At 44.6% G+C, this 72,089-nt stretch overlaps 2 protein-coding genes across 2 annotated transcripts; one reads left to right on the top strand and one right to left on the bottom strand.

Annotated features, from left to right (window-relative positions):
* The first annotated feature begins 21,748 nt into the window (after positions 1 to 21,748).
* Positions 21,749 to 25,740, top strand: LOC127336103 (G-type lectin S-receptor-like serine/threonine-protein kinase B120). The gene is made up of 8 exons (XM_051362867.2): positions 21,749 to 22,033; positions 22,143 to 23,864; positions 23,997 to 24,095; positions 24,186 to 24,367; positions 24,456 to 24,666; positions 24,755 to 24,992; positions 25,077 to 25,227; positions 25,308 to 25,740. The coding sequence occupies exons 2-8, from the start codon at positions 22,613 to 22,615 to the stop codon at positions 25,608 to 25,610; spliced, it is 2,436 nt and encodes an 811-aa protein (XP_051218827.1). The 5' UTR covers positions 21,749 to 22,033; positions 22,143 to 22,612; the 3' UTR covers positions 25,611 to 25,740.
* A 1,802-nt stretch (positions 25,741 to 27,542) lies between these two features.
* Positions 27,543 to 30,456, bottom strand: LOC127336104 (uncharacterized). Its single transcript, XM_051362868.2, has 7 exons — positions 29,952 to 30,456; positions 29,322 to 29,787; positions 29,077 to 29,190; positions 28,860 to 28,925; positions 28,551 to 28,616; positions 28,296 to 28,358; positions 27,543 to 28,167 (listed from the first exon to the last, which is right to left on the bottom strand). Exons 1-7 carry the CDS (start codon positions 30,299 to 30,301, stop codon positions 28,015 to 28,017), a joined length of 1,278 nt encoding a protein of 425 aa, XP_051218828.1. The 5' UTR covers positions 30,302 to 30,456; the 3' UTR covers positions 27,543 to 28,014.
* Positions 30,457 to 72,089: the final 41,633 nt, after the last annotated feature.

The raw sequence follows: 72,089 nt of genomic DNA on the forward strand, positions 1-72,089 counted from the left end.
AGACCTCGGGATTTCCAGAACCTTTCGTCCGGTGTGCTTATAAGTCTTTCTTTTAACTTTGCTTTCATTGTGTTGCAGAACTTCTCCCGGATCGCCAGGGAAGAACCGACATCTTTTGCCCCCAACCGGCAATTTCCCGACGACACCAACGCTGACCCTTACGTGGGAGGGAGGCAGAAGATGGGCCCTACGCACTTCAAGATCCCCGGTAACTTTCCAAATCCGCCTCCGGCAAACAGTTCGGATACTGACGACGAGGTCGCTATCCTCGAGGTATATTGTTCAGCTCCTTTTCCTTATAAAGTTTTCCCTCTGTAGTAGCTCCTTCAGCCGATGAGAACCCTTAGGTTGTCGAGCGGGCAACTCCCCTGGAAGCCGAGGTTGGCCAGGAGTTTTTGGACAAACTATCCTCGAAGGGGCGGAAGGAGAAGGCTCCGGATGAGGGCACCGGTACAAGCGGGGCCTCCAGAGTGCGAAAAGCTCCTGCCTCTGATAGCGCCTCCGACAAAGCTTCGCCGGCCAAGTGCCCCAAGAAGGCCGGGTGATACCTCTCCAACGTATCTATAATTTCTTATGTTCCATGCTAGTTTTATGACAATACCTACATGTTTTATTCATACTTTATAATGTTTTTACGCATTTTCTGGGACTAACCTATTAACAAGATGCCACAGTGCCAGTTCCTGTTTTCTGCTGTTTTTGATTTTAGAAAAGTTAGTTAACAAATATTCTCAGAATTGGACGAAACAAAAGCCCACGGCCCTATTTTCCACGGAATGTTCCAGAAGTCCGAAGAGGAGTCGAAGAAGGCCAGCAGGGGGCCCACACCATAAGGCGGCGCGGGGGGTCCACTGCCGCGCCGACCTATGGGGAGGGAGCCCCTGGCTCCCCCGACGCTGCCTCTCCGCCTATTTATTCCTTCGTCCGCAAAAACCCTAGTACCGAGAGCCAAAATACGAGAAAAGTTCCAGAGACGCCGCCGCCATCAACCCCATCTCGGGGGTTCAGAAGATCACCTCCGGCACCCTGCCGGAGAGGGGAATCATCATCGGAGGGCTCTACATCACCATGCCCGCCTCCGGACTGATGCGTGAGTAGTTCATCCTTGGACTATGGGTCCATAGCAGTAGCTAGATGGTTGTCTTCTCCTATTATGCAATCATGTTTAGATCTTGTGAGCTGCCTATCATGTCATGATCTAGATCATCTATTTTTTATGCTACATGTTGTGTTTGTTGGGATCCGATGAATATGGAATACTCTGTCAAGTTGATTATTGATCTATCATATATGTTATTTATGATCTTGCATGCTCTCCGTTGCTACTAGAGGCTCTGGCCAAGTTGATACTTGTAACTCCAAGAGGGGGTATTTATGCTAGATAGTGGATTCATGCCTCCATTGAATCTGGGACAGTGACAGAAAGTTCTAAGGTTGTGGATGTGCTGTTTCTACTAGGGATAAAACATCAATGTTTTGTCTAAGGATATTTGTATTGTTTACATTACGCACAGTACTTAATGCAATTGTCTGTTGTTTGCAACTTAATACTGGAAGGGGTGCGGATGCTAACCCGAAGGTGGACTTTTTAGGCATAGATGCATGCTGGATGGCGGTCTATGTTTTTTGTCGTAATGCCCTAAGTAAATCTCATAGTAGTCATTATGATATGTATGTGCATTGTTATGCCCTCTTTATTTGTCAATTTCCCAACTGTAATTTGTTTACCCAACATGTTATTTATCTTATTGGAGAGACAACACTAGTGAACTGTGGACCCCGGTCCATTCTTTTACATATGAAATACAACCTACTGCAATCATTGTTCTCTTTTGTTTTCTGCAAGCAAACATTATTTTCCACACCATACGTTTAATCCTTTGTTTTCAGCAAGCCGGTGAGATTGACAACCTCACTGTTAAGTTGGGGCAAAAGTAGTTTGATTGTGTTGTGCAGGTTCCATGTTGGCACCGGAATCCCTGGTGTTGCGCCGCACTACACTCCTTCACCAACAACCTTCACGTGATCTTCATCTCCTACTGGTTCGATAACATTGGTTTCTTACTGAGGGAAAACTCGCTGTTGTACTCATCATACCTTCCTCTTGGGGTTCCCAACGGACGTGTGCTTTACCGTCACAAGCAACTACTTTTCTGGCGCCGTTGCCGGGGAGATCAAGACACGCTGCAAGGGGAGTCTCTCACACCCAATCTCTTTACTTTGTTTATTGTCTTGCTTTATTTTATTTTCTATCTTGTTTGCTTTCTTTATATCAAAAACATACAAAAAATAGTTACTCGCATTTACTTTATCGGTTTACCCTTGTTTATTTCATTATGCTTCTCCCTAAGTTAACTTTGAAAGATATATCGGTAGGGAGTGGGTCTATCATTGGAAGAGATAGTATAGAAGAATTTTTCAATCATGTTAGTAAGGTTGAAGATTTTGAAGATAGATCCTTGGTAGAACTTGCTCCTAATTATGAAATTGCTACTGCCTCTTTAATGCACATGTTGGAAGCTAGATTTGTTAATCTTAATCCTATAATGCAACATATGTTTCTTACACTCCGTGATAGGGAAGAAGGAGAGAAGAAAGATTTTGTTTTAGAAACCCTTCTAAAAGAATTTGGTGATGTAGCTAGAGAAGCTAGAAAAGTCTTTATTCAACATAAGATGCTTGGCTTTTATATCAATGTTGCAAATACCCTTGAAAGGATGGAAAAAGATAGGCTAAAGTACACTAATGAAACCAAGAGAGTGGATTTGGTGATCAGGGGGGTACGTGAGCACCCCCTAGACACCGTTGGATCAACATTGAGATTCATTTTTTGGCTCACAGCGACATGACGGCGTGATGCCTTTTTTTGGCTGTTGACCTATTATATTATATTATTAATTAAAAAGCAGTACATGCCTCTTCCCCTAATCACGCCCACCTCACCCCACTACTCCACTTTGTCCACAACAGCCAGATCCAGACCAGGTCTCAACCACTCCTTCCCTTCCAATACCACCATGGAAAGCACCGCACCGTGAGTTCGAGAAGGCCGCCGCCAGCACCCGTCGGGGCAAGAGACAGCCGATGTCGGGTACACGTCGTGGCAGGAGGCGGCAGTCGGGGCGGCGGTCTGCGGCGCCTGCAACGCTTTCAACGGGGAGGACGGTGTCGCCCGGCAGCAGTGGACGAGCTCCTCGAGGCAGCGCGCCGCGCCGACACCAGGGACTCCACTGGCGCACGCGAGATATTGTCGCGGCTCCATCAACGGCTCCCCTCGCCACCTGCGCCTCGGGGGCACCCTCCCCTCCTCCACGCCGCCGCACTCCTCCGGGACACGCTCCTGCAGCACCTGCTGCCCACCGCCGCGGCCGCCCCGTCCGCCTCCGCCCGTTCGCCGCTCAACGACGCGCTGAAGCTCGCAGCACACAAGGCCCTGGCGGACGCGTCCCCGACCGTCCAGTTCGCCGGCTTCACGTCCACGCTGGCCTTCCTCAACGCGCTCGGCTATGTGGGGGAAGTAGGGGCGGCGCAGTGGGGAGTCCCAGAGGATGCCCAACGGCAGTGTAAGAGAGGAAGCCAATGCCTCCACTGCCCCGATGACTTGTGGCACCACATGATTCCACACGCCCGCTGAGCTGCATCTTATCATTCTATTTTCAGTTAATGTGCTGTGAAATTGAGTAGCCTGATGTGCAATTCAGTGATGTTTGCTCTCCAATTTGACAGAATTACTGAATTTGCTTGCATTGGTGTCTACTTGAAAACAAACAGAGCAGAGTTTCTGCTTCGTGGGCTACCAGATGCTGAAGTTGGAAGAGGCCATCGGAGGGGGAAAAAGGAGGGCGTGGTAGGGGATAGAGGGAGCCGCCGGTGCTGGCAGTCACCATCCCGGTGGCAGTCACCGTGCTGGCTCTCGTCTCGCTGGGCGCCGTGCTGCTCTTCCGCAAGAAGAGCAACAAACTCTCCGTCCAGCCGCAGGCGTCCTCCGTCGTTGTCCACCCCCGCGACGGCTCCGACCCGGACAAACTGGTCAAGATCGTTTGGGAGAGATTTTTTGATACTTCAGACATGGTAGTTCATACTTGTAATTTGTAGCTTAACAAGTCGCCTGCAGCTCCTGTTAGGTGTCGCGCCACATGGATCAACTACGGATTATAAGACTGTTGATAGGAGTATTTTTTAGAGATTATTATTTGTTGGCTAATAATTACCAGGGGACTATGAAGCTGGAGCTAATCTCGTTCCATTTAGTGAAACGGAAGGGACGAAGTAGTACTACGTACACATCATTGCGAGCTGTTAAGTCGCGCGGGCCCCATAGAAATTGGAGAGAGAAATCGATGGCAAAAAATTCCCATGACACACATATAGCGACAAGAGGTAAGAGCATCTGCATTTTTTATTCTCTCCATGAAGTGGGTCCCACATGCATGCATTAGTTCACATCTGATACAGCTCACCTCTGATACACCTGACATGTGACACCACTGATTGTGTTTTTATCTCACGGAAGGCAAACGTCCGTTAGACACGTGTCGAGTAGTCAGGGGGTGCTCACGTACCCCCCTGATCACCGGGCTTCATCCGATGAAACCAATTGTGAGAGGGAGACTAAAGTACCAATACCTTCTAAGCTCATAGGAATGCATGAGGCACTAGAAAAGAATTTTGATTGGATTGTTCCTGAAAATTTATTTGATGAGGATAGTGAGCCTAAAAGTAATGAAAAAAAGGAGCTTCTGAAACTTACATAGATAAGATACAATGCATCATTGAGAAAACCCCCAACTCCTCTGTTGATGCTTCTTCTCTTGATGTTACCTGATTTTCACTTTCTGCGCCTAGCTGAAAGGCGTTAAAGAAAAACGCTTATGGGAGACAACCCGTTATTTTATTTCTGCAATTTTCGTTTTATATTTGAGTCAAGGTGCTTGTTACTACTGTAGCAATACCTTTTTATCTTTATTTTATTGCATTGTTGTGCCAAGTAAAGTCTCTGATAGAAAGTTGATACTAGATTTGGATTTCTGCGCAGAAACAGATTTTTAGCTGTCACTGTTTTGAGTTTTTCTCTCTGTAGAAAAATCTAAAAAATCTAGAAAAAATTCATGAGTAATCCTCAGATATGTATGCAATTTTCATTCAACTGGAGATTTTCCATCTGAGCATGTTAAGTGCCTCGAAAAATTCGTCTTTACGGACTGTTCTGTTTTGACAGATTCTGCCTTTTATTCCGCATTGCCTCTTTTACTGTGTTTGAGTGGATTTCTTTGCTCCATTAAATTTCAGTAACCTTGGGTAATGTCCAGAAGTGTTGGGAATTATTGTGTCCTTGCTGAACATGTGAATTTTTGATTATGCACTAACCCTCTAATGAGATTGCTTTGAGTTTGGCGTGAAGGAAGTTTTCAAGGATCAAGAGAGGAGGATGATATAATATGATCAAGAAGAGTGAAAAGTATAAGCTTGGGGATGCCCCCGTGGTTCATACCCGTATATTTCAAGAAGACTCAAGCGTCTAAGCTTGGGGATGCCCAAGGCATCCCCTTCTTCATCAACAACTTATCAGGTCACCTCTAGTGAAACTATATTTTTATTCCGTCACATCTTATGTGCTTTATTTGGAGCGTCTGTGTGCTTTTATTTTAGTTTTGTTATTTTCATTCTCTGAATAAATCGGATCCTAACATGCTTGTGTGGGAGAGAGACACGCTCCGCTTTTTCATTTGAACACTGATGTTCTTCGTTTTACTTTTAATGTTCATGGCAAAAGCTGAAAGCCGCTACACTTATTGTTATTTGGTTGGAAACAGAAAATGCTGCATGTGATATATGGTATACTGTCTTGAATAATTTGATACTCTACAATTGTTTTGAGCTCTCAAGTAGATCATGTTTAAGCTCTTGCATCATGTAGTTTAAACCTATTAGTGGAGAACTACCGTAGAGCTTGTTGAAATTTGGTTTGCATGATTGGTCTCTCTAAGGTCTAGATATTTTCTGGTAAAAGTGTTTGAGCAACAAGGAAGACAGTGTAGAGTCTTATAATTCTTGCAATATGTTCTTATGTAAGTTTTGCTGTACCGGTTTATACTTGTGTTTGCTTCAAACAACCTTGCTAGCCAAAGCCTTGTACTGAGAGGAAATGCTTCTCGTGCATCCAAAACCTTGAGCCAAAACCTATGCCATTTGTGTCCACCATAACTACCTACTATGTGGTATTTTTCTGCCATTCCAAGTAAATACTTCATGTGCTACCTTTAAACAATTCAAAACTTTATTACTCCTTATTTGTGTCAATGTTTCATAGCTCATGAGGAAGTATGTGGTGTTTTATCTTTCAATCTTGTTGGGCAGACTTTCACCAATGGACTAGTGGCATATACATCCGCTTATCCAATAATTTTGCAAAAAGAGCTGGCAACGGGGTGCCCAGCCCCAATTAATTAACTTTCATTAATAATTCTCTTCACATGTTTTGCCCTGATTTATCAGTAAACAACTTAATTTTTCAATAGACACTCCTCCATGGTATGTGAAATATTGGAAGGCACCCGAGGATTAGGTTAGCCATGGCTTGTGAAAGAAAAAGGTTGGGAGGAGTGTCATCTATAAATAAAACTAAAATACATGTGTAAACAAAAGAGAAGAGGGATGATCTACCTTGATGGTAGAGATAACGTTCTTCATGGGAGCCGCTCTTTGAAAGTCTGTTTGACAAGGGGGTTAGAGTGCCCACTACCATTCGTTGACAACAACAAACACCTCTCAAAACTTTATTTTTATGCTCTCTATAAGATTTCAAAACTTGAAAAGCTCTAGCACATGATTTAATCCCTGCTTCCCTCTGCGAAGGGCCTTTCTTTTACTTTATGTTGAGTCAGTTTACCTACTTCTTTCTATCTTAGAAGCAAACACTTGTGTCAACTATGTGCATTGATTCTTACATGCTTGCTTATTGCACTCATCATATTACTTTGTGTTGACAATTATCCATGAGATATATATGTTGAAAGTTGAAAGCAATTGCTGAAACTTAAATCTTCCTTTGTGTTGCTTCAAGACCTTTTATTAAGAATCTATTGCTTTATGAGTTAACTCTTATGCAAGACTTTTTGATGCTTGTCTGGAAAGTACTATTCATTAAAAGTTTCGGCTATATGATTCAGTTGTCTAGTCATTATCTTTTTGTTAGCAAACTATAGACCATTGCTTTGAGTCACTTCATTCATCTCATATGCTTTACAATAGTATTGATCAAGATTATGTTAGTAGCATGTCACTTCAAAAATTATTCTTTTTATCGTTTACCTACTCGAGGGCGAGTAGGAACTAAGCTTGGGGATGCTTGATATGTCTCCAACGTATCTATAATTTCTTATGTTCCATGCTAGTTTTATGACAATACCTACATGTTTTATTCATACTTTATAATGTTTTTATGCATTTTCTGGGACTAACCTATTACCAAGATGCCACAGTGCTAGTTCCTGTTTTCTGCGGTTTTTGATTTCAGAAAAGTTACTTTACAAATATTCTCAGAATTGGACGAAACAAAAGCCCAAGGCCCTATTTTCCACGGAATGTTCCAGAAGTCCGAAGTGGAGTCGAAGAAGGCCAGCAGGGGGCCCACACCATAAGGCGGCGCGGGGGGCCCCACTGCCGCGCCGACCTATGGGGAGGGAGCCCCTAGCTCCCTCGACGCTGCCTCTCCGCCTATTTATTCCTTCGTCCGCGAAAACCCTAGTACCGAGAGCCAAAATACGAGAAAAGTTCCAGAGACGCCGCAGCCGTCAACCCCATCTCGGGGGGGGGGGGGGGGTTCAGAAGATCTCCTCCGGCACCCTGCCGGAGAGGGGAATCATCACCGTAGGGCTCTACATCACCATGCACGCCTCCGGACTGATGCGTGAGTAGTTCATCCTTGGACTATGGGTCCATAGCAGTACCTAGATGGTTGTCTTCTCCTATTATGCCATCATGTTTAGATCTTGTGAGCTGCCTATCATGATCAAGATCATCTATTTGTAATGCTACATGTTGTGTTTGTTGGGATCCGATGAATATGGAATACTATGTCAAGTTGATTATTGATCTATCATATATGTTATTTATGATCTTGCATGCTCTCCGTTGCTAGTAGAGGCTCTGGCCAAGTTGATACTTGTAACTCCAAGAGGGGGTATTTATGCTAGATAGTGGGTTCATGCCTCCATTGAATGCAGGACGATGTGAGAAAGTTCTAAGGTTGTGGGTGTGCTGTTGCCACTAGGGATAAAACATCAATGCTTTGTCTAAGGATATTTGTATTATTTCCATTACGCACAGTACTTAATGCAATTGTCTGTTGTTTACAACTTAATACTGGAAGGGGTGCGGATGCTAACCCGAAGGTGAACTTTTTAGGCATAGATGCATGCTAGATGGCGGTCTATGTTCTTTGTCGTAATACCCTAAGTAAATCTCATAGTAGTCATCATGATATGTATGTGCATTGTTATGCCCTCTTTGTTTGTCAATTGCCCAACTGTAATTTGTTTACCCAACATGTTATTTATCTTATTGGAGAGACACCACTAGTGAACTGTGGACCCCGGTCCATTCTTTTAGATCTAAAATACAACCTACTGCAATCGTTTTTCTCTTTTGTTTTCTGCAAGCAAACATTATTTTCCACACCATACATTTAATCCTGTGTTTTCAGCAAGCCGGTGAGATTGACAACCTCACTGTTAAGTTGGGGCAAAGTAGTTTGATTGTGTTGTGCAGGTTCCACGTTGGCACCGGAATCCCTGGTGTTGCGCCGCACTACACTCCTTCACCAACAACCTTCACGTGATCTTCATCTCCTACTGGTTCGATAACCTTGGTTTCTTACTAAGGGAAAACCGCTGTTGTACTCATCATACCTTCCTCTTGGGGTTCCCAATGGACGTGTGCTTTACCGTCACAAGCAGCTACTTTTCTGGCGCCGTTGCCGGGGAGATCAAGACACGCTGCAAGGGGAGTCTCTCACACCCAATCTCTTTACTTTGTTTATTGTCTTGCTTTATTTTATTTTCTGTCTTGTTTGCTTTCTTTATATCAAAAACACACAAAAAATTAGTTACTCGCATTTACTTTATCGGTTTACCCTTGTTTATTTCATTATGCTTCTCCCTAAGTTAACTTTGAAAGATATATCTATAGGGAGTGGGTCTATCATTGGAAGAGATAATATAGAAGAATTTTTCAATCATGTTAGTAAGGTTGAAGATTTTGAAGATAGATCCTTGGTAGAACTTGCTCCTAATTATGAAATTGCTACTGCCTCTTTAGTGCACATGTTGGAAGCTAGATTTGTTAATCTTAATCCTATAATGCAACATATGTTTCTTACACTCCGTGATAGGGAAGAAGGAGAGAAGAAAGATTTTGTTTTAGAAACACTTCTTAAAGAATTTGGTGATGTAGCTAGAGAAGCTAGAAAAGTCTTTATTCAACATAAGATGTTTGGATTTTATATCAATGTTGCAAATACCCTTGAAAGGATGGAAAAAGATAGGCTAAAGTACACTAATGAAGCCAATTGTGAGGGGGAGACAAAAGTACCAATACCTGATAAGCTCATAGGAATGCATGAGGCACTAGAAAAGAATTTTGATTGGATTGTTCCTGAAAATTTATTTGATGAGGATAGTGAGCCTAAAAGTAATGAAAGAGGAGCTTCTGAAACTTACATAGATAAGATACAATGCATCGTTGAGAAAACCCCCAACTCCTCTGTTGATGCATCTTCTCTTGATGTTACCTGATTTTCACTTTCTTAGCCTAGCTGAAAGACGTTAAAGAAAAGCGCTTATGGGAGACAACCCATTATTTTATTTCTGCAATTTTTGTTTTATATTTGAGTCAAGGTGCTTGTTACTACTGTAGCAATACCTTTGTATCTTTATTTTCTTGCATTGTTGTGCCAAGTAAAGTCTTTGATAGAAAGTTGATACTAGATTTGGATTTTTGCGCAGAAACAGATTTTTAGCTGTCACTGTTTTGAGTTTTTCTCTCTGTAGAAAAATCTAAATTTTTTTAAAAAATTCATGAGTAATCCTCAGATATGTACGCAACTTTCATTCAACTGCAGCTTTTCCATCTGAGCATGTTAAGTGCCTCGAAAAAATTCGTCTTTACGGACTGTTCTGTTTTGACAGATTCTGCCTTTTATTTCGCATTGCCTCTTTTACCGTGTTTAAGTGGATTTCTTTGCTCCATTAAATTTCAGTAACCTTGGGTAATGTCCAGAAGTGTTGGGAATGATTGTGTCCTTGCTGAACATGTGAATTTTTGATTATGCACTAACCCTCTAATGAGATTGCTTTGAGTTTGGTGTGAAGGAAGTTTTCAAGGATCAAGAGAGGAGGATGATATAATATGATCAAGAAGAGTGAAAAATCTAAGCTTGGGGATGCCCCCGTGGTTCATCCCTGCATATTTCAAGAAGACTCAAGCGTCTAAGCTTGGGGATGGCCAAACCGGTGGCCCCTTCACTGGCCAAAGCCGCACCTGCACCTCCGCCGGCAGCGCCTGCCGGTTCGCCAACTTCTGCCCTCCAGCAGGCTCCACCGGAGGGGTGCCAGCTTGACCGGTAGAACAACTTCACGATGCGGTTACAACAGCAGCTGCACCTCCTTCCGGTTCCCAAAGCCTGGTGCTGCACACCGACCGCGCCGCGGTCGTTGCTGGCGAAAAGGCCTCAGCTCAGTTGGGCCGGATCGTCGAGCTCACCTGCGGCAACACCGACCTGGGGCCGCTCGAGGATTATGTGGAAAAGTGGAATCAAGCGGATGTTTCCGCGGCCACACGCGGCCTGGGCAAGGATAAGCTGCCGGTGGTGGATGACTCCGGTCCCCGGAGCACGGCGCAGCACTTCCACCGGCTCAGGCGTGCCATGCGTGAATTTGATAACGCCTAGCACGATGCCAACGCCAACGTGGTGGTAAGCTTTTTTTTACTTAAACTTCATAACTTTTTTCTTCACACCGATGCCGGTTTTCAATTCTCACTTATAGATATATCCTCATAGTCCCCGAGCTTTGGGTTAAGTATGCAGTACTTAGCGCGAAGCTCCTCTTAAACACAAAACCGGCATAGCTAGTCCCCGAGTTTCGGGTTAAGCACTTGTACTTAGTGCGAAACTGCAAAAACCGGCCTAGTTAGTCCCCGAGTTTCGGGTTAAGCACTTGTACTTAGCGCGAAACTGCAAAAAACTGGCATAGCTCATGACTCATCGTAACTTTGAATTTATGTAGGACACCGCTGATTCCCGGAAGCAGCTGTTTGAGGGGCTCCTGTGGGAACACCGGGACCTCTCCGAGGCCTACGCCAACCTTCAGCAGGCCCACAGCAAGTGCCAAGGTTAGCTTCCAACTTCCGGCTTCTTTTTTACCGGTCTCTTTGATCAATCCTTATAAGTTCCTTTTGTGCAGCTGCCCTTCCGGAAGCCTCGCATGAGGACCTCAGCCGCCAAGTCTCCGCTCTCAAGGGTAAGCTTTGCTTGCTTGTCGCCCTTCTTGCTTGAGCTCACCGGCTTCTTTTATTAAATTTTGGCTCTTTCAGAGTTCAGCTGAGAAGGAGAAGCTTGCACTCGAACACCATGCTGTACTGGAGGCTCAGCGCATCCTTGCCGCTGAACTAAAGGAAATGCTGATCCAAGGCGAGCTGAGGCACACGAGTGTGCTTAAGGAGGCTCAAGCTGTTGGCGAGGCCAAGCTGGCGGAGGCCCTGATGGATTTTACCGATGCCTCAGGACAGTTGCAGAGAGATCTGGACGAGGGGGCCAAACTGCTGAAGGAGGCAGAGAACCGGAACAACGCTCTGCTGACTCACCAGGCTGAGTTTGACCTGATGGTCATTCAAACCGATCAGCAGGCGCTTAGTAAGTTCTTTCTTTTTTCACGCTTGCCGACTTATACCTTCTGACAAAGTACTTTCTAACATCTTTTCTTTCCTTTCTTCCAGAGCTTTTCCCGAACTCTCAGCCACATGCACACAAGAAGGTCACGGAGATGCGGGCTAAGAACGCCGTCAGCAACCCGAAAGCAGCATGGAACGCATATGACCATCTTATTGCACTGCACGCCCAGATCTCCCACATGAAGGCCATCGACCGGCACCTTGGCGAGGTACCGGAAGTCGCCCTCCAGATCTTCAAGTTGATGTGGCCCGGGGAGCCTGTACCGGACAACCTCACTTTGCTTGCTTAGCGGCTCAAGGATGCCGGGGAAAGGTTCGGCGAGAGGAGACGCTCTTCGGCCCGTGCCGGAGCTGACGCAACACTCCGTGTTGCATGCTCCTGGTACGACGACCTGGACCTGGACGCGCTGCACAGCCTCCGTGGGAACGCGCCCACGGACACTGATCTGGTGAAAACCGCCAAACGCCGCGATCGTGCCTACCGGGTTGCCCAGTTCGCCTCCACCGGCCGCTTCATCCCTCCTCCCTCTGACATTGAAGATGAACTATCCAATGACGAGGAGGAAGAAGAGGCCGACAAGGACGACGCTGACGCCGAGGCTGAAGCCCCCGAAGAAGATGCTCCCGAGCCCGCTGCTGGACAAGGCAACTCCTCCCCGTTGTATCACAGCCCATGATCATGTTGTTCTCTCAAAACAATGCTTGTAATACCATACTCAAGTTCTTTTGCATGTGCTACTCATTTAACCGGCAGGCCGGTAAACTTAAATATTAAGCCAGTAGTTGTGTTACCAACAATGCTGAGAAAATCGCTTATCGGGTTCAACTCGGTCGGCTCACGATTAGCGATTAATAGGCAAATCGGACGATTAATCGGGCGATAAATGAGTTAATCGGAATATAAATGAATTTATCGGCTAATCGGTGACCACTGAATAGGGATTAATCGGGCGATTAATCGTTGAATCGGACGATTTTTTGAACAGTGGTTACCAATGTTTCTTTGGTTTGTTTTGGTTTGCTTTGATCTTCCTCGTGAAGATTCCATATTTGATTCCGCATCCAATCTGATGCACACTTGGTTCTTCTGATTTGGCTCTGCCTACCTATTTTTTGGTGTTTTGGCGTATGAGACTCAAAGTTCTTTTGCCAAGCAAGCATTTTCTTGAACTTAGAAATAATTCAAAAAATTTCACAAAAAACCGGTATAACCGGGGTTAGTTAAACTTTTCTTCGGATTGTTTGTCTTTGGTTTCTTCTCGTTTTTCGCATGCTAAAAACCTTCCGGTTTATCTTGCTTGCCATGAAGCCGGATTTCGGACAGCAGCAGAGTCGAAGAATCCTTCAGGTTTAGCACGTTACTAAACCAGAAAAGAAATTACCCAACAATCAAACCAGTGAACAGAAAAAATAAACAGATTGCATGAAGTTTCAGTAGAGGCAGTCCCCGAGATTCATTCGAGATGCCGGTGTCTTTTATTCATAACAAATAAGGTACAAAAAAGGAACTCCTTACATCACATCTTCAGGAATAGAAAGGGCGCAGCAAAACTATGTTCCATGGGCGCTTGGTTTCATCTCCGGACCTGTCCACCTTTCCTTCCTTCCATTCCTGTGCATCGATTAGGTAATACACATCCTTGTGTAGAGCCTTGCTCACAATGAAAGGTCCTTCCCATGGAGGTGAGAGCTTGTGGTGCCCCTAAGTGCGCTACACCAAGCATAGCACCAGGTCCCCTTCCCCGAACACTCTCGGATTAACCTTCCGTCTATGATAGCGTCTGAGGTTTTGCTGGTATATGGCTGATCTTGCCAAAGCTAGCTCTCTTTGTTCCTCGAGCAAGTCCATATCGTTTTCTCGGGCCTCCTTTACCTCTTCTTCGCTATAGAGTTGAACTCGTGGTGAGTCATGGATAATGTCGGTTGGTATGACCGCTTTTGCTCCATACACCATGAAGAAAGGTGTGTATCCGGTAGACCGGTTTGGTGTGGTTCTTATGCTCCACAGCACAAACGGTAGTTCGTCAAGCCAACATCCTGGCGTTTTCTCAAGTGGCTCGATAAGCCTCGGTTTGATACCGGAAAGCACAAGTGCATTGATTCTTTCCACTTGGCCATTGCCTTGTGGGTGTGCCACCGAGCATAAATCACACCGGATATTGTTGTCCTCACAGAATGCCTTAAATTCTCCTTGAGCAAAGTTTGACCCGTTGTCAGTTATGATACTGTGCGGATATCCATACCGCAAAATCACATCTTTCAATAACTTCACCGCCGTGTGCCCATCACACTTAGCAATGGGTTTAACCTCCAACCACTTAGTAAACTTATCCACCATTACTAGAATGTGGGTCATATTTACTCTTGCTATTCTGAATGGGCCAACCATGTCCAGGCACCAGACAGCGAACGGCCAAGTTATCGGTATTGTTTTTAAACCAGAAGCTGGGTATGATTTTGCTTGGCGTACCTCTGGCACCCGTTGCATTTACGAACTAAATCCCCAGCATCTTCCAAGGCAGTAGGCCAGTAAAACCCATGCCGGAACACCTTTGCTACCAACGCTCTGGATGAAGCATGATGCCCACACTCCCCTTGGTGAATTTCTAGGAGCATCTCCTTTCCTTCCTTCGGTTCACATCTTTGGAGGACACCGGTGACACTTCTCTTGTACATTTCTCCATTGATGATGGTATAGGCCTTGGATATCCTCTGAATTCTTCTCGATTCTACCTCATCCGCCGGTAAGCCACCCTTAATCAGGAATTCCTTAATAGGTTTAACCCAAGTTGGTGTTTCTCGAACCAGGAAAACTGGCACATCCACGTCCATGTAATCCACAACCATGGGTTCCTCCGGTTAGATCCGGAATTCCCCGGGTTAGCTGTAGCAGTCCCCGGGTTTCCTTCGTAAATATCCATTGGCACAATGTGTGACTCCGGTACAAAGATTGATTCAGACTCCGGACTTGGTTTGATCGATGGTGTCCTTAAGTGAGCCAAGGCTATTCCAGGAGGGATTTTTTGCCTGGATGAGCCCAGCTTTGAGAGCGTATCCGCGGCTTAATATTCCGCTCGTGGCACATGGTGGAACTCACACCCCTCAAAGAATCCGGCAATTTTCTGCACATGAAACCGGTATGAGGCCATGTTGGCATCTTTTGCATCCCGATCTCCAGAACATTGTTGTACCACAAGATCTGAATCGCCGTAGCAAATGATCCGGTGTACGCCCATTTATTTTGTGACTTTGAGTCCATGGACCAGAGCTTCATACTCAACGACATTGTTTGATGACCTGAAATGTACTTGCAAAACATACCGGAGGTGATCTCCCTTTGGTGAGCTGAGAACCACACCGACACCTAGACCCTCCTTGAGTTTGGATCCATCAAAGTGCATCTTCCAGTATTCTATCCTTTGCTCTGGCGGTTTGTACTGCATTTCCGCCCAATCCGCCATGAAATCTGCCAAAGCTTGTGATTTGATGGCATCTCTCCTCTCGTACACTGGTACGTAAGGTGACAGCTGAATTTCCCATTTGGCAATCCTGCCGCTAGCATCTTTGTTGCACATGATGTCCGAAATGGGTGCCTCGCTCACCACTTTCATTGGGTGCTCCTCAAAGCAGTGCTTGAGTTTCATAGCGGCCACGAACACGCCATAAGTAATTTTCTGGAAGTGCGGGTAGTTTTTCTTTGAGAGGGAGAGCACCTCGCTGAGGTAATATACCTGCCTCTGCACGGCCTTTCCTTCTTCTTCTCTTTCTACAACAACCACAACGTTCACAACCCGGTTTGTTGCCGCTATGTATAACAACATGGGCTCCCTTTCCAAAGGCGAAGCCAATACCGGTGCTGTGGCTAGCATCCTTTTCAGCTCTTTGAACGCCGTGTCTGCATGTGGGGTCCAGACGAAGGTATCAGATTTTTTTCATTAGAGCATAAAGCGGCAAGCCTTTTCTCCCAACCTACTTATGAACCGGCTTAGCGATGCCAAGCTTCCGGTGAACTTTTGCACATCTTTAAGATCTTGCGGTATTGTCATTCTTTCGATGGCCCGAATCTTTACCGGATTCACCTCGATACCCCGGCTTGATACCAAGAACCCGAGTAGTTTACCGGCGGGAACGCCGAAGGTGCATTTTGCCGGATTGAGTTTCATCTGGAACTAGCGTAAATTATCAAATGTTTGCCGCAAGTCATCGATTAAGGTATCTTTCACCTTCGTCTTTATCACAACATCATCCACATAGACTTGCACATTTTTACCGATCTGATCATGCAAGCATTTTTGCATACAGTGCTGGTACGTTGCACCAGCGTTGCGCAAACCAAAAGGCATAGTAATATAGCAATAAGCCTCGTGCGGGGTAATGAATGCAGTCTTTATTTGATCTTCCTTTTTCAAGGGAATTCGGTGGAAGCCGAAATAAGCATCCAGGAAATACAACAGTTCACAACCGGCAGTGGAATCGATCACTTGATCAATCCGGGTAGCGGGAATGGATCTTTAGGGCAAGCCTTGTTCAGGTTGGTGTAGTCAATGCACATGCGCCACACTTTCGGAGTCTTGGGGTCTTCGTCTTTTTTCTTTTCGACCAGCACCGGATTGGCTAAGCCACTCAGTATGCAGCACCTCCACGATGAAACCGGAAACCAGCAATTTTGTTACCTCCTCTCCAGTGATCTTTCTCCTGTCTTCAGCAAACCGGCGCAAAGGTTGCCTCACTGGCTTCGCATCCTTCCGGACATTCAGAGAGTGCTCAGCCAACTCCCTCGACACACCCACCAACTCATCAGTAGACCAGGCGAAAGTGTTCCGATTCTCACGGAGGAAGTTGACGAGCGCGCTTTCCTATGCTTCATTGAGGCCTACACCAATACGAACGGTGCGCTTTAGATAAACCGGGTCCATCATGATGTCTTTTGTCTCCTTGGTTGGCTTGAAAGCCAGTGTTCCCAAGTTGCCACTCATTGCCGCTAAGTTAAGCTGAGAGGACTGAGCCAACGCTACAACGGTTTGCATTCTTTTCTTTTCCTCCGCTAACACCAGCGATTCTGCCAGATTTGATCCGGCGGACGCGGTTTCGAGCGACACCTTGTAGTTCCCAACCACAGTTAAGGGTCCTTTTGGTGCCGACATCTTCATCTTGAGATACGCAGCGTGACTAGATGCCATGAATTTTGCCAGTGTCGGTCTTCCCAGCAGCGCATGGTAGGGGCTGTCTAGGTCAACCACCTCGAACAAGATGTTTTCAACACGGCAATTGTCACGCCCTCCAAACAGCACATCCACCCGGACTTTGCCCATGGGTGAACAGGACAGTCCCGGAACGATTCCATGGAAAGTGGTGTGTGTTGGTTCCAGCATGTTTGGTGTTATACCAAGCGTTTGCATGGTGTGTCAGTACATGATGTTTATGCTGCTCCCATTGTCCACTAGTACCTTGCTGAACCGGACTCGCGACGATGGCCCATGCATGATTGGATCCACGATTAAAGCATATCCGCCCAGATTAGGAATCACTTTCGGATGATCTTTAAACGACCAAGTCAGTTCTTGATCTGACCATAGCATGTATTTTGGTACTGTCGGTATCATCATGTTCACTTCCATGGAACGGCGATGTACACTCTGCCTGTCTCTTGGCTCTGCTATGAACACGACACAACACATATACGGATCATGGTAAACATTCCGGACCAAAGGTGCCGGTGGTGGGCCTTGGTTAATACCTTGTGCCACCTGAACTTCTTGCTGCCGCGGCCGGTTTGGCTGAGCTTGTACCGGTAGCGCATTTTCCCCAGTAAGCGGTGGTGGTGGTAACCTTCCGGTACCTTGGTCCCTGACATCTTTCATCATGCCTCTGTCCATCAATCTCTTGGTCCAAGAGAAATCTTTCGTTAAGTGGTTCGCCGGCCTTGCCGGATTCAGTGTGTGCCAGCGGCACGGCTGATCCATAGCGGATTCCATGGTGTATTTTTCCTCATTTTCCACGGCTTCTTCTCAACCCATTGTTTCTGTGGACCCGCCCATGGCTGCGATCCGGTTTTTTGCCTTTGACTTCCGCTAGCGCTGGAATTGTCCTGCACCGCGGCCACTTGCTGCATTCCGTACCTCCTATCCGGAAAATCTTCCCTTCTTTTGTTGTGGTGGTTGTTCCGGTATTGATCTTGACGCGGTTGGTTCGTCTGCGCAGACTCAGCCTGCACTGCCGGTTGCATTGGATCTCCCAATGCGTATATATCAGCCACTCGAATCATCTCAGCTAAGGTAGTTGGCATGTTCCTCTGCAGCCTCTGCCACAATGGTGAACCTCTTCGGCACCCGTTATAGAACCAAGCAATGGCATGTGCCTCTATTATTCCTTCACAGGAGTTCCTTGTGGAGTTCCACCGGGTTAAATAATCCCGGTCTGTTTCATTTTGGCGCTGCAAGCACAGAGCAAGCTGTTGTGGCTTGTTTGGTCTCCGGTATGTACTGCTGAAGTTGCTAACGAAAGCTTCCTCAAAGTCAAGCCAGCCATTTATGCTTCCCTTTGGCAAATTGTTGAACCAAATACGTGCAGGTACTACTAGGAAGGATGGTATGATTCTCACACTCCAGCGCCGGTTTCCTCCACCTGCTACGGTCCCTCCACCACCAGCGACGTACACTGCCGTCACATAGTCCGCAAGCCAATCTTCCGGCTTAGTGGTTCCATCGTATGTTTTTGTGTCTCGAGGCAACTGGAAGTTGCGTACGGGTGGCTCTTCTCTCATGATCCGCGGGCCAAAGCAGTGTGGACCCGGAGGACCCTCTGCTTCGATTATTTCGGAAAGATACACCCTGTCCAGCCTGTGCCTCGTATCCCGGTCTAGCAGGCATCTTTCTCCAACGCGTTCTCCTAAAGGATTCCGGTAAGCTCTGATCCTTTCCATTCCAGAATCAGCTTCATCATATCTTTCCGGTACCGCGGCGTTTCCCTGTCGGTACCTTGGTGGAGGCATTTCCTCATCATGAGCTGCTCTTGCTGCTCGGTAATTTTGCCCGGTTTCACCTTTACCGGCGTAAGCGTTTCCGGCATAGCCACGACCTGCCCCTTGCCTTTTTCTCCCGGCCTCATATTGCCCAGCTTGTTGTTTTCCGACAAGAATCGGATCGTACACAGTCATCTACTGCGCATTCACTTCTTTTTCTCTTCTTCTGTCCGGATGGGGGGGACGATGCCTGCCCATGCGACTTGCTTTCGGCATTCTTTGCCGAACACACCGATTTTGATGCCGCAACTGCTTTGTTAATCTTAGCCAGCTCAGCGATTTGTGCCTCGATCTGATCAAGCAACTCCCATACTCGATCCTGTTGTTTTGCTAAAGCCTCGCTAGAAAGCGATTCACACATCTCTACTGCAGCCTAGCAGCTTTTATTGTTTTATCCGGACTGATGTACTTAAGTTTTTCTACAATGCTCAAAGATACCGACGTACTCCTTCCGGCAATAACTTCCCGACGTAGAGCTTGATCTAAGTTGCGACCTCTAAGCCGGTTCTCCGCTACTCTAGCAAGTTGAGGGCTAACATAAGCAAAGCCATGGGCAGCGTTGTACTCACGTAGGGTTAGGTTCAGCTCGCGCTATGCCATGATGATATCCGCGCCTCCGGAGAGCAGCTTCTGCCGCTGCGCCTCCAACTCAGCTTGAACCGCGGTAGGGTCGATGTTCTGCGCGATGGGCGTTGCCAACACGCTCATAGCCGCTTGGAGAGGAGTCTCCGGTGGTGCTGCAGCTGCTCCCGCAACAACTTGGTCGCGCTCGGTCGGCGACTTGGCCGTGCGCGCGGACTTCGTCTGCCCGGCGCCTTCCACCGCAGCTCCTTTGCCGGCGTCAGCCGCACCAGCCATCAGCACCTCCACTCTATCGGCTGCGTGGTCGGAGCGCAGCCCGCGAGTCGATGAAGATCTTGGCGGATCTGGCGCCACCAGCACCGGCGAGGGGTACTGGCGCTCCTTGACGGTGCCGTGGTTGATGCGGTGGCTCCCGATCTCGAGGATGCGGCCGTTCTGCGGGTAGCGTCCACCGTTGGCGAAGCAACCCGCGTTGTCGTCGATGAAGTCCAGCGAGCCGAGGCGATAGACGAGGCCAGAAACCACGCGCTCGCCGGAGACGGTGAGGATGCCCGCCCGAATATGAACTCCAGCAAGTGCAGCTGCTGGCCCCACGGTGGGCGCCAACTGTCGTCGTGGTGACAGACAGATGCCATATGATGGCTTAAGTTGGGGCCGAATGTGCGCTCGGGGATTCAGGGGAGGGTTTTGGTAACACAAGGATGGATTTCGGATGGAACACCGGTATCTTTACTGATGAACTTGGCCTTGGCCAGAGGTTGAAGAAGAACAGTACAAGCTCTACTTCTCTACTGCTAGGTCGCGATCCATCCCGCGCAGGGGTGTGCTCCCTCTCCTTATATAGGGGAGAGGGTAGCTTACAAGGGAAGAAACCCTAATGACATCTTTGACTAGACAAACTACTTTAGAAAGCCTCTTTGGCAACAGATAACACCGGTAAGTCTTTAATCAAGGAACGATGACATCCTCCGGTAGTTTTTACGTCATCTTCCGCTTTGGCGTCAGAGCTTCGTTTAAAGTTGAACTGCTTCGCTCATCCTTGTCCTCTAGTTCTTGAAGGAATCTTTGACCAGCGTGCTGATAGGCTACAGTTGAGCTCCTGCCGGTACTCCGGCCTCTTCTCTAATTACCCATATTCCGGTATACCCCTCCTGGATACCGGTACGTTTTTCACTTGGCGCTAGCCAGCTTAACTTAGCAGTCCGGTTTAATCTTTTAACCGGTATCTTTATAACTGAAAGAGGGCTAGTTTGCCAAGCCTTTGGCCTACCGGGGGCCATCCCCCCAACAGTCTATTCGCGGGAGGCGCCATCCGTCGCCATTGCTTCACGTCCCCCGACATGGCCATATGTGGTAGAGGGGGCGGGACGAGGGCGGAGGCGACGAATGGAATAGGGTAAGACGACACGACGGGGGCGGAGTGGCCGTGCAGTAGCTTCTCTTTTTGATTTTCCAAATTTGTGAATAGGGGCGAGAGAGAAAATGCTTCGACATGTCTCCTGGCGACCCCACTCGTCGGCGCGCAACGATCAAAGTCGGAGCCGACCCTACATGGCCCCACTTGGCAGCATGTAATGGTCAAAACCTTTAACCTGGCGACAACCCACCATTTAAGCAGTTGTGATGGTTTCGGATAAGAGGGAGGGAAAAGTGAGCAAGTATTTTAAAGGCAGGATAGCACAACTAAAAAACTAAGAAAAAAGGGCGAAAAACAGAAAACTCAAAAAGAAAAGGGAACAATTTTCGAATCTGAATGATTTTCATATTAGAACAATTTTCGAATTTGAACAAATTTCATATTTGAACGGTTTTCAAATTTGAGCGGTTTTCAAATCTAAACGGCTTTCAGATTTAAACGGTTTTCAAATTTGAACATTTTTGAATTTAAACATTTTTGCAATTTGAACGTTTTACGAATTTGAAAAAATGAAACGAAAAACAGGAAAAAAAACAAAAAAAAAGAAAAGAGAAAAAATATACAGAAAACGGAAAAAAGAAGGAAAAAGGCAGAAATGGGCCGGGCCCAATAGCCGACCAGGGGATAGCCCAATAGGATCCGCCGGCGCCACAGCCCACACCAAAGAGCAATCGCGTCTTCTTTTTTATGGGAGCCCAGAGTTGTTTATAAATATATAAAGGGCCCATTCAACTACGGGAAAATCGCGTGGAGTTGCTCAGCCCATGGGCGCCCAAGGGCTACATTTTCCCCGCACACGAAGGCTCTTCGTTGTTCCCGGTCACGCGCTGCTGCCGCCGCCGCCGACAACGGCGGTGGCTCGGCTCCCTAATCATGTCATTGCCACCGCCGCCTTATCTTCGTTGCTTCCCCTTCCTTCTCCAAACCGGCCATAGCAGCAGGCCAGGATCCCATCGCGCCGACGAGGACGTCCTCCGCGGATTTTCCCTTGCCCCGCCACCCGCCCCTCCGGCGACGGGCAGCAACCGTCGCCGCGAGCTATGTACTCGGACCTCCACCTGACGGTAAGTCGGTAAACCCATTTCTTTGCATTTTCGGTTCCCGTATCTGTGGTGTTCTTGTACGTACTTGTTTCTAATTTCTAAACACAAGCTTCCCGTGTCAATCTGTCAGATTGCCTTGCAAGCTCCAATTCCCGGGCACATTTGTGGCCATAGCCACCGGGTCGACACGGGGTCCGTCCATCGATGGTTGCAGGTTGCCACAGGTCGTTTTCTTTCTCGGTAGACTGACAATAGAGCCGAAACTGTAGACAGCTAGATATTTCTTGATGTGCAATTCCACACGGACACCGGCCAGCAGACAATGCTGAATAATACTCAATCTTGCACCTTGTGTGGTTCTGGAATCATCAGCGTCCCGGGGTAGCTGTAGTTGGACATTCAACTCGTGCAGATGTGTTGACCGATGGCCCAAAAGTCAGAGCAGCCTGTCATCGACTTACTACCTCGTGGCATTAGATCATCCATGCAAACAATACTAAGTGTCTTTCCCCAACACAATGCTAACCATCTTCATACCATTCTCCTCCTCCGTTGGCTCCGGTTGGAGAGTTCTTCTTCCTTTGCTCTTCACAAGCAGGCATGATTCCCCTCCCTGTTTTTATCCTCCTGTCGTTGGTTTGTTTCTGTGAATCCGATGACCGCCTTACTCTTGGGAAGCCACTCTCCACCGGTGACAAGCTCGTGTCGAGTGGTGGCGTCTTTGCTCTGGGCTTCTTCTCCCCGGCAAACTCAACTGCAAACTCGTACATCGGCATATGGTACAATAAAATCCCCGAGCGTACATATGTGTGGGTTGCTAACCGTGACAGCCCAATCACCAGTGGTTCTGCAGGGAAATTGGTTCTAACCAACAACTCAGACCTTGTATTATCTGACTCCAAAGGCAGCACTCTTTGGACAACCATGAACAACATCACATCCAGAATCAATGGAACTGCTGCTATACTGCTTGACTCCGGAAACTTAGTCGTTCGTTTGCCGAACGGCACGAACATATGGCAGAGCTTCAATTACCCAACCGACACCATACTCCCGGACATGCCTTTGGCGCTGAGCACAAATGATCATCTCTACGGGCGCCTCTTTGCTTGGAGTGGCCCTGATGACCCAACCACTGGTGACTACTCCATGGGCGGGGACTCTAGCTTGGACCTTCAGGTTATCATCTGGAATGGTACGAGACCATATTGGCGCAGATCTGCATGGGATGGTGCACTGGTCTCTGCCCTGTACCAGAGCAGCACTGGATCCATCTTGTCCCAAACAATTGTCAACAGAGGGGGGTCATTCTACTTGACCTTCACGGTCTCCGATGGCTCTCCAAGCATGCGCATTATGCTGCACTATACGGGTATGTTTAAATTCCTGGCGTGGAACAACAACTCATCTTCTTGGGAGGTTTTCATTGAGCAGCCCAATCTTAGTTGTGACAGCTATGCCTATTGTGGCCCGTTTGGCTACTGCGATGGCACTGAAACGGTTCCAAAATGCAACTGCTTCAGTGGGTTCGAGCCTTATAGTGTTAACTTCTCCCAAGGGTGCCGGAGAAAGGAGGAGCTGGTATGTGGTGGTGGAGGTAGTTTCTCGACCTTGAGTGGCATGAAAACACCGGATAAGTTCGTGTACGTCAGGAACAGAAGCTTTGACGAATGCGCAGAAGAGTGCAGCCGTAACTGTTCTTGCTCTGCATATGCTTATGCTAACCAAAAAAATGGTAGTATAACTGTGGAACAGTCAAGGTGCTTGATTTGGTTGGATGAGCTTGTCGATACAGGGAAGTTTCGTGATGGTAGTGGCGAGAACCTGTACCTCCGTCTTGCCGGTTCATCAGGTATATATCTTTCTTTATGTGTGTATTGATTGTACAGTGTGATCAATGCATTTATACACAACACTTGCCAAAATGCCTTTAAATTTTGGAAGTGCGGTTCTCTTGCTGAACTATATTTCTGGTTTTCTGCAGTTGACAAGGAGATTAGTGTACTGAAGGTTGTACTCCCAGTAATGGCTAGTCTGCTGATACTGGCATGCATCTTCCTTGTGTGGATATGCAAGTCAAGAGGTAGAACAAGATTTACCTTACTTTTCAGGATATGATGTTGACGAGGTATCATGTAGAAAAGAATATTAATATGAATGCATTTTTTGTCAGGCAAACGACGAATCAAGGAAATTCAGAACAGACATACACAACAACACACGAAAAATTCCAAGTCCGATGAACTAGACAATGTAGAACTTCCATCTATTTGCTTCGAAGACATTGTTACTGCAACGGACAATTTCTCGGTCTACAACATGCTTGGGAAAGGTGGTTTTGGAAATGTTTACAAGGTAACAAGATGGTTTAGCCTAATAATCTTTGTACGATTTTTATTTCTTCTATTCTCTGGTTTTATTGAAGAATCATGTGCCGATGTAGGGAATGTTCGGAGGTGGCAAGGAAGTTGCTATCAAAAGGCTTAGTAAAGGTTCCGGTCAAGGGGCCGACGAGTTCATAAATGAAGTGGTTCTGATTGCTAAATTGCAGCATCGGAACTTAGTCAGGCTTCTTGGTTACTGCGCTCATGAAGATGAAAAGTTACTAGTCTATGAATACTTACCTAACAAAAGCTTGGATGCCTTTCTTTTTGGTATGTTCTTACTTTGGTCACATCTTGCATAGCTAAACTGAATTCATGAAAACTGACGGCACATTTTGTTTTGCATTGGCCCTGGAAGATGCCACAAAAAAATATGTTCTTGATTGGTCTACCCGGTTCAGGGTAATTAAAGGGATAGCGAGAGGCCTTCTTTATCTCCACCAAGATTCAAGGCTAACAATAATTCATAGAGATCTCAAAGCAAGCAATGTCTTGTTGGATGCAGAAATGAACCCTAAAATATCGGATTTTGGTATGGCTAGGATCTTTTTAGGAAATGAGCAACAAACGAATACTATCCGCGTTGTTGGGACATAGTAAGTGATATATACACCAGCTAAGGCTTAACATGGTAATTGTTTATGGCTTAACTAATAAAATGTCTTGGAATGATTAAACAGTGGTTACATGTCTCCTGAATATGCAATGGAAGGCTCCTTTTCCGTCAAGTCTGACACCTATAGCTTTGGTGTTCTACTGTTGGAGGTTGCAAGTGGGCTAAAGATCAGTTCATCCCACCTCCTAATGGACTTTCCTAGCCTTATAGCTTATGTAAGTCCCCTCAAATGATTTAATTTTCAACAACTAAAGTACTCATAAGTCATAATAACTTGACGATTCCATTGGTTTAGGCATGGAGCTTATGGAAAGATGGAAACGCAAGAGAATTGGTGGACTCGTCCATTGTGGAAAACTGTTCACTTCATGAAGTTCTACGATGTATCCATATAGGACTGTTGTGTGTTCAAGACGATCCAAATGCTAGGCCACTCATGTCATCGACTGTGTTCATGTTAGAAAACGAAACAGCCGCGCTTTCTACTCCAAGGGAGCCTGTATATTTTAGGAAACGGAAAAATCAAACTGAAGACCGAAGAGATAACATACAAATATCTCTGAACGACATGACTATGACAATGCAAGAGGGGCGTTGAATGTTTAGTTTGTCTGTTTTTCCTTTGTAAACTTCTCCGATTTGTACAGTTAAACAGTTCAGCAGTCTATGTTCCCACGGATAACAAATAACCCCATTGAATCATAAGACCCGATGAGTGTTTATTTTCATAGCAGGTTCCCGTATTTTGCGAACTTGTTTGGTTTGTGCATTTGTTTTCACCTTGTCAAGTGGAAGAGGATACCAGTTCATGTCTGGATCACTACTTCTGCAGTCGTTTTCTCTTTGCGAATTTTCTACATCCCAGCTTCCTCAGTTAGTCAATTGGTCTGAAACTCTGAATTGCTATTTTGGTAACAAGGCTGCTAGAAGTTCCATGTTTTTTTCTTAGCTGGCATGCAACACTTTTTATCTTATGTTGCTAGTGGCTTTCAAAGCTTGGTTTGCACGTCTGAAGTCTGCTACTAATCTTGTATTTATCCAGATGGAGTGGCTGAAACTTCAGGTATAAAAACTGTTGGAAGTTCAGGTCCAGCCTAAAGGGAAAAGTCAGAAAAGTGAGGCTTCTGTGGATCGCTCAGTATCTATCAAGAAGGTAGAAAGGTCATTTCAAGTGATCTTGGACCTGTAAGACCAGAATAAATCCCAGCCTAACTCACCCAGAATGTCATTTGTAACACTCTGATCATATTTAAACAATTCAAGATTGCAAGCATAACTCATCCAGAATTATATATGCTTCCTCTGATTTTTCATAAATCACATTAAAGAATCTTTAGCTATTGCATTTGCACAACCTCTTCCATCATTCAGATAGTGGTCTTTCCACTTCAAAACAACAATCATGAAGTGCGTTTGCATAAGGTCAATTGTGACACTATGGTAACTTCTTTGAAATTCTTTTCAAAAGACATGTCTTCACTATATCCATGTCGAAGAATCATGATAAAGGTGTTGAATTCTACCGTAGGTCGCTGCACTATGTGGTGTTGAAATTTGTCTTGCATGCTTTGTGAGTTCGACCAGTACACTAACCTAGGATGTTGAGCTGCATGGTGGTAGCTTTCATAGAAGGCGAAAATAGATTCAAATTAAATGGTTAACAAAACTTTTTGTGGCAAGAAAAGAGTAAAATTTGTTGAAAGGTATGCATGTTTCTTTTGTCCCAAGAACAGGAAATTCAGAGGTTCAACTTATATCCATGCTACAGGAAAACTGGTGGGCTAGGGAGAAATTACGTATGCAGTTCAATATATCGCTTCCTAGTACTTTATTGCAAATTTTATAAGAAGAATTGATGTTATGGCAACCATCCCACTACGGTGCTCCGTTTTCTCTGAAAAAACTGGTGCTTCACTCTTCTAATTCAACTGTCGTCCACACAGGTAGACTTGGCAAGACCGAAAAGTGTATTGGATAATGGTGCGCTACCGCCAAAGTGTAAAGCTTGTTGCTAGGGCAAGACTGTTGTGCTCAGCACTCCACAGCAGTCAAGTTTCAGTGCAAGACTGCAGTTGAGATTCAGTCGTGTGCCGGTACGTCGAACTGACCTGAATTTTCTACCACGATTTGCTTTTGGTTTGAATTTTACAGTTCATCCCTGAATAGTCAAGCATGTGTTTGCTGTTGCTTGCTGCTAGAGTGATTTTTGACCTGCTGTAGCCTGTGGGGATAGAGTTCTGTTGTGTTCATCATGCCCAAGAGGTAACTAAATATGGGAGCTGGCTTAGTTGGTAGCCAACAGGAAAGCAACGTAGACCACATAATAGGAAACACAGAAGAATATGGCTGTGTGCAGAACTCACGCATGCTGATATCCACTAGTACAGAAATGGAATAATTTAGCCTGAATATTCTGGCAATATTTAAGAAAAAAGACACGCATGCTCTGGAAGCCCTACTTAATAGTACTAGCAAAACATGTGGTTAGAATCAAAAGAGAAACCAGCAAAAGGTAAGCAGCTGAGATCAATTAATCAAAAAGAGATCGATGCCACTTTTATTTGGTACAATATCCATAGAGAACTAAACCAGCTACAGACAGACAGACTTTGATCCATCCATCAGTGAATTTAAAGTACGGAACCATTAATTAATCCTTAGACACAACTGCTCAATGATGCAAACCTAACAACCAATCATACGAAACCGGTCGGCATAATTCGGCCCCCTCGCGGCTAGCAGTTCCCTTAGTAAACAGATTGATTATTCCCCGATGAACCTGAAGAATGAATCCAAGTCTTCAAGCACTCATTCCAAAGGTTCACCTAGCTACCATCCTCAGCGTGCAGTACTCTATCCGTTACAAATTATGATCATAAGCTAGTAGGTAATAATAACTCGTTAATTAGGATCAAGGAATGTCGTAGGTCGGATCGATCCGTGCGTGATAGCTTCTGATCGATCGGAGCTGTACGTGCCTTGTGTCTGAAGTTGCCATTCATCTACCTAAACTGCGCGCCGAACGGGGTCCAGAAGTCGACGGGCACCTCGCTGGCCACGGCGAACGTGCTGGATATCGGCACCAGGCACAGCCCCCGGCCCTTGAGCGAAACCTCGCCATCCTTGGACGATTTGTCAGGACTAGCACTGGAGCTCTGTAACCAAACACAAAGCACATGTGTAAAAGCTGTGAGACACTTGCTCAGGAGATGGACGGCAATGGAAGGAAAGTAAGAGCAAGCGTGCATTAGCAGCAGCCATATATACTGACAGGTGTGCACACCTTGAGGTACTGTGGCACTTGATGCTGATGATGGCCGTGCTTCAGGTAAGGAGCACTGAGCACCTGCATCAGAAACAAATATATGTTGAGTTCAGCACGGTCTCCGATCTATAGATGGATCAGTCTCCTGGTCGATGATTCCTTGTGAGGAAATCGATAGAGCTCGTGCGTGCTAGCGTGACCCAGGCGCCATGATTAAAGCGTTTGGGGAATCATATGTGTGGTAGTACTTGGTACATGCATGGATGAACTTACACCAACTTGGTCGTGGAGAAACTTGATGTACTCGATGGTCTCGTGCAGCACCGACGCCGTATCCGTCTGCACGCACGCAAAACGAGAAATATGTATCAAGATTTTGCTGCTAGATAGTCTTACATGTGTGTTGGGGTTAGATCCTCGAAAGGAGGAGAGAAAAGGAACAAATCTTTTGCAGAGAAGATGATACTCCTCTCTGTTGTGGCTCCAACTTCCAAGCAGTACGTACTTGTTTGTGTGAAATTATGTTCTATATGTAATAATGCACATTGGACATGAAAAGCCTAACTAGCTAGGTTTGCTCACCTTTCCGAAAGGAGAGACGAGCTGTTGGAGTGCTGTGATCCTGTCCCCTAGCTTCTCCTTCCTAACCTGGAATGTGTTGCACAACTTTATCAATAAAGATGCATCGATCTGGGTCTATGTGACATCAAATAATGTATGCATGAAGTCTTAAGTATGAGAACTAGGGTGAAGTTAACCATGCATGCATGAAAGACTGATAGAGGCATGTCATGTTTACCTTGAAGGTGGGCAATGGCGACGGCGTCTCCATCCTAGGTTTCTTGAACGCCGGCTCGCCTTTGGCCTTCTTGGTGGTGATTGAGCCGGAGTCTCCAACCCCTTCTAGCACATTCTGCATAGTGATAACTAAGGTTAACTACAACCTAATCAACCACCTACATACATATACTACATAGCATATACTAATACACCAGCATCGAACAAAGTACTGGTCTGAAACATTTGCATCTATTCAGCACAAACCTTTAGCGCAAGGTTTGCTCCACGCGGTCCCGGCGCTGGTTTGACGGCAGCACGTGCTCTGCCCTGATCGGTGGTCGCCGGTGGCGCTGCCAGCGCCATGCCAAACCCGGCGCTAGAAGCGTTCCAGTACGCTGCGTCGTTGGTGAACTGCAGTGGCTCCCTGGCCCCTGCAGTCTGGCCCATCTGCTGGTATTGGTACTGCTGAATCCCGGCCGCTGGCTTCGCCATCGGCTCCATGAGGCTCCTCAGCAGCGACGACTGGAAACCGTACGGCGAGTTCGGGGACAGCAGCAGCTCGGGCGCGCCGAGGCTGGAGAGCAGCTGCTGCTGCTGTTGGTGGTGATGGCCTTGCAACGCTAGGTCTAGGTTATTCGGCGAGGTGTTCATCAAGCTCTGGTCGGTTCTTGAGCTCATGTCATGGTGGCCAACTTGCAGAAACCCATGCATGTTGCCAGCATCGCTGCTCCTGTTCAAAGTTAAAACAAACGACACATACACACATAGATTCCATCAATTCCAGTGTCACGGGCGTATGTATATGCTTATCATCACAATATCATATGATAACACGAGATCACGGGAAACTAACCGAGGCAAGGGTACGTAGGTAGAAATCGAAGAACAACTTACATGTAAGGGTTGTTCCAGTCGGTGAACCCGGCCACGGTGGCGCTGCCGGCTGCCGGGTCGTTGATGCTGGCTGTTTCTTGGAAGGTTATGGAACTGTTGTTCCCACCGGGGGACTCGGAGGAGGCCGTGGTGGTGCAGCTCTTCGCCTTACCGCCGTCGGCCACCACGTCGTATCCATGTGCAGCATGGAGAGCGGAAGGCCAGGTATTGAACCCGGCGAGCTCCGTTGAACATGCCGCGGCAGGGACGGCCGCGGTCGCGTTGCTGTTCCACCACATGCCGTGCGAGACAGCCACGCCGCCGCCGTTGTACATGGCCGGAGCAGCGTGCATCAGCTGGTGATCTCCCATGTGGTCTCGATAGATCTACGTACTGATCCGTATATGCACGCCGTCTCTTGGTCGATCGAGAGGAGCAAGAAGGGAGTGGTGAGTGCTTGTTGGGTGGGCAAGGATGAAGGGGAAAGGGGTGGAGCTAGCTGGGGGTAGTGGTAGTGGAAAAGACGGGGTTGTGTGGCTTGGCTATATATAAACCGTTTGGAAAAGAACGGAGAGGAGAATTTGGCCTACCTGACCGGCTGGGGTTGGGTCGTTGATGGTCTCCTGGCATTGCGTCAGCTGGGTAAATCGATCCGGTGCAACTGATCATGATCCATCGGTTGTTCAACAACCCAGGTCACTGGAGTAGAGCTCTACACTGCTCTTATGCTGCCTCTGCATGCATACCGGTAGTCATCTCTCTTGTCTTGTAGTCGTAACCTCTTAGAAGTCTGAGGTGTTTTGACGTACGTGCATGCTTAATTGCATGACGTTTTGTTTTTAGAGAATAGAGATAAACCACTGATTTACGCAGCCAGCCGTAACTTTAACTTTCACTAACAACGTGTGTTCAAAATTTGATGAAATGCATATATATACCTTGTCGACTACTAACAAAAATGAACTTGCCATATATAGTATTACTTTTAAGGTTCATCATAGTGGGAGCAATCTTAGAGATTACTAGTTAGTATTTCACAGATAAAAGGTTGATATCTCACTACATGCACACAATACACAACGTATGAAAAGAAAAAAATCAGATAAAATAAGGTCAGACAAAATAGAATTTACCTACTCTCTCTTTGTTCCAGACAAGTCACATCTAGCTATACTCTCAAGAAATTCTGATACTTCAATCTTCTATTTCATGATTCTTCCGTCAGAGCACTAGATAGGTTACTAGTATAGGATATAGGCATATTGAGATAGCAAAGCAGGGATTCAATACCTTATTTATGTTGGGCGCCATGTTTCACACATTGGAATCAGGATAAATATGTCGAATCGGTATAGTATTATATGTTATCTTTTACAAATAAAACGGACAAATAAGACTAGAGCATAAATTCCAAATAATCAATCAAAGGCATGCATTGACCTCCAAAAAGAAGTCTTGCTGCTGATAGCAACACAAGCAAATAAATTACATTAACTGGAAGGAATGTTTGATGAAATCGCCTAACTGCTATAAAGGGGTACGTAATGAACTCAGCCAGTAGTTTATAGCACTGTTGCACCTAATCTTTGTGCCAAGAAGTCTTCTTTGTGCCTGCTATAGTCGCCTCAAATCGGTATATTATAATCCTAGCGGGTTACTTTCTCGCTGGTAATTATCACTAATTTTTTGCATTAGGATACTTTATTGTTCATTTCCGACCACTAGAAGATAAACTCGAAGTCACAGTCCCATGGAAATTACATGCATATCCTGATCTCTGCAAGTTGTAATTTATGTGTAGCATCATTAGCATGCTAGCTTGTCGATCATTATGGTGTATGATCATATTTAGTGATAGCTTTTCTTTGTTGGAGTGTTTAGGGATATCTAGATAATCGTTAGAATATTAATTGAGTAGAAGAATTAATGACCGATGTGTGAAATTAATTTTCTTAGATTCTCGAATTTTTAAATTTTCTTACACTTGCATGTAATAGATTGAATTTCAGTAAGATGCTATCAAATTGGATGCCCAAACCAACTTACTCAAAAGTTTGAATTGACGGAGAAGGGTGTGCAAAGAATTTCAGCATTTCCCTTCATGTCTAGGCTCCACTAGACCACATTGGATTGCATGCAATTATCAGATCTTGAACATAAGACCTCTTCCCCCCCCCCCCCCGATACCACATCGGATTGCATGCAGTATGTTCACGTAAAATTTTGAAGTCTTAAATTATGGAGAAGACAAACCATTAGTTTCAACAACTAGGACCTCTCACATTACACCCGGGTTCTGAAACTACATAACGATTTTAGCAAGTTTAGACATGAAGGATACACACAACCGAAAAAAAGAAAAGAAAAGAAAAAGGAAACAAAGATCCCGCCGAAGCAAATAGAGACTCGCAGTAGCAATAGCTCCACCAGTGGGGGTGACACTTCGACTCTGAAAAAGCTTCTCCAAAAGCAATGCCTCTAGGAAGGTAATAATGAACAAACACCGCTTTCGCCTGACTAACCAGCATGGTCATATCGTAAGATTTCACCCTTGAGAAGGTCTAATTTCTAGACAATGCCAAGTACAACCATCAAAGGTTGGGCCTAGGGTTTTCACACTGGACAGTGAGCATGAACTCCAGAGCACCACCAAGAATAAAACATGCCATTGTCACCACCACTTGGAAAGAACTGTTGCAAAGTGCTTATTGGCAGGCACACATCCATCTTCACCCCATCCTTCTTGATATATCACCGCTAGCAGGTAGCGGTCTCACTCAACATGAACATGGAGAACCTCTGGCATCAACCTACCATGACATGCACACCTCCGCTCAGACCATGGTAAGCACAACTAATAGTCGTAAGGAGCTGGCACAAGTGGATCTCGTAGCAACCAATGGCCCTCTGCCATCAATATGGCAATGATGACGCCACCCGAGGGCTAGTGCATCGGCGGGCAAATCATTGGTCGAAAGCTAGGGCCAAACGAGCGGGTGCCCGAACTACCTATCATGGTGGCACCATCTTTATGGCACATATCTTAGAGGACCTCTGCCAGAAACACGGGCAAAACTTGCTTCTACCGTTGGTACAGGGTGAATGGTTACAACTTACAATTAGTATTTGTTTTCCTTCTTACTTTTTTTAGCAGTACTAGATTCTTTACAAAAAAAAATCTTGTAGTTTTCTAAGTCGTGCAAGTATAAAAACATGAAAATGTCTTGATCAGATGACTATCAATATCAAATGAGAATATCTATCAGCCAATCGCAAAGGACTTGTCAGCGAGAGGCTTACTTTTAGGCGACGGAATAGCCATGTACGTATTGGAATGAAGTTAGAAATTGAGATACACGTCTGTTTCAATTGCGATCGGCGACGTGATAGAAGAACCGCCCACATCGCACGCGTTAGGCGACCCATGTTTGTCTTGGATCGTTATGATTCCCCCGTTCCTTTTTGGAATTTTCCTCCGTGTAGTTATATTCGTTTCTGGGTTCAGACCAGCCATTGCATATGTGCGCGTGTAGATGTAAGCCATCATCGTTTTGTATTTTTCTGTCCCTCCTTGCAAATAGTTTAACGGTATCTAGCGGTAGACCAGAGTGCATTAGGAGCCAGATGCATGCGCAGCTATAGCTTACCATGCACGGTCAACACTTTTGTTTTGGCCATTGCAGCACGGTCAACACGATATCTCCCACGTCTACAATTTCTCTACATGCACGCATGCTGTCTGGAAACCTCGTGTTCACGGGTAGCATAGGGACAGAAATGAAGCAATTAACAAGCATGAACTAAGGTCATACATCTGTACTGTAATCAGTGAATGTCTGTTTTAACATGAATAATCTATTAAGGTAGGCAGTACCAAGAGATGTAAATAAGGATGACAATGGGTAGAGCAATACCATGCCTATACTTGTATATTTAATGGGTACAAAATTTTACCCATATCCGTAACCACGGGTTTGAAACTCTACCCGAACCTATACCCGACGGATACCCGTACTCATTGGGTACCGAACAGGTAGATCAAATAGTAAGTAAGTTATTTATAATTTTACATTCAGCGATAGGACATTCGACAAAGAAATCAATTATCCCAACTGAATAACATGTAGTGAGTATATGATAATTATCAAAATTTAGAAATTACATACTCATAACTCATAAGTCAACAAGATTAGACGAGTCACACGCCATATTTTTTTTAGGCAAATCAGTGGGTTTCCCCACTGTGTATATTTATAATTTTCAAAAAGTTATATGGTACAAAGGGTTGTTGCTAGAGGATAGCAACACGAAACTATCTAAAAGACCATAGGCCTAAAAAGAGAGAGAGAAAAAACAAACTTACCAGATTATCTAAATCTCTCAACCAATTCTTGAACCCAACATAAGAATCCTAGAAGCCTTATGAACAAGAAGGCCAGCTCTTCCTTGAATCTTTTCCTGCATTTGTAAAGATGGGGGTGCTGCCCTTGAAAATAAAATCATTCCTGGTCGTCCAAATAGCCCATGCAGTCAACATAATCAATTCCATGAAGAAAGTTACTTCCAATTTATTTTTGATACTAGCAATGATACTCTAAATGTCATTCTGCTAAGGAGGTGTCCAAGAAGAGCAGAGATATTGTCAACATAACTTAGCAAAGGAGCAATGGAAGAACAGATGGTTTCTAGATTCCAGCTCATCATGGTCACACATAATGCAGCAATAGATATCCATACAAAATTCTTTCTTTGTAGCATTTCTCTAGTGTTCACACGTTCATGAACCTTGAGCCAAAAGAAAACTTTATGTTTTTGCTGACGGCAACCTTGCCACATCCATTTCAAAGCAGATATTGTGCCACTAAAATCCATCAAGGAGCTATAAACCGAGGAAACCTTTGGTGTCGCCATATTACCAAAAATTGTCCAAGTGTCACTACCCATAGCTAGCCCAAGGTCCAGGATTATAGCTTGAAAAAGTTGAAACTACAACAATGCTTCCTTAGACAAGGGCAAATGAAATAGATCAGAGGCCTCTGGCATAAGTAGTGCTTGCTTGATACAAATTCCTTCATCCTTGCAGAATGAGTAGAGATGTGGCCAAGTGTCCTTGAGTGGCAGAGCTGACCATTTATCTTGCCATAGTACAATGGAGTTTCCTTGAATAAAATCACACTAGGCCACCTCTCCTTGAAAGTTGGCAGCAATTTTATGTAGTCTCTCCACCAGAAAGAAACCTCTCTTGATCTTGCAGGAGGTAAGGAGGTAGAATAGTATAATTCCCAAGACATCTTGACCCAAGATATGTATCTGTTTCATTAGGAGACAATCATTTTGCACCGAGAGATTCAAGACCCCCAACCCTCCTTGGTCCTGCCTGCATACAAGCTCCCATGCTGCTAGTGGTGGATTTTTTCTTCTGTAAATATTTGTCTCTCCAAAGACAGTGTCTCATGTACTATCCACCTAAGTGAGTACCCATTGATACACCTTCAAGGAGTAGATATAAAACATGGGCAGAGAAGAAAGGACAGAGTTAACCATTCCAAGCTTACTCCCATAATTAAGGTACATAGCAAAGGCTGGGAGCCTTCTCTGCATAGTTTGGATTAAGGGCAAGAAGGATTATTTCCTTGGTTTGCTTGTGCTTAAAGGCAACCCCAAGTAGGTGAAAGGCAAACTCCCTCTCTGGAAATGTAAAGCCTCGGTAAAAATTGCAATTATGTCCTGAGCAATATTAATAGGATGAGATTAGATTTTGAGTAATTCACTCTGAGACCAGAAATGTCACCAAAATCTTGAAGCAGTTGCTGGAGATATCTGAGTTGCTGCACATCAGCTTGTAGTATGAAAAGATGGTCATGTACATACTGAAGAATAGGGAAAGAGGGTGACATTGCAGGGCCAATGGCTTAGGGAGCAGCCCATTATTCATTGCCTCATTTACCAGGGACTGAAGGATATCAGCAGCCAAGAAAAAAAGCAAAGGTGAGAGTGGGTCACCTTGCCTAACCCCTCTCTTACATTTGAAAGTGAAGCCAGGAATACCATTGAGAAGGACTGAAGAGGTGGCCGATTGTAACAGGAACTTAATCCAATTACACCGGGTTGGACCAAAACCTTTTGCATGTAGCACAATTAAAATGAAGGAATGATCCACCGTATCAAATGTCTTCTCAAAGTCCAATTTGAGGGACACCATCTCCTTTTTTGACTTATGACAGTGATGAATATATTGATATGCCCAAGTAAGGCAATCTTGTATAGTTCTGGATTTGATGAACCCATACTGATTTTCATGGATGATACTCTGAATGATAGTTTGGAGCCGATTAGCCAACAATTGTGTTAGCAACTTTAAGGTGCAGTTTAGGAGGGAAATTGGCCTGAAATCATTTGGTCTCAGCATGATCTTTCTTTGGCACAAGAGTTATAAAACATCCATTGATACTTTGGAGACAAAGATTTCCTCGATGAAAATTATCACATAAATAATAGAAATCTGTCTTGATGATTGGCCAACATTTCTTGAGGAATTTAGCATTGAACCCATCAGGCCCTGGAGATTTATTATTGGGGAAATCTTTAACAACTGCATCAATTTCATCATGGGTGAAAGGAGCTTCCAATATTGTAAGATCAATATCACTATGCAGCAGATGGGCTGTAGGAGCAATGGAATTAGTGGAATCAGATTGACCAAGTCTTTCCTTGTAAGCATGCAACAATAGCCTTGTCTTGGCATTATGCTGAGTAACAGTGACACAAGCAGAATCAGAAAGGGAAGCAATATGATTGTTCCTTTTCCGCCTAGAGACTATAGAGTGAAGAATCTGGAGTTTTCATCACCAAGGGTAACTCATTTAATTTTCCTTCTTTGCTTCCAGTAAACTAGCTACTGTTGTAATAAAGTGGCCAAGTGCTTTTTCATAGCAGTCCTAAAGAAACCCTCCATGGCACAAAGATTTCTGAAATTCTCAATCGCATCCAAGAGGGAAATACGGGAATTTAGGTCAGCAATATGTTCCTTGTTGGAGGACAATCTTTTTGACTAGGCCTTAAGATATTTGCGCAGCAACTTAAAGTTAGCACATATTGTTTTAGCAGCATCAACATAATGTATGGAATGATTCCAGGCTAGCTAAACTAGTGGCAGAAAACCTTCCATTTGCAGCCAACTCTTTTCAAACCTAAAAACAACATACTTTGGAGTATCAGTCTCAATGAAGATAACACAAGCAATATGATCAGATGTGGTCATGGCAAAGGGGTAAGCCATTGTATTTGGAAAATTTCCAGACCAGGCTAAGGATCCAAAAACTAGTCCAGTCTCTGAAGCAAGGGTGCACTTTCCATGTTGCTCCAGATGAATTTTCTTCCTTTAAGGGGAATGTCTACTAAACTCACGTGACTAATAGCTTCACTAAAGAGGAGCATCTCACTAATATTGCCACATGGTTTATTACGATCCTGTGGAGAGCGTATAAGGTTGAAATCTCCAATCATTTATATAATTTTCATCGGAGGGAATATGTATACTGTGTAGCCACTGGAGAAACTAAAATTGTTCAGTATCAATACAGGGTGCATAAATAGTGGTCAATGTCCAATATGTATCAGATTTAGTAGCATGTAATTCCACTAGCAAAGCATACTTATTTTGAAATACATCTATCCCAGAAAAAAACTGAATTATCCCAGAGTGATTATGCCACCAAATCTTCCAACAGAGGGGACAAAAAGCAAAGGAATCAAAATTCTGGTGGAAAAATTGCCTAAGAAAAAGGATGTCAACATGCTCTCTTTCGGATTCTTGGGACAAAAAACATTATAGCCACTCTCACGAATTTTATGAAAAATGAGATTCCATTTAGCTAGGTCATTAAGGCCCCTAATATTTCAGTTCAGCACTTTTCAAAAGATCTTATGCATTCGAAACGGATTAAAATTGGGGCCATAGTGACAACATTAACCTAATAGTGAAAGAGCAGCAAAACCATAACCATGTTATAAGATCCATTACATGAGACATTATGACAGTCCAAAATAAAGCACCCTAAGATAAAGGACATAATTTGACAGTCTTCTTGGGTTTCTTCTTCTGGCTTGCATTGGGATTATTCTTGGAGGAGATTGTCTGCTTGGAACCAGTTGACACAACTGGTTCCTCATCCTCTAGTTCTACTTCAGGGTCTTCTTCCTCTATGATAATGAATTTGTGGCACAGGTTCCTCACCACAGACTCGTTGATGGGTGGAGCATTGATACGTCCAAAACGTATCTAGTTTCCCGAACACTTTTGCTATTGTTTTGCCTCTAATTTGTGTATTTTGGATGCAACTAACACGGACTAACGCTGTTTTCAGCAGAACTGTTCTGGTGTCTCGTTTTTGTGCAGAAATCCAACTTTTAGGAAAATCCTCGGAATTTATGCAGAAGGTCCTATTTTCCCAGAATATTGGCGGAGCCAGAAGGGCAAGCTAGGTGGGGGCCCGAGGGCCCCACACACTAGGCCGGCGCGGCCCAGGAGGGGGGCGCGCGACCCTAGTGTGTGGCGGCCTCGGCTGGCCCCCGACGCCCTCCTTCGGACTACTTATTGCCATCGACCTAAAAACGCACGGGGGGTTAATCGAAATCGCCAGAAACCATCCAGTACGCCGCCACCGTCGCGAAACTCCGTCTCGGGACCAGAAACTCCGTTCTGGCACTCCGCCGGGACGGGGAATTGGAGGAGATCATCGCCATCATCACCACCGACGCCTCTCCATCGACCAGCCATGTTTCCCCCATCCATGTGTGAGTAATTCCCCCGCTGTAGGCTGAAGGGGATGGTAGGGATTGGATGAGATTGGTCATGTAATAGCATAAGATTGTTAGGGCATAATGCCTAGTGTCCGTAATTGGTACTTTTATGATATTGTTGCAACTTGTTATACTTAATGCTTGTCAATAGGGCCCGAGTGCCATGATCTCAGATCTGAACATGTTATCAATTCATTATGATATTCATTGCTTTATGATCTTACCTGCAAGTTGTATACACGTATTGCTGTCCAGAACCCGAGGCCCCAAAGTGACAGAAATTGGGACAACCGAAGGGGATGGCGGTGATATGAGGATCACATGTGTTCACGGAGTGTTAATGCTTTGCTCCGGTGCTCTATTAAAAGGAGTGCCTTAATTTCCAGTAGATTCCCTAGAGGCCCGGCTGCCACCGGCTGGTAGGACAAAAGATGTTGTGCAAGTTTCTCATTGCGAGCACGTACGACTATATATGGAACACATGCCTATTGATTGATTAGTACTTGGACACCGTTTTATTATTATCTGCAAATGCCCTGCTTTGAATGTTACATGAGTTTCTCTCATCCATGCAACGCCCGTTCATCCATCCCTGTGCCTACAGTATTTTAATCCTGCTGTTACTATAATCACTACTGTTGTCTTTGTTACTCTGCTGCTGTTATTTCACTACCGCTACTGCTATAAAACTGTTACTACTGATAAACTCTTGCGAGCAAGTCTGTTTCCAGGTGCAGCTGAATTGACAACTCCGCTGTTAAGGCTTTCAAGTATTCTTTGTCTCCCCTTGTGTCGAATCAATAAATTGGGTTTTACTTCCCGCGAAGACAGTTGCGATCCCCTATACTTGTGGGTTATCAAGACTATTTTCTTGCACCGTTGCCGGGGAGCATAGCTTTATTTGGAAGTTCACTTGGATTGATATTGTTCGCTGCAAATTCTCCATCATGGGTAAACCTCGCGATCCTAAAGTCGCCATATTACCATCCACTACAAGAAAAGGTACAACTCTGAGTACCTCTGCTGCTCTTGATTCACCATCTGTGATCGATAAACTTGTTTCACCACCACATGCTTCACATGCTGGTACTTCTGCTAGATCTGAAAATTCTTATAATATTGATGATGCTTCTGCTGTGCTTGATGATAGTGGTTCATTGGGATCTTTTCTAGATGTTACAATTGCTAGGTCTAGACAAATTGAAAATGCTGAAACTCCTAATGAAAATGCTGCTACACCTGTTAATTCACCTGAGTCTGTTGAATACTCTAGTGATGATCTTGATGAGGATTATGTAGAACTTGATGATGATTTTATTGATAAGTGCAATGCTACTACTGATGCAAGAAAAATTAAAAAGTTGCTTGCACAACATACTGTTAGATATAAACTGTCTCCTGATCCTAAATTTGCCACATCTCCTATAAACATTAAGGATAAGGATTATGATTTTTCTCTTGATCTGTCTCATATATCTATTGTGGAGAAAACACCTTTTTGTGGTACTAAAAAAGAAAGTGTTGTAGAACACATGATTGAGCTATCTACTCTTAGTAGCTTGTTTTCTGATGATGTTAAGAAGCGTACTTATTTCGTTGCTAAATTTTCCCTTTCTCATTAAAGGATGATGCTAAAACTTGGTATAATAGTCTGCCACCTGATTCTATTAATAGTCCAAAAGAATTGCTTGATGTTTTCTTCCGTAAATACTTTCCTGCTAGTGCTCAACATATTGCTTTGCAGAGAATTTATAATTTTGATCAGGAAGATGGAGAGAAATTGCCTGAGGCTTGGGCTAGATTTTGCTCTCTTATTAGAGCTCGGCCTGACCATGATTTGGAAAAGCATGATTTACTTGATATATTTTATAGTGGACTAACTATTGAGTCTAGGGCATACCTGGATAGTTGTGCTGGTTGTGTTTTCAGGAAAAGAACTCCGCATATTTACGCTCGAAGAATTATTGGCGAGAATAGGCCGGAATCATGATGATTGGTCTACACCTGAACCAACCCCGACACCGATATTGAAGAAGAGGGGTATGATTAAATTAAATGATGAAGATATGAGGGAAGCCAAGAAATCTCTTAAAGAGAAGGGTATTAAATCCGAAGATGTGAAGAATTTACCTCCCATAGAAGATTCATGTAAGATCACTCCCCCTTCATCCATGATTGAGGTACACTCTCTTGAACGCTTTACTAGAGAAGATATTCCGTATTCAAAACCTCCTGCTCAATGCTTAGATGAGTTTGATAATTATATTGTTAAGCAAAATAATTTCAATATGAGAGTAGAGAATCATTTAATGGAAAATTCTCAAGCTATTAGTGAATTGCATGGTATTGTGGAGAGAACCTCCAATGATGTTAAGATGCTTGTTAAACATTTTCAAATGGTTCAAACTCAAATTGATCAACTCACTAAAGTGCAAAATAACTTGTTAAAAGATAATTCTAAAGAAAAACATGCTTATGAAGTAACAACTAGAGGCGGTGTTTCTACCCAGGATCCTCTATATCCTGAAGGGCATCCCAAAAGAGTTGAACAAGATTCTCAACGAATTGAAACTAGTGCCCCATCTAAGAAAAAGAAAAAGAAACATAAAACTGTTGTAGAATCCTCTGAGCCTGTTAATGATCCTAATAGTATTTCTATTTCTGATGCTGAAACTGAAAATGGTAATGAACATGATAAAGATAATGATAAAAATGATGCTTCTGATAAAGAAGAGGTTGAAGAAGAACCTGAAAAGCATGCTAAAAATAAGAAGTATACTAAAGAAGATTTTATTGCTAAGAAACATGGTAGTGAAAGAGAACCTTGGGTTCAAAATCAAATGCCTTTTCCTTCTAAGAAACTAAAATCAAAGGAAGAAGAACACTATAATAAATTTTGCGATTGGATGAAACCTTTATTCCTGCAAATACCTTTGACTGATGCTATTAAATTGCCACCTTATTCAAAGTATATGAAAGATATTGTCTCTAACAAAAGGAAAATTCCTAATGAGGAGATTTCCACTATGCTTGCTAATTACTCTTTTAATGGTAAGGTTCCAAAGAAGCTTGGCGACCCAGGTATACCGACTATTCCTTGTTCTATTAAGAATAATTATGTTAGAACTGCTCTATGTGATTTGGGAGCGGGTGTTAGTGTTATGCCTTTCTCTCTTTATAAGAGACTTTATTTAGAAAAGTTGATACCGACTGATATATCTTTGCAAATGGCTGATAAATCTACTGCTATTCCTGTTGGTATATGTGAGGATGTTCCTGTTCAAGTTACTAATAACTGCTTGATATTAACTGATTTTGTTGTGTTGGAAATGCCTGAAGATGATAATATGTCTATTATTCTTGGGAGACCTTTTCTTAACACCGCAGGGGCTGTTATTGATTGCAATAAATGAAAAGTTACTTTCAATGTCGATGACAAGGAGCATACTGTTTATTTTCCCAAGAGGATTGAGAAAGCATGTGGAGTTAATACAATTTCTAATGTGAGAACTATCAAAGTGGGAACCATTGATTGTCCAATATATGAGCCTAAAGAAGAATATCAAACTCTTGTGATTGGATCCATATCAATACAATTCAAGGTAACATGATTGATTTGAGGTTTAATTCTTCTTATGCTATGTAAAATTTATTTGGTGGCAAGATTTGATCAACCTTGTTAACAAATTCATTTTATATGCATAGAGGAACTAAACAACATCTCTTTCTCCCTCCACTTGTTCTACTTGCTGTAGCACTTTTGTTTTGCAAAGTTCTTTAGTTAATTAGAGATTTCAAAAATTTTCCTGCCCAGTAATAATAATTTTGACACCCAGAAATGTGCATTTTTCAAAGTTTTCAAAAATTCACAAAAATTATACCATTGGTCCTATTTTTTTGACGAGGCACCTGGGAACACCTGGGGATGACCAGTGGGGCACCCCAGGGTGGCACCCCACAGGCCGGCACGGCCAAGGAGGGGGGCGCGCCACCCTGGTGTGTGGGCCCCTCCTTGCCCCACTTCATCATCTCTTCCTCCCACTCTCTTCTCTCTCCCGAAAAAACTCGCACCAGGTTCCTCTCACTCGCGTTTTTGCTCAAGAGCTCCAGATTTCTCGATCTCTTTGCTCAGCCCAGATTTCTGTCTGAAATTTGGCACATTTGCTCTCCGGTATGTGACTCCTCCAATCATCCAAGTAGAATTTTGTTTGGTTGAGTATATCTTGAATATTTTGCTGCTGTAGGTAACATGTTTAGTGAGCTTGCATGTTTGTTCTAAGTGGTAGAAACTAGTTTTGATGCATGATTAGTACTCTAGCAAGTTCCTATGGTAGTTTCCCTCAATTATATGTCACCAAATCAAATTTTATATTGTTTGTTGAAAAATTTCAGAAAAGGGAGATGGACAACTTTAACTTTGGAGAAGTGTTCCAAGGGGAGGTGACAAGCTCAAGGAGGCCCTCGAGGTCATCCACCCGATTCAGGCAATCCTATAATGAGGATCTCATCGCACCAAGCTTCGCACCCGAAGAGGACAATGGAGTCCCCAATGCTGCATCCTTCCCATGTTATGACTTTTTGAGTAATGCAGGCTTGTTGGATGATTTCTTGACCCTCGTCGGTAAGGCAGGTTTAACCACCTATGTGGGAGATGAGAGTGAGCAATACTACACGCTCACTAAAATCTTTGTGGAGAGCTTCAAGTTCAACAATAAGCACTTTCGCCCGACAGTTGCATTCAAGATCTATGGTAAACCTATTACTATGAAGTTGGAAAATTTTTGTGCTGCATTGGGTATTGCCCCTGTAGGTACAGCAAGGAAGATTGAGGACAACCCCAAGGAATTGCTGGAGCTCTATCGAGGGATCACCAATGATGACTGTCGCACCATTCAGTGTGGCAAGATAAGAAACATTCAACTCCCCGCCATTATGTATTTTGCTTATTACATCGGTACTAGCATTCTTGGTAGGGAGAACACTAGCAACATATCTAGCTATCACCTTGGTTTCTTAACTGCTGCACTCACTGGGGACACGCCTTATCATCTTGGTGCTCTTGTTGCTCGCCGCTTGTCTAACAAGGGGCCTATATTTGGAGGAATTATTGCTTCGCGCGTTTTAGCATATTTAGAGCTTCCTCTTGACCCTACTGATGTGAAAATAACTCCTATGAGGCTTGATATTGCTGCTATGAAGAGTCATCAATTTGTTACAACTGAATCCAGTTAGATAATATTGTCTATAGAGTGTTGTTTGCTGACGGGGAAGAGAGGGAAGTCCCTTTGCCCCAACCAGATTTGTTCAGTATCGACAGGAAACCATGGTCGCGCTGTAAGGAGGAGGTGGATGAGCAGCTAAAGATACACAACTTCCACCAGCAGCATGACTCCGAGGACGCCGAGCCCTCCTACGACTACACCGTCACGTATCCGGATGCTTCTTCTAGCACATACCCGAAATATGATCCATCTTCGTCGTACTACGGAGGTGCTACTTCATGGGCACCATGGGGTTGATCTCCACTTAGGCCAAAAGCCTAAGCTTGGGGGGAGGTATACCAGCATCACTCATTCTTTGCATATTATGGTTGCTGGATACTTGTATGTACTTGTTTAGTTTCTTTGAGTGGTTTTCTAATGAGAGGAAGATGATATTTGGGGAAGTGCTGCCTGAAAACAGATTCTGGACTGTTACTAAAAAAATTCGTGCGCACAGCCAGAACGTTATTTTGAGCTGCCAATTTTTGTGCATGTTCCCCAGGTTGTTATCTAACTTTCATTAGTTGAACACTTTTCGAGCTGAGCAGCGTAAGATTTTCTTAAAAATCGATTACTGTACTGCTGTCAAGTTTTGGCAGATTTCTGCCATCTTGCTTTTCTGTGTTTCTTTTAGTTTTCATTTTCTTGTTTTTGCTTTGTTTCTTTCCTAAAACACAAAAAGACCAAAAATATTTCTGTTGTTTCTCTTCACCATTGGTTTACTTTAGTTTCTTGATCTTATCTTGCTTTGTTTGCTATCGTTGGTTTGCTATAAGAAAATCCAAAAAGATTTTGCTTTGTTTGCTTGTTTTCTTTTGTTCTTGTTTCTAAATTCGAAAACACCAAAAATATTTGCTGTTCTTCTTTGGTTTTGTGAAGTTCATCATGAGTTCAATGGTCTTCGGTGGCTGGAGCGTGGTTTTCATTCCATATTATTCAAGCTACACAAGTGAAAAGGCAATAATGACGATATTCGACAATCTGATTGTGGTGAGAGGCTGGTATGAACTCTATTTGTTTTCATTTTTGTACATATACTCATCCATGTGAGCATGCTTAGTTGGTTCATGTGAGGTATATGTCATTTAAGAAAGTCTAGTAGTTCATGTTCTCTCATGATTAGCTCCAATTTATTAATATGAGTAGCATGTCATAAATATTTGCTTGCATTGTTTTATTCATAGATAGATATGACATTATGGTATCCTCCTCTGAATAATTCACTTGAATCAACTTGGCACATGCTCACGCATGCATATGACTGAACCAAAATCAATTAAGCCTCGATGATTTACTTTACCTCAGAGTTCTTGTATCACTTTTATGCCTCCATTAATTTATTTTTGTCGCAAGCATGATTATGACAGTTACTGCTCTCTTGATTGTCGCTTCCTAGTCTATTGCTAGCCTTCACTTGTACTGAGCGGGAACGCTGCTCGTGCTTCCAAACCCCTGAAAACCAAGTTATTCCAGAGTGTCCATCATAAATACCTATGCATGGCATTTCAAACCATTCCAAGTAAATTCTCATGTGCTACCTTTAAACCTTCAAAATACTTCTCAATTTGTGTCAATGTTTTATAGCTCATGAGGAAATATGTGGTGTTTATCTTTCAATCTTGTCATTTACTCCTGACAGACTTTCATAATGGACTAGTGGCACATCCGCTTATCCAATAATTTTGCAAAAAGAGCTGGCAACGGGGTTCCCAGCCCCAATTAATCAACTTTCATTAATAATTCTCTTCACATGTTTTGCCCTGATTTATCAGTAAGCAACTTAAATTGCAAATAGACACTTCTCCATGGTATGTGATTGATGGAAGGCACCCGAGGATTCGGTTAGCCATGGCTTGTGTAAGCAAAGGTTGGGGGGAGTGTCATCCTTAATAAAACTAAAGTACGTGTGTAAACAAAAGAGAAGAGGGATGATTTACCTTGCTGGTAGAAATAACGTCCTTCATGGGAGCCGCTCTTGAAAGTCTGGTTGACGAGGTAGTTAGAGTACCCACTATCATTCGTTGACAACAACAAACACCTCCCAAAATAATTTACTCCTGTTTTACAAATGAAAAGCTCTAGCACATGTTAATCCCTGCTTCCCTCTGCGAAGGGTCAATCTTTTACTTTTACATTGAGTCTCCATCCTTTCTTTGAGCACTTTCTTGAGAGCACAACTGTCATTCTTAGTATAATATGCTTGTCCCAAAATGTGATTAATTGTGGTATAATTTTGATGCTTTAATCTTTGATAATCTATATTGCCAGTCTTCTCATGAACCTCAAAGGTGCCCAAGCATTTATGTTTTGCTGTACAATTATGGGCAAGCGAGATACCACTTTATCATATCATTCTATGAACATTGCAATCCTGCTGATAGACATGATTCATGATGCTCATTATTAATTTGTTGGTACCTTTTCCATGATTGACATAGCTATTAGATGATTTTATTTGCATGTATCTTATTATGAATTGCTTAAGTACTTGCCATATTATGAGAATATTTACATCATATGAACAAATGTGTTCGTGAAAGTTCTTTTATCGCACTCAGTTGTTAACTGAATTGCTTGAGGACAAGCAATAAGCTAAGCTTGGGGGGAGTTGATACGTCCAAAACGTATCTACTTTCCCGAACACTTTTGCTATTGTTTTGCCTCTAATTTGTGTATTTTGGATGCAACTAACACGGACTAACGCTGTTTTCAGCAGAACTGTTCTGGTGTCTCGATTTTGTGCAGAAATCCAACTTTCAGGAAAATCCTCGGAATTTATGCAGAAGGTCCTATTTTCCCAGAATATTGGCGGAGCCAGAAGGGCAAGCTAGGTGGGGGCCCGAGGGCCCCACACACTAGGCCGGCGCGGCCCAGGAGGGGGGCGCGCGGCCATAGTGTGTGGCGGCCTCGGCTGGCCCCCGACGCCCTCCTTCGGACTACTTATTGCCTTCGACCTAAAAACGCACGGGGGGTTAGTCGAAATCACCAGAAACCATCCAGTACGCCGCCACCGTCGCGAAACTCCGTCTCGGGACCAGAAACTCCGTTCTGTCACTCCGCCGGGACGGGGAATTGGAGGAGATCATCGCCATCATCACCACCGACGCCTCTCCATCGACCAGCCATGTTTCCCCCATCCATGTGTGAGTAATTCCCCCGCTGTAGGCTGAAGGGGATGGTAGGGATTGGATGAGATTGGTCATGTAATAGCATAAGATTGTTAGGGCATAGTGCCTAGTGTCCGTAATTGGTACTTTTATGATATTGTTGCAACTTGTTATGCTTAATGCTTGTCACTAGGGCCCGAGTGCCATGATCTCAGATCTGAACATGTTATCAATTCATTATGATATTCATTGCTTTATGATCTTACCTGCAAGTTGTATACACGTATTGTTGTCCGAAACCCGAGGCCCCAAAGTGACAAAAATTGGGACAACCGAAGGGGATGGCGGTGATATGAGGATCACATGTGTTCACGGAGTGTTAATGCTTTGCTCCGGTGCTCTATTAAAAGGAGTGCCTTAATTTCCAGTAGATTCCCTAGAGGCCCGGTTGCCACCGGCTGGTAGGACAAAAGATGTTGTGCAAGTTTCTCATTGCGAGCACGTACGACTATATATGGAACACATGCCTATTGATTGATTAGTACTTGGACACCGTTTTATTATTATCTGCAAATGCCCTGCTTTGAATGTTACATGAGTTTCTCTCATCCATGCAACGCCCGTTCATCCATCCCTGTGCCTACAGTATTTTAATCCTGCTGTTACTATAATCACTACTGTTGTCTTTGTTACTCTGCTGCTGTTATTTCACTACCGCTACTGCTATAAAACTGTTACTACTGATAAACTCTTGCGAGCAAGTCTGTTTCCAGGTGCAGCTGAATTGACAACTCCGCTGTTAAGGCTTTCAAGTATTATTTGTCTCCCCTTGTGTCGAATCAATAAATTGGGTTTTACTTCCCGCGAAGACTGTTGCGATCCCCTATACTTGTGGGTTATCAAGCATTAGCAGCACAAACAACACATTTTAGAAGTATCAGCAGAAGGAACATCAAGCTCACTAAGGATCTGCCAAAGTTTAGATTAAAGGAAGGCTTTGGCCCAATCAAAATCTTCAGAAGTCAAGTGTTTAGCAATGAAGGTCAGCCCATTGGGCTGGGACAGTCACAAAATTCACAATTGATCCATCAGGCTTGAAATGTGAGCACCAAGCACAAGTGTCGTCCTTAGAGAAATAAAATGATGTCTGCTTAGAACCATACCTAGAACACATAGTAGCTACTGGATCAACATGTATGACAGGGAGAAGAGCCAGCCCAATATGCAAATTCTGGTGGTGCAACTGATGTGGATCCGCATGAACTGAATCCCCGGACTCATCTGCCATGGTATTAGCGGAACTGATGGTGACAGTGATGTCACTGTGAGCTTCTCCATGCGGAATCATATCAATATCTTCATGCATCTGTGGAGGAAGATTAGGTGCAGGCAAAGCAAAAAAAACTGGGGGTTGATGACGATTATGAATTATAGGATCAAGAAAATCATTAAGGTTAAGAAATCCTCCTTATTCAACTGGTGTGGATCTGCATTTAGGTCCATAGAAATATTATGTGGCACGACATTAAGATCAAGATGCCCATTTAAATCAACACCAAGGAAAGCAAGGTTTTGCCCTACCAGATTGACAGGAGGAGCAACAACATGGCCATGGGCCTAATGCTGCCCATGCTGCCAAAGGGGCCAATCATGTGGAGCTTGTTGTACTGGAAGCTCAACAACATTATCATCTGTAGGTGCATGAAAGGTCACTGGGGGCATATTGTGTGGACTGGATCTATCAGCAGGAGGAAGCTCTTCATCAGCTAGAAGCCCCCCAATTAACCTCTGGCTTAGAATAAATATAGGAACAGACCAGGACTCAGCTGCCCATTCATTTCGAGAAGATACAATAAAAGAGCGAGGGATATGTTGCAGGTCAACCACTCTCACTTTGACAATTAGAGCACCATAGCTACTAACATCCTTATCCTAAGAAATTAAAGCCGAAGTCCTTAACAACACCCCTGATGTGTTTATCCGCCCAGAAATCAGATGGAAACGCAAGAAGCATAAGCCATCACTCACGATTGTAGGTGAAAGCACGATGATTAATGCCCTTATTGTGCTCCACAAAAGAAATTTCCCTTCCTTGAAAATGGTGAGGGCTACTAGTAACTAACAATTCCCTATCAGAATAAGAGTTAACTCTTACATATGCAGAGCCAATCGAGCATCTCTGGGTGATACTAAGAGAGAGGTGGATCTCATATTCAATGAAGGATCTCACAAACAACTTGGTGGCTGCGAAGGGCTGGTCAGCCGGAACTCTGGCGTAATGGTGGCAATAGCCACATCCTCGTGCTTGGCGGAGACATGACCACTGACGTGCTAGCAGCACTGTTGTGGGTGATTCGCCACCTCAAGGATCTCAAACTGGCCGGGGATGAATGGCGTTGGGTCAACCGGGAGGGGCTTGCTAGGGAGATGAAGGGGCACCACCTAAACTGAGAAAAGAAAAAACTGGAAAATCCAGGATTCTTTCCGAGGCAGAGGGGAGGCTTCTAGATGATGGCAATCCAAGGGCTAGGCTCAAAAAAACTTCCCCAATCAACAGCGGATATTGCAGCTCATTAGAAGTTAAATAAGATCCCAATTAGCCATAAAGCGAGTTTCCTTAATCGGGAAATTGACTTCCTTTTGAACCCAGGTAGAATTAACGGCAGAACAACAGTCTTTCTTAATGTGCCCTAGCTTATTACATCCATGACAGCGGATCTGATTCCAACAATTACGCCTAAGATGCCCATGTTGCAAACATCTAGGGCAGGCTTGTCTCATATGAGATGGGTCCCGGTCTAGCAAAGATGGAGCTGCCTCCTAGGCTCGCATAACAGGAGCTGCTTCTTGGGATGCGGGTTCCAGACACTGAAATGTTGAAACCCTTTGTTGTGCCTGAGGGTGCTGCAGCATGTCGAACGCAGAAATATGGAGCTGGGCCAAAGCTGCGGGAACTGCACTCGTTTGAAAACTTCCTTCTGCGCCTAGTTGCGTGATTGAGGAGCGGCATGTTTTGAATCTCCCCAAAAAATATTTGCAAGAATCTCCTCAGAAGGCTTACTAGCAATCAAGGCCCTTAATTCCTGGAGGTGTGAAGCATGCAAAACAAAAACAACTCAAAATTTTCCCAACATCGTAGCCAGCAATGATGGTTTCGAGAGTGGCTGCTTCTCTCTAACCGTAAGCCAATGGAGGAAAGAGAGCTCATGAGCGGACGGATGGCTCACCGCGTTGGCACAGGTGATCCCCTGCCAAGACAAACCATGTTTGCCCCTGATAACGGTTGGCGGACAATGTCAACATAAAATATTTTACCCACTGAAGTCCATGAATTCTGCTCCTCTATCTACCACAGCCCAAACTCTCTTAATGAATTTAGACCTCCATTACCCCATAACAGAAAATAAACCGTAAACTCAGAGCACTTAAAATGCCTCATTATGTTAATGAAGAAACCAACTTGTTTGCTGCAAACAGAGAACCGAAAATTCTGATCATGAAGGAAATTGACGTTGAAATTCCGAGGAATACCACCCATACAGACCTAAAGTAGATGAGCAACCATAGGCGGCTCCATTCGATGCTTTGATCGGCCGAAAGAGGCAACCAGGAAGAACTCATGGCGGCTATGTGAGGCCGAGAACGCCACAGGGCAATGAAAATAGTGCCAAATCTAATTTTGTAGGCCAATCCCCGGACGAAGATCTAGGGAGGTGGCAGGAGTAGGCTCAAGCGGTGGCCAGACTACAGGTTGGTCTTGGGCACCCACCATCACACGATGGCATGGCAGAGAAATCTCCGAACCCGGGGAGATCACCTCCCCCATGTTGAGATAATGAGCATCAACCAGCTGGCCGTCAGAATCCAACAGAACGAGTTGCTTGCCTTGCAGGCGAATGTAGAGGAAGCCAGAGTCCGAATCCGCCGAGAGAGGCCACTGGGAGAGGAAGGAGCAGTTTTTACCTGTCATCTGTGTTATAAAGGCGATAAGCAAATAACGAAGAACGATAAAGGTAAACGCGGCGGAGACACAAGATTTAACGTGGAAAACCCCTTCTAACACAGAAGGGGAAAAAACCACGGACGCCAGCCAGCAAAACTTCACTATATCGGGAAGTGTTTACAAACGTCGTAGGTTATCTTATAATCTGATAAACCTTAGCCGGCGGCTTACAAGATGTATAAATAGGTGGTGCCAACGATCCGTACCGTACCACGGGGGGCTACCGCCCCCCGCACCCCCCTTCGCAGGCGTCCCTGCAGGGCACGACGTATGGGCTAACTTCAGACTCTGCTACACTTCGGCCCAAGCCTACCGACGACGGGCCTTGCTCCGCTCGTCAGAAGTTAGCCTCCCTTTAGTATATGAATTTGGATCAAAATATAACAATCTGGATGGAGAAACCCTAGAGCCTCCATAAGAAGAGGCTGATAGGAGAGAGGGCGCAGGAGACCGGGCAGGAGGTGATCACACTGCCTCACCGGTGGCCGCTGCCGACGGGGATCTCAGATCTCCGATCGCATCTTGCTCCTCCTCAACTCACCCTCCCAACATGCATCCAGGATCAAGGAGACCTGACAGCTAGGAGTCAAAGTATGTCACACGACATGTTGATAATTGATGACAACTTAACTTAGGTTTACAAACTTAACAACTTGGATATTTAGGTGCATAGATTCAATATCAATAAAATGGGTAGGGTATGGGTTTACCTATGTCTACAAGGCTATACCCGTGCCCAACCCGTGACTTGACGGGTAGGGTACGCGTAATACCCATGGGTATAAAAATGTGTTCATACCCTGCTCATATGGGCACGGTACCCACGAGTACCCGTACCTAGGGGTGGACATTCGGTCATGACCGAAAAAATTCGATTTTTGTATTTCGGACTATTTCAAATTCAGGCATGAAAAAATGAAGACCGAAATATACTTGCTAATTCTACTACCCGACAAATTCGGGCACCCAATAATTTGGGTTCGGGTTCAGTCATGACTAAACATCGTGGTTAATGTTGTCAACACAAAACTTAGACATTATTTAGTAAAAAGTCGGAAACATTTTAGATATATTTTAGATGTTTTTTCATTTTATATATTATTATCAATTGGCGGGAATAAACATTCAACAATCTAAACAAAAATGTAACAATGCTAGAGAAGTTTGATCAACATTTAACAATACCACATCTCACGCACATCACACAGTTCTAAAGATTGGGGCAGTCTTACGTAAAACTCGGCCAGTTCGGTCTATTCAGTTACTTGGAACAAATGACCGAATTAACCAAACTAAATTGGGTCTATATTTTTTCTACCCTATTTATTTTTTCGGTCATTTCACTCTCGGTCTTTCGGGTTCGGTCTCGGTCTTTCGGTTTCGGTCATCGGTCATCGGTTTTTTTGTCATCCTTAGATGTAAAGTTGCGCCTGCCCGATCCGGGTTGTTTCATAGTAAAAACTGGTTAGTTTAGTCGTTATCGTTTTTAGCAAATAAAAGCAATTTGAACTAGATAATGCTTTTGTGCATTTATGCGGGATGCCGCTTAGGCGGTAGGGAAGGAAACACAAGGTGGTAAATTTTTTTTTTTTTGCAAAATTCCACCAATCTATTAATAATAATCAATAGCAGTATAAAGTACAAACAGACCTAAAAGTAGTAAAAATTACAAGTATGTTCTTTGGACCACCTAGCGACGACTACATATACTAACACGAGCCGAAGGCGCACCCCCGCCCTCGTCCCTCCATCACCGGAGTCAGACAAAGCTTGTCATAGTAGCGTATGTTGTAGTAGACAAACGGGAAGTCGTTGTGTTAAGACCCCAAAGGACCAGCACACCACCAGTGCAGCAACCATCACTAAAGGTGACAATCGTCGATCGAAACAGACTGACCTGAAACCACACGAACGAACACGAAGAAAGGATCCTAGAACATTCTTCGGGCACACGACTCCACGCGTCCTCCACGGACTGTAGCCGCCGCGTCACCATCCCAAAGAAGACATTGAAAACAACGTAACAAATGATGAAAATACTCCCACCGGCGAGAGGCTATGGTCCGCCGCATCTCCAATGGTCCAAGTACACCAGAGATGGAGGGAAACAGCATCGTCGCCGGCGAGGGAACGGAATCCTAGATGGGTTTTCCTAGCTTCCTGATCGCCTTCGCCTGAAGTCCCGTACGTATTATTTTTATACGGTGGTAAATATAGTTGGAGAGGCTGTGTAGACGACTCGACGTGAGGAGTCATGAGTCATGACCTCAATTTCGAACGCGCATAGCTGAAATTTCGTCTGGAAGACGGCGGCCGGCCTAAGCCCTAGCTACAGAGAGCCCAGCTACGCTAGGCAGCGAGACGACGGGCGACGACCCCGTTGACGTCACGCTTATGGCCGCCGGTGGATCTAGGAGAAGGAGAAGGCGTCAAAAGCGCGGGGCCGGGGAGCTCGCACGCGTGCCCGGGAAAAGCCAGCCGCCCACTCACCCCATCCACACACACATACGCAAAACACACGGATCGAGCCAGGCCACACACCCCCCACATGCATGCACTCCGCTCAGCTCCACTCCAGTAGTCGGACGCCGAGTCAAAAGCTCCGACGGCGACATCGCGATCGCTCCGGCCGCGACAGGATCGACGTCGCCGCCACGTATGGACAAAGCTTTGACCATCCAGGACCAGATCGATCGATCGGGATCATCATTTTGCGGGTTCGGTAGAGGAGGGTCAACCTTTTATTCATTTCGTTTCCCTACAGTGTAGCAGTTCCAGGGATGAAAATCAATTGATATTATGTAGAGAAATGATTGAGCTTGGGGAGGTCAACTTGGCGTTCATTCCGTATTTCCATTCCCTGGCGCGCGTGATAGGCAGTGCAGCAGTTGCAGAGCTGAGCTGATCGATACTGTTTAGTAGAATATATGTCGAGGCCCTGTTAGCTTTTGCCGCTAGTGATTTTTCAGCAACACACCTCTATCGCAAGAATCAGGCATCAACATATATTCTACTAAACAACCGCACCGAAGGGTTGGAATAGTACATCTGCATCTTATAGTCGTGCCTCCTATACTAGGCAACCGCACCGAATGGGACATATAAGGAGCGCTGACACCACGGGCCGCGTATGGTGCGTGTCTCTGGCAAACAAAGTTTTTACACATAAAATAAAAAAATGAATTACTTTTGCAGGGAAATAAAAATGACTTATACAATAATACATACAATGCAATGCAAATAACATAAAGTTCAACTAGAGCGAGACTTAGGCAGCCGCTCCTTTGAGCGCCCACACATGCTCACCTGATCATTTGCAGCTTGTGATGAATAACTTCGTCATGGATCTTCTGGTGTATGGCGACAAAATCAATAAACTATGCAGGTAGCTGGTCTCGTGAACACAAGTGAGTGCAAACCTCGGTTTGGCACATGCAATATATAACACAAGTGAGCGTTGCACTCTTGAGCATGGCCATCAGCAATTCTAGACCCAGCCATGCATAGTTAGTCATACGTCTTGTGTATCGGTGGTGGCTGTAAATGTTAGCATCCTCGTAGCAGTTGTGGTGGAGGTGGCCATCTTCTTCGTCGGAGAGGGTCGGCTTGCGGTTGGTGGTGGTGGATCCATCGATCTATCACCGCTTTCCGGCGGCATGATGGAGGAGCTTGGAAGCCGGCGTCGGTGTCGCCGGTGGTGGGTTGGAGTGGCCAGCCCGGGATGGTCGCCGACGTGGGGGTCCGACCTGAATAAAGGCGGCGGTCCTAGGGCCTCTCTTGCGTGAAGAGGAGGACCTACCGGAGGCCTGGACTCGTGATCTGGCCGGAGTGTTGAGTTCCGAAAGGCTCCGCCGATGAATGTAACAGTGCTTTTGCCTGGAGTTTGTTGGATCGGAGGTATTCGGTCATGCGCACCCATGTTTTTATTCCGACCGATTGGTTCTGGAGGGAGCGGCGCGAAGCTCTTTTTCTTTGATTGACATCAAGTGACTATGGATCCATGATGAAAGTCGGAAGAAGAGAATTTCATGAAGGCCAGAGGGGAGGACTAGCTAAGGGAGGTTCAAGTCTTTGCGATGTTGAGGGACTTGCTTGGTGTTTCGGGCTTCACAGCAGCGGTATGAAAGTGGGGGCGACAACACAGGTGAAGTGCAGAGTTCTACCTTTCAGGGTGAAACCCAAGGTCTGACCTTAATTGGTTGTGCCTGCCAATGTCCTTGGTGGAGGCATTTGTTTTGAGAGCGGGGACTAGTCTGTAATTCAGGTGTTGTCTTGGTGGTGGATGTATTGCTGTTGTTAGGCCCGAGATACTGTAGCGGGACTTTTATTTCTTAGTTTTCTTTTCTTGTTTTTGGCTGTGTGCATCCGTAGTGCCATTAGGGTGGTGCGTTGTTGCAGAGGCTGGGTGTAATTGGTATCTTCTTGATATTAATATATTCCCTTTATCGATTTTTTTTTGAAATGATAAGAAACCGAGCACCTGGACAACGTATTTCTTCATCCCGAAGTAGGTAGCTTACTCTCTCTTTATTTATAGTAGGGCCAATTCCTGAAACAAGTTGTCCTATTTAAAATAATTATCCCAGAAGAGCCAATTGCCATCGTTGACAAAGTATCGACTTGTCAATGCCTACAAGTTATAGACTAGGGTTTCGTGAAAAGTAGAGGGCAAGTAGATCTCGAAGGTTTCAGCCGAAAAAATACTCGACTGCTAAAAACTAGGGTTGTGTTGACAATTAATCGATCCTTTCTTTCTCCCTCGACTCCCCCTTATATAGGAGGCGGAGTCGAGGGTTTCGTGATGTACAAGTTACAAACAGCGGGAGACTCTTTGAGTTCGTCCGTATAATTACAAGTCTCTATTCCTAATATATCTCTAACTTCCATATCGATGTTTTATTGGGCTTCTAGGTTTCGTAATCTTCTGGTCGCGGGCTTTCGGTAAACCCCGTGTACCTTCTACGGCAGGCCCATTGGGGATGCCTATGTCAATCGTATTCCAAAAAAATAGTACCATGTTTTAGTCCCTTAGTTTCTAGCCCAGATGCGAGTTTATTAACTTGTTTGGCATTTTTATTTCTTTTATATTAAACACCAAGCAACAACTTTTTTGGGTCATTGGCCGGTGGCACCCGCATGTCGGTCTCCGACGTGGTGTCAATAGGTTGTGTCCGGGGCCCATAGATGACCGCATGTGGATCGGGTTTGCCCTGGATGCGCCAGATAATTTTTGGGCCGCGTCAGACAGATTTCACGACTAGGCGCTATTTGGGAGAAGGGGTGGGGTGTAGGGGTTGGACATGGTCGCTCCCAGGGAGCAGTGTAGCAATTTCAAGTAATCCCTTTTTGTCTGCTAGTAAGTGAACGTTTTTTCTTTTCTAGAAGTCAAATATTTTTAGATTTGACTAAATTTTTACACGAAAGTAGCAGCATATGTTTAAATTAGTGCCATAAATGTTGCTATTTTTTCTAGGGAGTAGATCAATCAAAGTTAATAAAGTTTGACTTAACGCACATCTAAACATAATATTTATTGAGGACGAAGGAAACAAGATTGAAATCATTCAGTTTTGGGGGTCAACTTGTTATTCATCCCGTCACTAGAATTCTAGCCACTGCAGATAGCGCGGCAGATAGAAGAGCTACTTGCCTGATAGCAGTATTATATGTTGAGAGTCTTCAGACAAACTGAAACTCGAATCCGTAGAGATCTCTTCCGCTGCCGCCCGCCCGAGTGTTTCTTCACCAACTCCACACACCCGCAAAAGAACCTGGGGGTCGCGCGATCATGACCCTTGTGCTCTCTGTGTGGTTTCGTCTAGTGATTGGTCATTAGAGCGGAAGATTAGTCCATTTAGCTAGCTAGCTAGATCGCGTCTGTCGCGTGCAAGCAGTCTCTCCACTCTAGCTAGTGATCCAAGCACGAAAACTTGCGGCTACGTATCAGCCACAACTTAGTCGTAGTCGGACAGGATTATAGGATACAATAAACCAAAGGATTGTAGGATACATATAGTTAATCAACCAAAAGAGCGCGGCTGCTCGATCGATGGTGCATTGCATCATGCACATAACCACGGATGCTTAGACTCGACCTGTTTCATTTGTTGGTGGAAGGATGGATCGAGTCGTAGACGCCAAGCCCTCCTTTACCGTTGTCTGCCGTGCGACCAAGGGAACTTGCGACGGAGAATATTCCCACCGTTGTCGCACACCGCCGTCCCGGCCGGTGCGCACAGCAAGCTACCTGATTCACTGCACGAAGAGATAGAATAGGAAAAAAAGTCAGAGTGAGGTTTGGCGTTCGACCGGAGGTGATCCAATTTCTCCCGCCGTATTTTCGTAAATGCGTGCGACCTCCTGCCATCCCTCCCACGCGCGAGCTTGAAATGATGTTTCCTCACCACGCACAAGAATAGATTGACACGCTTGAAACGCCTAATTGAGGGTGCCTCCTCGCATAGGCCTTTACCTAATTTAAGAAACATCCATAAAGAGTTTTTTTACATAAGCAACCAAACTAGCGATTTTCTTTTCTGAAGATGCGAAAAATCACTTTAACGAGTAATCAAAATGGCAAAAGCCCTTATTTTTTCGATAAAGGACGCTTTATTACTCAAATGTTTAATCAGTACACCCACCTCTGCATAACTAGGATACACACAGCCGTTCAAGAATCCAGTATCAAGCAAAAAGAAGATGAAAAAGTAATGAAAAAAAGTCAGCTAGTCTACATCTTCATTGGCTTCAATCCTACTGCTATGCAGCACCTATGTTGGGAAATAAACTCTTTGGATGTATTCTTCAACCGTGTAGACACCTACGTAAAGAGATCGTGGTCCTCCAAGCGTTGAAGTGCCGATCATGAATGGAGTAAAATAGTACACCGGTAAGTGAGCTGCATGATAGAAGATTTTTTATCGTTGAAAACCTTGTCATTTGTTCATAGCTAAAGCGACCATGCAACCACAATCGCTCCCACTCTGATAATTATTTTGTACCTATAATCCACCCTATTTAGCCAATTGCCAAAAATGTTTGCAATGCTACGAGGTGGGTACAAGGTAGAATCTATCTGAATGATTTACCATATAGACCTAGCAACCCGACAATTGAACAAAATGTGTTTTATTATCTCTTCTTCGTGACAGAACACACATTTTGTACAATCCTGCCAGTTGCATTTTACAAGGTTATCTTTAGTAAAATCTTTGTTTTCAGAGATATCTTCGTCTTTCAGATGGATCTTTATTTACGACCGGTTAAGTTGGTATGCATAATGCTTTGTACATGAAGCTTACCGAGAATACACCATTCTTGGTTAGACTCCAACGGAATTTATCAGACCCCTAAACCAACTAGATTGAATCTAACCGATGAAACATGTCGTTCCTAGCAGCTAGTCGGGGACCAATAAGATAACGTCTGAACGTCATAGAGGGAGGAGAAGATTCCATCACCTTCTGCAAGATAACCCCCTTATGACGAACAATATTGTACAAAGTTGGATAATGTTCGGGAAGAGTGGTTGTTCCCAACCATCTGTCCTCCCAAAATCGCATTTCCGCCCCATTTCTAATGGAGAAGGAATCAAGTGGGAAAATGTTCTTTTTAGTTGCCATAATACCGTCCCAAAAGTGTGAATCACCTGGTTTCCAAAGAACCTGAGAGATCGCTTTTGAACCTACATACTTTTTCCGCAGTAGATGTTGCCAAACACCATCCTCCGCTAACAACCTAGCCAACCATTTACCTAGCAAGGCTCTGTTTTTAACTTCACTATCATGAACACCAAGTCCACCTAGATCTTTTAGATGGCAAACAACACTCTATTTTGTCAACCTGTAATTTTTATTCTCACTATACCCTTGCCAAAAGAATCTTGATTAGAAATAATCCAACATATTCAACACTCCTTTGGGTAAATGGAAGAATGAAATCCTATACGGTACCATATTCGTAAGTACTAAAGCTATGAGAACTAATCTTCCCCTGCGGGATAGTAGTTTTCTTTTCCAACTACTAAAACGTTTTAGAAGTATATCTTCAACAAGTTTCCATTCAGCCAATGCAAGCCTCCGATAGTGAATTAGAATACCAAGATAACTGATTGGAAGACAACCAAGCCCACATCTGAATAACTCAGCATAAAGTTTGGTGTCGTCTATGGCTTCACCAAAACAAAGCAATTCACTTTTATGGAAATTAATCTTAAGACTTGACAACTGCTCGAATGCTGGAAGAATTAACTTCGGATTTTGTGCATTTTCCAAGTCATGATCCATAAATAGAATCGTGTCATCGCGTACTGAAGAATAGAGAAGCCCCCATCAACCAAATGGGGAACTACACCTTCAATTTAGCCATCAACCTTAGCGAGCTCAATTATAATTGCAGGCATATCCGCCACAATGTTAAAAAACATTAGAGATAGAGGATCACCTTGCCTCAACCCCTTTTTTGTCTGGAAGTATCTACCAATGCCTGTAGGATAACGTTGCATAGAAAACAAAAAAATTCCTACCGCGAACATGCAATCCAAGCCAAGATGCAATCTAGAAGACGGTAGCAACGAGGGGGTATCGAGTCTCACCCTTGAAGAGATTCCAAAGCCTACAAGAGGAGGCTCTTGTTGCTGCGGTAGACGATCACTTGCCGCTTGCAAAAGCGCGTAGAAGATCTTGATCACGATCGGTTCCGGCGCCACAAACGGGCAGCACCTCCGTACTCGGTCACACGTTCGGTTGTTGATGAAGACGACGTCCACCTCCCGTTCCAGCGGGCAGCGGAAGTAGTAGCTCCTCTTGAATCCGACAGCACGACGGCGTGGTGTCGGTGGTGGTGGAGAAGTCCGGCGGAGCTTCGCTAAGCTACGCGGGAGATATGGAGGAGAGGGGGGCGGCTAGGGTTTGGGAGGGGGTGGCCGGCCACTTCAATGGGGCGGCTAGCTTGTGGTCTTGGGGTGGCCGGCCCCCTCCCTTGGCCCCTCATTATATAGGTGGATCCCCAAGTGTTGGTGTCCAAGTCTTCGAATAAGACCCGAACCAAAAACCTTCCATAAGAGGGGGAAACCTAGCCAAGCTAGGACTCCCACCAAAAGTGGGAGTTCCACCTCCCATATGGGGGCGTGGTCGGCCCCCTAAGGGGGAGTCCACTTGGGACTCCTCCCCCACTAGGGTTGGCCGGCCATGGAGGTGGAGTCCCATGTGGACTCCACCTTCCTCGGTGGTTTCTTCCGGACTTTTCTAGAACCTTCTAAAACCTTCCATAGAACCTTCCGCGACATTTTAATTCACATAAAATGACATCCTATATATGAATCTTATTCTCCGGACCATTCCGGAACTCCTCGTGATGTCCGGGATCTCATCCGGGACTCCGAACAAATATTCGAACTCCATTCCATATTCAAGTACTACCATTTCAACATCCAACTTTAAGTGTGTCACCCTACGGTTCGTGAACTATGCGGACATGGTTGAATACTCACTCTGACCAATAACCAATAGCGGGATCTGGAGATCCATAATGGCTCCCACATATTCAATGATGACTTTAGTGATCGAATGAACCATTCACATACAATACCAATTCCCTTTGTCTCGCGATATTTTACTTGTCCGAGGTTTGATCTTCGGTATCACTCTATACCTTGTTCAACCTCGTCTCCTGACAAGTACTCTTTACTCGTACCGTGGTATGTGGTCTCTTATGAACTCATTCATATGCTTGCAAGACATTAGACGACATTCCACCGAGAGGGCCCAGAGTATATCTATCCGTCATCGGGATGGACAAATCCCACTGTTGATCCATGTGCCTCAACTCATACTTTCCGGATACTTAATCCCACCTTTATAGCCACCCATTTACGCAGTGGTGTTTGGTGTAATCAAAGTACCTTTCCGGTATAAGTGATTTACATGATCTCATGGTCATAAGGACTAGGTAACTATGTATCGAAAGCTTATAGCAAATAACTTAATGACGAGATCTTATGCTACGCTTAATTGGGTGTGTCCATTATATCATTCATACAATGACATAACCTTGTTATTAATAACATCCAATGTTCATGATTATGAAACTAATCATCCATTAATCAACAAGTTAGTTTAAGAGGCATACTAGGGACTTCTTGTTTGTCTACATATCACACATGTACTAATGTTTCGGTTAATACAATTATAGCATGATATATAAACATTTATCATAAACATAAAGATATAAATAATAACCATTTTATTATTGCCTCTAGGGCATATCTCCTTCAGTCTCCCACTTGCACTAGAGTCAATAATCTAGATTACATTGTAATATACCTAACACCCATGGCATTCTGGTGTTGGTCATGCTTTGCCCTAGGGAGAGCTTTAGTCAACGGATCTGCTACATTCAGATCAGTGTGTACTTTGCAAATCTTTACTTCTCCATCTTCGATGTACTCGCGAATCGAGTGGTAACGCAGCTTGATATGCTTCAGCCTCTTGTGTGACCTTGGCTCTTGTGCATTGGCGATGGCACCCATGTTATCATAGTAAATGATTAATGGGTCCAATGCACTAGGAACCACACCGAGCTCTACAATGAACCTCTTCATCCATACCGCTTCTGATGAAGCCTCTGAAGCCGCTATGTACTCTGATTCTGTTGAAGACTTCGCCACCGTGCCTTTGCTTCGAGCTTGCCCGACCATCGCAAAGACCATTCAATATAAACACGTACCCAGATTGTGACTTAGAGTCATCAGGATCAGTGTTCCAACTTGCATCGGTGTAACCGTTTACAACGAGCTCTTGGTCACCTCCATAACAAAGAAACATATCCTTAGTTCTTTTCAAGTACTTCAGGATATTCTTGACCGCTGTCCAGTGTTCCATTCCTGGATCACTTTAATATCTGCTAGTCAAACTAACAGCATTTTCTATATCCGGTCTAGTACATAGCATGGCATACATGATAGATCCTACTGCCGAGGCATAGGGGATATTACTCATCCTTTCTCTTTCTTCTGCCGTAGCCGGTCCTTGAGTCTTACTCAATACCTTGCCTGGTAACATAGGTAAGAACCCTTTCTTACTTTCGTCCATTCTAAACTTCTTTAGAATCTTGTCCAGATATGTACTCTGTGATAGCCCTATTAGGCGTCTTGATCTATCTCTATAGATCTTGATGCCTAATATATATGATGCTTCACCAATGTCTTTCATTGAAAAACTATTATTCAAATAACCTTTAACACTGCTTAATAGTTCTATATCATTCCCGATCAATAATATGTCATCTACATATAATATCAGGAATGCTACAGAGCTCCCACTCACTTTCTTGTAAATACAGGCCTCTCCATGACCTTTGTATAAACCCGAAGTCTTTGATCACCTTATCAAAGCGTCGGTTCCAACTTCTCGATGCTTGCTTCAGTCCATAGATTGAACGCTGAAGTTTGCATACTTTGTCAGCATTTTTAGGATCGACAAAACCTTTGGGTTGTACCATATACAACTCTTCCTCAATGTCTCCATTAAGGAACGTCGTTTTGACATCCATCTGCCAAATCTCATAATTGAAAAATGCAGCTATTGCTAACAAAATCCTCACAGATTTTAGCTTCGCTACAGGTGAGAAAGTCTCATCGTAGTCAACTCCTTGAATTTGTCGGAAACCCTTTGCGACAAGTCGAGCTTTATAGACAGTAATATTACAATCAGCATCTGTTTTTCTCTTGAAGATCCATTTATTCTCGACAACCTTTCGGCTATCAGGTAAGTCTACCAAAGTCCATACTTTGTTATCATACATGGATCCCATTTCGGATTTCATGGCTTCTTGCCATTTGTTGGAATCTGGGCTCATCATCGCTTCTTCATACATCGCAGGGTCCTCATCATTGTTATCCACAATCATGACATTTAGACAAGGATCATACCAATCAGGAGTGGTACGTTCCCTTGTCGATCTGCGAGGTTCAGTAGTTTCCTCGTTCGAAGTTTCATGATCATTATCATTAGCTTCCTCTGTTGCCGGTGTAGACGGTACAGGTACAACTTCCGGTACTGCGCTACTCTGATCAACGAGTATAGATTCATCAATCTCATCGAGTTCTACTTTTCTTCCAGTCACTTCTTTAGTGAGAAATTCTTTCTCAAGAAAGGTTCCGTTCTTAGCAACAAAGATTTTGCCTTCGGATCTGTGATAGAAAGTGTACCCTATAGTTTCCTTAGGGTATCCTATGAAGACGCATTTCTCCGCTTTGGGTTCTAGCTTGTCCGGTTGTAACTTCTTTACATAGGCTTCGCAACCCCAAACTTTCAGAACGATACTTAGGTTTCTTATTAAACCATAATTCATACGGTGTCGTTTCTACGGATTTTGATGGTGCTCTATTTAAAGTGAATGCGGCTGTCTCTAATGCATAACTCCAAAATGATAACGGCAAATCAGTAAGAGACATCATAGAACGAACCATATCTAAGAGAGTTCGATTACGACGTTCAGACACACCGTTACGTTGAGGTGTTCCCGGCGGTGTCAATTGTGAAAGTATTCCGCATTTCTTTAAATGCATGCCAAACTCATAACTCAGATTTTCACCTCCACGATCAGATCGTAGAAATTTAATCTTCTTGTTACGTTGATTTTCTACTTCACTTTGAAATTCCTTAAACTTCTCGAAAGTTTCGGATTTATGTTTCATGAAATAGATATACCCATATCTACTCAGATCATCTGTGAAGGTTAGAACATAACGATAACCACCGCGCGATGCTACGCTCATTGGTCCACATACATCGGTATGTATGATTTCCAATAAGTCAGTAGCTCGCTCCATCATACCAGAAAATGGAGTCTTTGTCATTTTTCCCATTAGACATGCTTCGCATCTATCAAGTGACTCAAAGTCAAGTGATTCAAGTAATCCATCAGTATGGAGTTTCTTCATGCGTTTCACTCCAATATGACCAAGACGATAGTGCCACATATAAGTAGAATTATCATTCAATTTAATTCGCTTAGCATCAATGTTATGTATATGCGTATCACTGCTATCGAGATCTAACAGAAATAAGCCATTCTTTTGTGGTGCTCGACCATAAAAGATATTATTCATAAAAGTAGAATAACCATTATTCTCAGACTTGAATGAATAACCGTCTTGCATTAAACAAGATCCAGATATAATGTTCATGCTCAACGCAGGTACATAATAGCAATTATTTAGGCTTAAAACTAATCCCGAAGGTAGATGTAGAGGAAGTGTGCCGACTGCGATCACATTGACCTTGGATCCGTTTCCAACGCGCATCGTCACTTCATCTTTCAGCAGTTGTCGTTTATTCTTTAGTTCCTGTTTCGAGTTACAAATATGAGCAACCGAACCAGTATCAAATACCCAGGTACTAGAACGAGAACCAGTGAAATGAACATATATAACATGTATATCAGATATACCTTCTTTCTTCTTCTTGACAAGGCCGCTCTTCAGATCAGCCAGATACTTGGAGCAATTACGTTTCCAGTGTCCCTTCTCCTTGCAGTAATAGCACTCAGCATCAGGCTTAGGGCCGTTCTTAGGTTTCATAGGAGGCGTGGCAGCTTTCTTGCCACCCTTCTTGAATTTTCCCTTAGACTTGCCCTGTTTCTTGAAACTGGTGGTCTTGTTGACCATCAACACTTGGTGCTCTTTCTTGATCTCAATCTCAGCAACTTTTAGCATGCCAAAGAGTTCAGGTAACTCCTTGTTCATGTTCTGCATATTGTAGTTCATCACAAAGTTCTTGTAACTTGGTGGCAGTGATTGAAGGACACGATTAATCCCCAGTCTATTAGGAATCACTATTCCCAAGTCACTGAGTTTCTTCGCATGCCCGGTCATGGCGAGCATGTGCTCACTAACGGAGCTGCCTTCTTCCATCATACAGCTGAAGAAATGTTTGGATGCTTCATAGCATTCCACGGCCGCATGAGTCTCGAATATAGCTTTCAGCTCATTCATCAACTCATGAGGATCGTGGTGCTCAAAACGTTTTTGAAGATCGGATTCAGCATCGCACAGGATGGCACACTGAACTTGAGAGTTCCGAGTTTTCCGAGTCGCGTAAACAGCTTTTACTTCATCGGTTTCAGTTTCTGCAGGAGGGTCACCTAGCGGTGCATCAAGCACAAATTGCAGATTTCCGCCAGAGAGGAAGATCCTCACATGACGGAACCAGTCGGTGAAGTTGCTACCGTTGCTCTTAAGTTTCTCTTTCTCTAGGAACTGGTTAAAATTGATTGGGGACGCCATCTCTACAACATATATTTGCAATAGTTTAGACTAAGTTTATGACAAATTGAGTTCAAATTTTAATTCAACATAATTAAAAACCTAAGTGAACTCCCACTCAAAACAATATCTCTCGCATTGTCTTAGTGATCACACGAACCAAATCCACCACACCTAAACCCGATCATCACGAGAAAAGGTGTGATTTCAATGGCGAACACTCAAAGTGTTCATCATATCAACCATATGATTCATGCTCTACCTTTCGGTATCACGTGTTCCGAGACCATGTCTGTACATGCTAGGCTCGTCAAGGCCACCTTAGTATCCGCATGTGCAAAACTGTCTTGCACCCGTTGTATGTACTTATTGAATCTATCACACCCGATCATCACGAGATGCTTCGAAATGACAAGACTTGGTAACGGTGCTACTAAGGATGAACACTTTATTATCTTGAGATTTTAATGAGGGATCATCTTATAATGCTACCGTCGCGATCTAAGCAAAATAAGATGCATAAAAGGATAAACATCACATGCAGTTCATATGTGATATGATATGGCCCTTTTGTCTTTGCGCCTTTGATCTTCATCTCCAAAGCACGGACATGATCTCCATCATCTCCGGGCATGATCTCCATCATCGTCGGCTTAGCGTCAAGGTCAATGGCGCCGTCTTCATGATTGTCCTCCATGTAGCAACTATTACAACTACTTTGAAATACTACTCAACATGAAATTTAAAGACAACCATAAGGCTCCTGCCGGTTGCCACAATACAATAATGATCATCTCATACATATGCATCATCACATTATGGCCATATCACATCACCAAACCCTGCAAAAACAAGTTAGACGTCTCTAATTTGGCTTGCATATTTTACGTGGCTTAGGGTTTTCGAGAGAGATCTAATCTACCTACGAACATGAACCACAACGTTGATACTAATGTTTTCAATAGAAGAGTAAATTGAATCTTCACTATAGTAGGAGAGACAGACATCCGCAAAGCCTCTTATGCAATACAAGTTGCATGTCGAATGAGGAACAAGTCTCATGAACGCGGTCATGTAAAGTTAGTCCGAGCCGCTTCATCCCACTATGCCACAAAGATGCAAAGTACTCAAACTAAAGATAACAAGAGCATCAACGCCCACAAACCATTGTGTTCTACTCGTGCAACCATCTATGCATAGACACGGCTCTGATACCACTGTAGGATAATGTTGCATAGAAAACAAAAAATTTCCTACCGCGAACACGCAATCCAAGCCAAGATGCAATCTAGAAGACGGTAGCAATGAGGGGGTATCGAGTCTCACCCTTGAAGAGATTCCAAAGCCTACAAGAGGAGGCTCTTGTTGCTGCGGTAGACGATCACTTGCCGCTTGCAAAAGCGCGTAGAAGATCTTGATCACGATCGGTTCCGGCGCCACAAACGGGCAGCACCTCCGTACTCGGTCACACGTTCGGTTGTTGATGAAGACGACGTCCACCTCCCGTTCCAGCGGGCAGCGGAAGTAGTAGCTCCTCTTGAATCCGACAGCACGACGGCGTGGTGTCGGTGGTGGTGGAGAAGTCCGGCGGAGCTTCGCTAAGCTACGCGGGAGATATGGAGGAGAGGGGGGCGGCTAGGGTTTGGGAGGGGGTGGCCGGCCACTTCAATGGGGCGGCCAGCTTGTGGTCTTGGGGTGGCCGGCCCCCTCCCTTGGCCCCTCATTATATAGGTGGATCCCCAAGTGTTGGTGTCCAAGTCTTCGAATAAGACCCGAACCAAAAACCTTCCATAAGAGGGGGAAACCTAGCCAAGCTAGGACTCCCACCAAAAGTGGGAGTTCCACCTCCCATATGGGGGGGTGGCCGGCCCCCTAAGGGGGAGTCCACTTGGGACTCCTCCCCCACTAGGGTTGGCCGGCCATGGAGGTGGAGTCCACATGGGACTCCACCTTCCTTGGTGGTTTCTTCCGGACTTTTCTAGAACCTTCTAGAACCTTCCATAGAACCTTCCGCGACATTTTAATTCACATAAAATGACATCCTATATATGAATCTTATTCTCCGGACCATTCCGGAACTCCTCGTGATGTCCGGGATCTCATCCGGGACTCCGAACAAATATTCGAACTCCATTCCATATTCAAGTACTACCATTTCAACATCCAACTTTAAGTGTGTCACCCTACGGTTCGTGAACTATGCAGACATGGTTGAGTACTCACTCCGACCAATAACCAATAGCGGGATCTGGAGATCCATAATGGCTCCCACATATTCAACGATGACTTTAGTGATCGAATGAACCATTCACATACAATACCAATTCCCTTTGTCTCGCGATATTTTACTTGTCCGAGGTTTGATCTTCGGTATCACTCTATACCTTGTTCAACCTCGTCTCCTGACAAGTACTCTTTACTCGTACCGTGGTATGTGGTCTCTTATGAACTCATTCATATGCTTGCAAGACATTAGACGACATTCCACCGAGAGGGCCCAGAGTATATCTATCCGTCATCGGGATGGACAAATCCCACTGTTGATCCATGTGCCTCAACTCATACTTTTCGGATACTTAATCCCACCTTTATAGCCACCCATTTACGCAGTGGTGTTTGGTGTAATCAAAGTACCTTTCCGGTATAAGTGATTTACATGATCTCATGGTCATAAGGACTAGGTAACTATGTATCGAAAGCTTATAGCAAATAACTTAATGACGAGATCTTATGCTACGCTTAATTGGGTGTGTCCATTATATCATTCATACAATGACATAACCTTGTTATTAATAACATCCAATGTTCATGATTATGAAACTAATCATCCATTAATCAACAAGCTAGTTTAAGAGGCATACTAGGGACTTCTTGTTTGTCTACATATCACACATGTACTAATGTTTCGGTTAATACAATTATAGCATGATATATAAACATTTATCATAAACATAAAGATATAAATAATAACCATTTTATTATTGCCTCTAGGGCATATCTCCTTCAATGCCATCATTGACATTAATGGCAACACTTTCACCAAAAATAAAGTTATTAATTAGAGCGTGCCACTTCTCAAAAAAACCTTTCATCTGAGTTTTTGTTGAAGAAACACACCATTTAACTTTACCATAGGCTTTTTCAAAGTCGGGTTTGAGTAAAACCCCATTCAACTTTATGCGATGGATCTCATGGATTGTTTCATGCAAAGTGACCACCCCATCTAGGATGTGTCTACCTTGCATGAAAGCAGTTTGAGATGGGCGCACCATTTTATCTGCCACGGAATTAAGTCTAATAGTAGCAACTTTTGTGAAAATTTTGAAACAAATATTTAGAAGACATATTGGTATGTATTACTGAATCTGTTCCGCATCCATAACTTTTGTTAAAAGAATGATTTCACCAAAACTGATATGGAACAGATCCAACTACCCTGCATGGACTTTAGCAAACAGATCAATAAGTTGGCTTTAACTATATTAAAAGGTCTTATTGTGTTCCATTTGAAAAACGGATTTTCTTATCTCCTCCTCGGAGTAAGGGGAGGTTAGAATAGAGGAGTAAAATTTTGCTTTTACTCCTCTAACCTGCACGTATATAACCGATGCCTTATAATCATTAGAGCAGCTCAATCGCGCCGCGCTCCCTTATATTTACTTGACCAAGCAGCGGTCGAGTATAATTTATCCATACCTTCACCCGCCGGCCATGTAACCCAGTGCCCTCTATGCCGCTGGCGATGCCCCCGCCAACCACCAAAACGCTCTGCGGCTACACGCACTCTCCCCTGCCCTACCGTTCCTCACAGTGTGGCTCGCCATCACTGGAATCGAGTTCGAATCGGGCCGCCATGTCATTGCCAAAAGCTGGAACCAGCAACCTCCTCCGAGTCAATGGCCGGCCATATCGCAGCCCCGGCGTATCCGTGGAAGATGTTGCACGTCCTAGGATTGTTGCCACCCCCGGTCGCCGATGTGTGACCCGCTGCCGCCGAGTCGGGTGTGTCCGAGCCAAGGAGGCCGAGCCAGAGGCGGATACAAATGAGGTCGGACCGGAGGAATAGATGGAGATGGAGGAGGCTAAGGCGACAGAGGAGATGGAGGAGGCTAAGGCGACAGAGGAGATGGAGGAGGCTAAGGCGACAGAGGAGATGGAGGAGGCCAAGCCTACGAGATATTGTTGTTCGTGGTTCTTCTTCTGCACTGCATAAAGGAGATCAAAAGTAGAGAGGCCAAATTGACGGACGATGACAATGAATTGTACTTGGCTTGGAATGATCAAATTCATCAACTCGAGGCATTGCATGGGAATGGGATAAGTGGCAAGTAAGCGTTCAATGAATTTTGGCAACAAATTCAGGTGGCAAGCAAGCGCTGTTGCAACCCATTTGTATGATAATGCCATGGATTACTATTGATTTGTATGGAAAAAAAATTAGGCAGTGGGATCTAAGGCATATAGGTTGTAAATAAGTTCAGTTTTATTTTAAAAAAAATATCTAAAGGCAACATGCTTAGTGAAAACCATAATTCTAAGCTTGTTGTTAAATGCTTTACATAGCACCGAATCCATGCATAGACTCTGTATTTCCTTTGGTGGTGGATCGATCGAGTCATAGACGGCAAGCTCTCCTACCGTCGTCTGCCGTGCGCCGGAGGGAACTGAAACCACCCGCAGCCTGCCGCGCGCGACGGAGAATAATTCCGCCGTATTCCGGTGTGCGACACACGGCGCGCTCCCGGCGGCCGGCGCAGGCGTGCGCACGGCGGCAACCAGCGCTAGCTAGTGCGCGCACGGCATGCACGTGGCCATTCACCAATCACCACGCCGCAGCAGCGCCTACAGTACACGTGCCTGCAAAACAGGCACGCGCGCGCGCCGGCATCGATCGGCCGATAGCGTCACCTCACCGGGGAAAAGGCATGGGACGCCGGGGTGCGACTTTCGCGCTGTTAGGCTCCGCGTTGACACGGCAGGCTGGCCTAGCCCTAGCGACGACCTGCTCAATCGATCAGGGACCTGTTTTTTTTATATATTCTAGGGGATCTGGTGACAGGGTTTAGTGGGTCAAAGCGTGGTCTGACTTTCCTTCGTCACTCTCCGGGTCTACTCCGTTTCTTGCCCGACAGCTGCCGAGATCGGAGGGCAGATCCAAACTCGTTTGGACCCTAGCGTTTTGTTGGCATCAATCTCTTGTTTTCAGCTTAACTAAGCTCAATAATTAACTACTTACCCAGTGTCAGCGTGTGCGCCTAACACACATGTTACTAGTTAGGACTGCGGGGGATGATCCGTGACTGATCCGTCCAAGCAAAAGGTCAACCATCCAATGATCCGATAAGAGCTAGCAAGGAAATTAAACCCCTCCCCGTGATGTGATTCACATGACTAGTGTTGAAATATTGGGTCCACATTTGGTGGTCCATACTAGATTTCAGATTTTCCCTATAAATCTCAAAGCCCACTTAGTGGCAGCCTTGTGAGTTTGAGCCCAAGCAAGAGGTGGGAAGTTTAGTCCCACATGGAAAGTTGGGAGGAAGTTAGACCACCTTATAAGGTGGGTTGTTCCACCACTAGTAAGTGAGTGAGAATAGGAGTGCTACACGCGCGCTCCTCCTTGTCTCGTCTCGTCTCGACACGTCACGACGACTTTCCTTACTTTTTGCAGCTCAGGAAAACGAACAGAGTCCCCGGCTACCGCAGAAACACATCCAATACACGAGTTAGGGTTTCCACCTCTCTCTGCTTGCGCCGCCATCGTAGCCTACTCCATCCCGCGCGCCGACGTGCATCGGCGAACGGGAGAGCGGGTCTCCGGAACCACTCGTCCTTGTGATCATGTACGGGAGAGGGCGAATTAGGTTTTTGGGAAGCGCTCTGCGCGACTGCTCAAGCTCTTCATCACGGGTCGCCTTCCGTCCAAGTCGGGCGGTGCTGCCTACCGTCGTCTTCAACGCCGTCTACTTCGACCCGTCGTCAACAACGTTGTGATCAACAACGTTACTGCTGCGACATCATCTGCTACACCTCCACCGCCACCTCCATCAGATCGGTACGTGCGACATATCTCGATCTGTTTAGCGATGGATGCTTTACCGTTTGCGCTGCTGCTACTCATGTTGATTAATGCATCTAGTATGTTTGAGTTTCACATGTTAGTAGTTGTTGCCATCATGTTTTATATTCTGGAATTAATCATGGAAATTGTGCCTAATTATCCAACAACTAGTCAGCTTAGCTGGTGGGTTTGGAAACAAGATAAAAAGGCTTGCTCAATTTGAGAAGCACCAATCTCTCGAGATAGTGGTTGTCGAGGCTGAATTTTTTCAAGTTTTTTTTCAGCACGAGTTTTGCTACGCCTCAAGACTTGAGGTCGCATTGCGCGCTGTCGAGGGATGCAAAAGGAAGATGGTGCTAAACTTTTGAATGATCCATTTTATATATGTCTCTTCTAAAGATTTTGTTGTATGGGTTGATTTCAGATGATATATGGCCTTACTTCGTCCGCAAAAAAAAAGTGGACCACCAAAGAGCACAATCTAGCTACCAAAGGAACTTCCTGACACTATTGTGAAGATCACAACATCCAAGTCTACCCATAAGCACCATCATCGACGTCGCCACCCATCCTATGTTAGGGGGTGGGGATTTCTAGTAGCGCGCCTCCCATCCATCACCCGGACTTTGCCGTATACGATCAACAATGCCCACCACCCT

The sequence above is a fragment of the Lolium perenne genome, chromosome 2 (assembly GCF_019359855.2).
Source record: "Lolium perenne isolate Kyuss_39 chromosome 2, Kyuss_2.0, whole genome shotgun sequence".
NCBI lineage: Eukaryota > Viridiplantae > Streptophyta > Magnoliopsida > Poales > Poaceae > Lolium > Lolium perenne.

What these genes read in the sequence shown, in the direction of transcription:
- LOC127336103 (XM_051362867.2), top strand. Translation starts at nt 22,613, where the DNA reads ATGATTCCCCTCCCTGTTTTTATCCTCCTGTCGTTGGTTTGTTTCTGT. An exon ending in GTTTTGGAAATGTTTACAAG is followed by an intron (nt 24,368 to 24,455) that starts GTAACAAGATGG and finishes GTGCCGATGTAG; the next exon opens with GGAATGTTCGGAGGTGGCAA. An exon ending in CTTGGATGCCTTTCTTTTTG is followed by an intron (nt 24,667 to 24,754) that starts GTATGTTCTTAC and finishes TGGCCCTGGAAG; the next exon opens with ATGCCACAAAAAAATATGTT.
- LOC127336104 (XM_051362868.2), bottom strand. Translation starts at nt 30,301, where the DNA reads ATGGGAGATCACCAGCTGATGCACGCTGCTCCGGCCATGTACAACGGC. An exon ending in GAGCAAACCTTGCGCTAAAG is followed by an intron (nt 29,191 to 29,321) that starts GTTTGTGCTGAA and finishes ATCACTATGCAG; the next exon opens with AATGTGCTAGAAGGGGTTGG. An exon ending in CGCCATTGCCCACCTTCAAG is followed by an intron (nt 28,926 to 29,076) that starts GTAAACATGACA and finishes AACACATTCCAG; the next exon opens with GTTAGGAAGGAGAAGCTAGG.